This window comes from Malania oleifera, chromosome 8, assembly GCF_029873635.1.
Source record: "Malania oleifera isolate guangnan ecotype guangnan chromosome 8, ASM2987363v1, whole genome shotgun sequence".
In the NCBI taxonomy this organism is placed as follows: Eukaryota; Viridiplantae; Streptophyta; class Magnoliopsida; order Santalales; family Ximeniaceae; genus Malania; species Malania oleifera.
In genome coordinates this window covers 12328128-12400216 of record NC_080424.1, presented here as the reverse complement: position 1 = coordinate 12400216, position 72089 = coordinate 12328128, and the positions used below count along the sequence as shown (strand labels likewise).

At 35.9% G+C, this 72089-nt stretch overlaps 1 protein-coding gene and 1 long non-coding RNA gene across 2 annotated transcripts; both read right to left on the bottom strand.

Moving 5' to 3' along the window:
- Positions 1–35366: 35366 nt before the first annotated feature.
- Positions 35367–59031, bottom strand: LOC131161734 (uncharacterized). The gene is made up of 2 exons (XR_009138611.1): positions 58872–59031; positions 35367–35575 (listed from the first exon to the last, which is right to left on the bottom strand). It is a non-coding gene; the product is annotated as an uncharacterized LOC131161734 (long non-coding RNA).
- A 430-nt stretch (positions 59032–59461) lies between these two features.
- On the bottom strand, positions 59462–61207 carry LOC131161733 (SKP1-interacting partner 15). The gene has a single exon (XM_058117697.1). The coding sequence runs from the start codon at positions 60816–60818 to the stop codon at positions 59706–59708; it is 1113 nt and encodes a 370-aa protein (XP_057973680.1). The 5' UTR covers positions 60819–61207; the 3' UTR covers positions 59462–59705.
- Positions 61208–72089: the final 10882 nt, after the last annotated feature.

The following is a 72089-nucleotide window of genomic DNA, read 5'->3' as shown; positions in this document are numbered from 1 at the left end:
TATTTTAAATTTTGTTATAAAAATATAAATAGTCAACTCTCATTATTGCATTTGCATTCCTTCATCTTCCACACATCCACCTTTCATGTCTAAATCCCCTCTCATACCGAGAAAATTTTCATTGCTTGGAGGCATAGATTTCTCACTCTGTTTTAAAATGTGTTGTATAAAAAAAGTAAATTAATTAATAAGTTAGCTACTATTATTTCTTTTGCACTCCTTTGTTTTTTCCTTTCATGACTAATCCATAAACGTCATCGATTCCAAGCACTAAGAAGGTGGCCAACACCAAACCTTTTTTTTTTTGGTTTTTGGTTTTTAGCACAGAGATGCCTTAATGATGCCATTGCATCATTTTTCTTCCTAGCCTCTTCTTATTATTATCGTTGTTGTTGTTGGTTTTTTTTTTCTAGATCTAAAATCACTTGTTTTCCCTAAATCTCAGCTCTTTGTTTGACAAAACCTTTATCGATTGCCAATTGATGATAAATGGCAAAGATGTGAGGAAAAGTGCGTGTGATGAGGATGGCAGGGAGTCAGCGGTAGTGAAGCTAAAGGCTACATCTGTCAGAAATAGAAATGCAAGGAGAATTGTAGAAGAAGACTTCAGGAAAAAAGAAGAAAAGAACGCTTTCTATATATTGAACGCTTCCAGCAAGATTACAAACATGTGTTTATATATAATTACCAAAAAACATGGTAACTACCTAAGGAAATACATTATTATCCTTTATATACAACTAGGCAAAGAAAAGGAACAACTAACTAATGGATTCATAAGGGAATATGAAAACATAATTGGAAGACTTCATTCTTCAGTTGTGCCATGTGTTGTGTGCTGCATTTAATCAATCTCTAATACCCCCTGCAAGATGGAGCGTAAAGATTTATGACTCCCATCTTGGATAAGAGAGAGTAAAGAACTTTTGAAAGACAAAGCCTTTATTCTGGTGTCAGCAATTTGAGTAGAGCTCGGAACATAACGAGTGTAGATGCTTCCATCTTTGATTTTGTCACGAATTAAGTGGTAATCAAGCTCGATATGTTTGGTTCTTTCATGGAAAACAAGGTTTGCAGCGATGTGGAGGGCAACTTGGTTATCATAGTGAAGTAAAGATGCTTAAGGATAAGGAACTTGAGAGGTGGATAAGATGAATCGTAACCATGTTAACTCAGAATAGGTAGTAGCCATTGATTTATACTCTGCTTTTGCCAATGAATGTGAAACAACCAAATGTTTGTTATACTTCCAAGAGACCAAGGAAAAGCCAAGAAAGATGCAATAGCCTCCTACGGATCTTCTGGTGTCAGGACAAGAGGCCCAGTCCGAGTTACAAGAGGTCCAGTCCGAGTCACAATAGGCCTCAAGTTGAAATGAAGAAGAACTGGGGAGAAGAAGACCTTGACCAGGGGCACCCTTGAGGTATCTAAGAACTTTTTAAGCTGCTAGGAGGTGTGTATTAGTAGGGTTGCCCATGAGGTATCTTTATATCATTCAAACGGGAAACTAAATAGACATAGACCCAAAACTTTACAACACCACTGCTGTACTCTATATCTTTTAATATCTACAATGTTAATCAAACTATCTAAACCCTCATTACTTTTAAAGACTACATCATTCTTAAGTTTCCATACAAAATATACAATGGTTTCCCATATTGTGTTGGCCTTTTGTCTTAAACAAAGACACATCCCTTCAATCCAATTTAAAATATCCTCTCAATTGTGGCTTCTAGTAGTCAAGGTGATGCCTTCCAAAGAATTCTCTCAAATAGTCCTCCTGACTATACATTGCAAGAATAGATGATCTTTAGTCTCTATGTGGTTCTTACATAGAACACGATTTACATAAGTTATGTTGCCCTAGGAAAAGATTTTGTCTTTAGTAAAAAACCTGTCCAATGTTGCCAATTAGCAAATAAAAGGGTGCCTCGAATAAGCTTGCTTAAACCAGACTGTGTTGCTCCAACTCACTATTTGTCCCCTCTGTCTTATGGCTCCCCAAGCTAAAATTGAAATCATCATTTAATCCCCCTTCCCAACTTAATTTATCTGTAGTACTACTGAGGAGGTGAAAGCTTACCTTTTGAATCAACTATGCGGAGCAGCTCCCGGATCTTCTTGGTCAATTCCATGAGAACCCAAAGATGAAATGATGTAATGTAGGGGGGGGGGGTGATAGCTTACTTGCATGCACACATAAATTTATTTCTTTTTATTTATTAATTTATTTCATTGCATTACCATATTATTATTATTATTATTATTATTATTATTATTATTATTATTATTATTAAATAATGTATTAATATATTGACTAATCAACAATTTTTATTTGTTAGAAAAATTAATTTTGAAGGTTTAAAAAATCTAATAAGTAGGTTTAAAAATCTGAAACACGTGATAACAAAATTGAAGGCTAATGAGAACAAATATTAATACTCAACTAGACCTTAAACATTTTGTAATTGGCCCTTGTAAAAAAATAAGATGAATATATAGTAATAAAATAATAAAATAGAATACTAATTGAGTTTTAATAATTTTATTAATTTTGGGAGTAAGAGATTTAATGAAAACAAAAGTATTGGGACTCGATCATGAATACAAACTCTTGAGTGGCTACCCAAAAAAAAAACAAACAAACAAAGAGAGAGAGAAGCTAATAATAATAATAAAAGATAAAATAAAAACATTCCCCCGTGTAAGAAATAGCATAGCATACCCCACCACCGTTTCTAGTCTTTTCATTTTGCTTTCTTCCTTTGCTTTATTCCTTCTTACCTTGAGTGCCTTCCTCCTTTGTTCCTCTTTGTGTTGCGAACTTCACTTGGTGAATCTCCATCTCTTCTCACATGATCAAATTTTTGTACATTCCTAAAGTATTGATGTCTCAAACTTCATAAAAAATTTTGTTCTTAATTGAATTCTTTGAAGCTTAATCATACTTAGATTATTGGAGATATTTTGATCCATTCTCATTTTGATTATGTATCAAGGCATTATGTTTAGTGTGAATGAGCTTCTTTGAAACTTGAACATCTTGGAAAAATGCTTGGACCGTCTACAAAATAGGTATGTTGATCATAATTTGCCATGCTATTTTGACTACACTCCTATATTGTTTGATACTCACAAGAATATGTGTATTTTGATAGTGTGATATCAATACCCCTTCAAATATCAAAACTTATGTTGTTGGATATGCATGATTTCATTTTGGGCCTATGTGCATGGTTACGAGGTTATTATATTTAAAGCTTAATGATGTCAGTATTTCTATCTAATATGATCTTTTAGATAGTTGGATATGCATAATCTCGTTCTATAACTTTTGTGATTGGATGGTGCTTGCTTATGATCAACATTCTTTGTTGTGGCCACATGCTGTGAGATAAAGTCCAAAGAAATCTTTGTTTTCTTTATAAATTTTTAGCTATATAGTCCAAATGGGAGATTATTAGAATTTTGTGTACTTGCATAACTGATTTATAAAAACCTAAATTAAACGAATATTAGAAATATTGGGAGTATAGAATTAAAGGGCCTTATGGCAAATGAACATCATATTTTGGTTATGGGCCCAAAGTAGCAAGCCATAGGATTTTGGTAATGTGTGGACCTTGTTCGCACAAGGATCCCGTGATGGGTAGAGTTTCCTACTGCTAGTATTTACACATCAAGGAAAGGTCCTATCCTTACCCAAATTTAAGTGTGGTTCCCTATCAAGCCACTTATTCTTGTAATTAATTGCTTCAGGGTGGGTTTGATACACACGGGTGAACACCAACTTGACCTAAAAGCTTAAGCCTATTGGGTTTTGGGCCCAACCATGTATGTAAGAACCCATCTTCTACTTAATTTTTCCAATGTGGGACAAGCTCACAAGTGGAATTCTTAACAATCTTCCCCTCACTTGTGAGTTCCAACTGCTCCACCTTGAACGGAAACCATCCCTTTTTAAGAGTAAGCCCAATTCCCTAACAATTGCCCAAGTGGGCCTTACCACTAGCGCCTTACGTGCCTCAGATTGCATTCCACGTGCCTTCGAACCAATCCTACCTCCCACGTATTGACTCTATTCGGATCCATCCCCAGCCTAGATGATCCTTATTGGCCACAGTCACACACTTGGTCTTTTAACTGTTAGCACATCAGGAGAATTAGCTTCATGTGTCGACTTTTATGATGTTACTAATCCAAAGTTACGTACCATCGGCTCTAATATCGATTGTTGGGACTGGAGGAGCCCATGAGTGCGCTTGATACATATGGGTGAACACCAACTTGACCCAAAAGTTTAAGCCTATTAGGTCTTGGGTCCAACCATGTATATAAGCACCCATCATCCACTCAATTTTTCCAATATGAGACAAGCTCACAAGTGGAATTTTCAACAAAATGCTCATGTACTTGTAATTAATTTGGGTTATCATTATTATTGTTTTGAAAATTGTTGTCATTTTTCTGAGTATATTTATCACTAGAAAGAGCTTGAGACATTTGTTTCTCCTTATATTTGTATTGAGTCAGTAGGTTACTTGAAAAAAGGTAGGTTGCCCAAAGTGCTTGATAGTACTTAGTGTGGCTTTTTAGCTAGAAAAGGAGAGAGAGTATTTTGTAAAGACAAGTTGTTTGTTTGTGCTAAGATTTGCACAATTGTAATTGATTAACTAATTATAGTGAAATCTCAAACAACTTGCTTAGGAGTGGATATAGGTCATGGTTGAACAAACCACTACAAATTTGTATTGTTCTCTTGCTTGTAGTTTGATTGGTTGAGCATTTTCATAATCTTGCTTTCTTAGCTCATGATTTGGTTGATTAAGTTGCCATCCCCATTCTTGTTTCTCTTTGATTTAAATGTATATATATATAATTGATAAAGAGAACCTTTTATTAGCTGTGCATCAAGAGGATGCCCCTTGTTGTAACACACCCATTCACCCAATTTACCAATTTAAAACAAACAAAAATTTTCATCAATCAATTTACCTCCTTTTTGGATGTCACTGTAGGACCAACAATTATTAGAGTATTGTGCTCTTGTAGTTCTTTTTTTGTTAATTAAAGTAGGATCCATGACATCCATGACAAGCCTTGGTCTTATTGAAGAACAATCTACTAACATGCCTCCATTGTTTAATAGTTTGAACTATAGTCATCGGAAAGCTTGCATGAAAAATTATAGTCAATCTATGAACATTAATGTTTGAAAAATATCATGAATGGATCGAATATTCCTTCGATACTAGTTGGTCGAGTTTAAGAAAACAAACACTTTGCATAAAAGCAGTGGTAAGGCTATATACACAATGATGACCCTCCCCCTGCTCTTGTAAAGTGGGGAGCCTTGTGGCATTAGAACCTAATATTCCTTGCAATATTATTGATGACAAGTTTATTCTCAAAACTGAAAAATGAGTGGAATGAAGAGGACGTTGAATAAGTTCAACTTAATGTCAAGGCAATAAATGTTCTTTATTTTGCTCCTCTCTCATTATTGGTTTTACAACCACACATCTTTGCTTACATTTAAGGTATTCAAAGAAAAATATACATTGTGGATAAGAAATATGATGCACTGGCTGAAGGGATTGGAAAACTTGAATTTAATTACTCACGGATAATAGAAAACTAGGAGAGATTTTTAAAGTAGAATGAAGAAATTCTTGCACATGTTTAGCCTCAACCCTTATCCAAAAGCTATGGGCCTTTTTGGATATTACCTATTATGATGAAGCAATTATTTTGTGGTGTATTTTTTTTTTGTTTACTTAAACACTTGTTTGTTACTCCTTATTTACTTTTTGTTGCTGACAAAAAGGAGGAGATATATATGGTACTTATATTATGGTTCTATGGTTGATGATATTGATATATTATGCTATGGTTGCTGTTTATGAACCTTTCATATATTGATAGATCATTATATCAATATGTTACCTCTTCTCTCTTATAAATGATATGTGATAATAATTTTTTATGAATAGTTGTGTATATATTATCTCACTCCAAATTTTATAGCATAAATTAGGGGGAGGGGGCATATTAAAATTTATGGCACGAATTAAGGGGAAGTATTTTAAAGAGTTATTATGTGAGCTTTATAGAGAATGCACAATACTTCATTGATATGGAGATGTCCTATATATAGGACTTGTATAAGGTATAGTTGTTACAAATTCAAAAGTATTTGTTGGCCTAATAGGGTTTACAATTCTTATTTTGATGATAACAAATCCAATGATATGTTAAATATGTTTCAAGCAAAAGTTTTCAGGAAAATAACAAAGCTTAAAGTGCATAAGGAAGTTTATGGATTATAAAGAATTCTTGAAGAATACAAAGTAAAGCTCATGGATTACAAAGAGCATGAAGAACAAAGTTATATTGTGAAAAGCTCAAAAGAAAGATTACAACAACAAAGATGATGGAAAAACAAGTTTGAAGACTAAAAGAATTATATTTTTTAAGGATATTCTAAATGTAAGTAGTTCAAAGTTAATCTCAAATAGAAAGTGGTTTGAAGCTCATAAAAATTCAAAAATATGTTTTTTCGTTTATACTTTCAAGAATATTTTTTTTAAATGAAAAGAAAGGGTTTAAGAAAAGAAAACTTTTTGAAATTATGAAGGGCTAGGCGACTGCCATGAAGAGGCAGGCAACTGCCACATTAAGAAAATGATTTTTCAAAAAGTCAGTAGCTAGACAGGCGACTGCCTAACTAGCCAGGCGCCTGTGTGAACAAGCCAGGCGACTGCCAACATACTATGTTGAGAAAGTGCTCTATGACAGGTGACAGCCAAGTCGTGGCAGGCGACTGCCACTCGAACGTTGGCATTAATTCTCTCGACGGGAAGATTTTTTAAATCATGTTTTTGAACATATTTATTTCAAAATATTTGGAAATAAATTTTAGGAATGTTTGGGAGTAATGGTTGGCTTCTAAAACATCTATAAATAGTCAAAAACTTCAAAGGTTTGAAAAAATGATTAAAGAGACAATATTGAAAGGTTTTTGAAATTATGCAATTCTCAAAAGCTTTCAGATCCAACAATCTTCAAAGTTCTCAGATCCAGCAATCTTCAAAGTTTTTAGATCAAGCAACTTTTCAAAGGTTTTTAGATCAAGTGATCTTCAAGTATTCAAATTTCTCAAAGGATCTAAAATTCTCTTGTGCTTAAAAATTCTGATCTGATATTGATTTATATTTTGAAGTAAAGCTTTCAAAAATTAGAATCTTTCATCTTCTTTGAAAAATTATTTGGTAATTCATACTAAGTTCTGAGCTTCAAATTTCTTATATTTGAATTACCTTGAAGTATAAGTGAGCTGGTCATTGTACTAATTTACTCTATTGTGAGAGTTCTCTTTTATACACTAATTTCTATCATCATTCTTAAACGATTCAGAGTTGTTGAATTGTTGGACCAAACAAGGGGTTATTGTTTGGAGAGGCGGACTTTAGCTTAACAGAAGGAGTGGTTGTAAATAGGTATTGTTCCACCAGGTAAAGGAACTGATATAGTGGAATCCTTTGGTGTTTTTCCAAAGGCGAGGACGTAGGCTGTGTTGAAGCCGAACCTCGTAAAAATTCTTGTCTTTTTCTCTTTGCTTTACTTTATATTCTTTACTTGCTATAGTTTTATGATTTAAAAGTGCAGGTTACAGGTTCTTAAGTGAGAAAGAAACAAAGGTACTTGATATTTAGAAAATACGTTTTGATTAATCATTTACGAAAACCCAAAGAGGGAGTACGTTGGTTAATCTGCGGAAATCTTAATCAAGTAAAGTGCATACTAAGAGTTTACAGGGAAATCAACAAAAGTTTTAATATTTTTTATTGAGTCATTTAATTATCTTGGTTTCATTGATTGACTTGTGAATTTAAATTTCAGTATTTCTTAAGTGTGGTTATTGTTCATATATATCTTGTTTTCTGGGTAATTAAAATTAAAAGCTTAAAAATTATTAAAATATAAAAAGAATCCAATTCATCCCCCCTTTTGGGAAGCTATTCCTCATTTCAATTGGTATCAGAGCCAAGTTATAGAAATTCCTAAGAAGAAACTATAAAAAGATCAAATGGCAAACATTGGGGTAGCACCGTTCGGGGAAGGACAATCCTCAACCCGTCCACCAATCTTTTGTGGACACAATTATACTTTTTGAAAAAAGAGAATGGAAATATATCTCCAACACATGGATTGGAAAGCTTGGGAAGTTGTCATGGATGGAAATCTTATTCCCTCGAAGTTAGTTGATGGAAAAAATATTCCAAAAGAAAATGAAATTAGGAATAGCTTCCCAAGAGGGGGGGGGGGGATGAATTGGATTCTAAAAATTTCTTTTGATTCCTTTAAAAATACCTTAAACTTCTTTTATTTATTTTAACCAATTCTTGACTTGTTTTTAAATTCCTTAATCAATCAAGAACTTATTTCTTTTATCCAATCAATTAAACACAATCTTCAAACCAAACAATCAATTTATTTGCCCAGTATAAGTTAAACAACAAACAACCAAACCAAGATATAAAGTATTCAGCAATTTGGTAATATAAGATCTTGAGATAGTTTATTTGTTTATATAAGCCCTGTGATTATGAATTATAATTTATGCTTACTGAAGTAAAGCCATGTATAAATAAATCCAATCACTCTTTCCAAATATTTAGAATTCAAATAAACTCTTGGTAAATTTATCTTTGGGGTGTTAACCAAGTAACGTATTCCCGTATGGTTTTCGCAAGATATGGTGTAACTAACGTACTCCCTTTCGGTTTCCACAACCCAAATCAAAATTGGATTTTAAGTTTACTTGATTTTCAAATATGCGTAGTATGCATAATTTAGATATTTAAATCATCCACGCAGTTGTATGTGAACTAAAAATAAAGAATAGGGAAAGAGAGAGTGAGACAGAGATTTTTACGAGGTTCGGCTTATACCCAGCCTACGTCCTCACCTTTGGAAAACCACCAAAGGATTCACTAAACCTGTTCTGTTGATGGGTGGAACAAAACTGATTACAACATTCCTTGGTAAAGGCTAGAGCCTACCTTCTCCAAACGATATTCCCTCGTTCGGTCACTCCTTACATAGGCTAGAGTCCGTTTCTCTAAGCAATATCCCCTTGCTTAGCCAACGATCCAAATACCTTGGAACGTCAATGAACTACAAGAAATATAAGATAAAATCTGCGTACAAGTATACTCTCTCAAAGAGCAAGCTAGTACAATTTCAGTACTATATACTTAAATGTAAAACATCAATAGAAAATAGAATGAAGCTCAAGTGTAGAATTCACCAATATCCTTCTTAGAAGAGGATTAGCAGTAGGAATTCAAAGGAAGAAGGATCAGCACTTCAGAGTTCTCAGCAAAATAATTTTTCAATGAGTGAGCAAGAGAACGTAGGAAGAACAAGAGTACTTTCAGCTTCTCAAAATAGGTTTTTCAATTCTTTGGTTTATTTTGTTTTGCAAAATCATGTATTTATAGGCTTTCAGACTTGCAAAAGTTTCCTTAAAGAATTTCCCTATTTATTAGAATATTTAAGGTTCAAACGGCTATAATTTAAAACATTAGAATATTAAAAATTTGCCCGTTGAACAGTGTTTAAATGTCTAACAGCAGTGACCCCATTTCAGTGTTTTGGCCATAACTTCTTCTATATAACTCCAAATTAGGTGTTCTTGGTGTCAAAAGAAAGTTAAGAGAAAATACTACAACTTCCATATTTAAAATTACTCTTTAAAATAATGAGTGTTTGATAGAGAAAAATTCACCTCAATGTGGCTGTATAAAAACTGACAGCATTTGGGAAAAACTCTTTTTTGTGCTTTTTTTTTTCCAAAAATGATTCTAACCTTTTTAAAATAATTTTTGACCTTATAAAACTAATTTTTCGGTATTTTAAAAAGTATCTAGGTCTAATAAATTAACCTAAGAGCTACAAAATATTTCAAACGATATTTTAAACATTAAAGTACTTAGATGAGACTTCTAAAATATTAACATTCTAAGTTCTTGAGTCTTCATGCTTTGTCCTTGGATTGAATCCATCTTTTCTTCAAGCTTCCATATTCTTTGAGCTTTCTTACTTTGCCTTTCTTTGGCTCTTTTGAATTTAATATGCCTTGGCTTTCAACAACTAATTCATGTCCTCATATTCTTCAACAAGTAATTCATGCCTTGGCTCATTTAAGCTTTATTTGATCCTTGTGAGCACTTTGACCTTGCTTCCATCATATTTGATCCTTGTGGGCACTTTGATCTTACTTTCACATATATGAACCCTGAAATATCATTACTCACACAAATACATTAAATTTCACTTGTTTGTTAGCATCAAAATAAGATAACAAGATTTTAAACCTTGTAAGGCCAACAGAAAAGAAAGACATGACCGACTCAGATTATAAAATGCTTCAAATAAATGCAAGTGCTATAAATGCGTTATATTGTGCATTAGATGCAAATGAGTTTAATCGAGTCATGGCCCGCAAAACAACTAAGGAGATTTATGATAAACTAGAAGTAACTTATGAAGGAACCGTTGATGTTAGAGACAATAGGATAAGCATGCTGACAAGTGAATACGAAGCTTTCAAAATGAATTCTAATGAAACAATATCAAGCATGTATACCAGATTTACCCACATAATAAACTCTTTAAGTGCCTTAGGAAAATCCTATACTACATATGAAATGATTTGGAAAATTTTAAGAGGTCTACCCTCTATTTGGGAACCAAAGGCCACAGCTATCACGGAAGGTAGAAACCTTAAGACTACTTCTTTGGATGAACTTATAGGTTCACTTCTTACATATGAAATGATATTGAAAGAAAGGAATCCTGAACCAAAGCATAAAAGATCCATAGCTCTAAAAGCATCTAGCCATAGCTCTGGTGAAGAAGAAAGCGAAACAAGTGACTTAGATCAAGATGAATTGGCATTCATTACTAAGAGACTAGGAAAATTCTATAGAAGAAATAAAAGGTTTCCTAGAAAATTCTATAAAAAGAAAACTAAAAAAGGAGATACAAGTAGGAAAGAAAATAAAGGTAAGAATGAACTACCAATCTGTTATCATTGCAAAAAGCCAGGACATATTAAATCGGAGTGTCCATTGTTCAAGAAGGACAAGAAGAAAAAGAAGGAAGCAATGAAAGCCACTTGGGACGATTCAAGCTCCAGCGAAACTGAAACTGAATCAAGTGAACAAGAAATGACAAATATATGCTTCATGGCAAACGATGAAGAGGTAAATTCTTATTACTCTTCAACAGAATCTCAAAATGTGTCTTGTGATGAGTCATGTGATAGGTTGCCTTCTTATAAGGAATTACAAACTGAATTATTTTCATTACATAAAAGATTCATAAAAGTGTCAAAAAGAAATATAACTTTGAAGGATCAGAATCAAGAACTATTAAAGCAACTAGAATCATTCAAAGTTATTGAAGAAGAAAGAAATACTTATATTAAGAAGCTGGAAGAAGAAATAAAACAAGAATTAGATAAAACTCATAAAAATGGTTTGAATAAGAAAGACTTAGAAATAAATGAACTCAAAAAGATAGTTGAGGATAAAGAAAAGATTATCTATAACTTTACTAAAGGTAAAGAAAACTTTGAAAAGATGATTGGACAACATAGGCTTCATGGAAACAAAGGAATAGGCTACAATGGTAAAACAAATAAAAAGAATAAAAAGCTGTACATGAGATATTTTGTTAAGGAAGCTAAGTTTTATGCTAGCACTTCATCAAATAACAAACATGAACTCACCACTTGCTATATGTGCAAGACTAAATGTCATATAATGTTCAATTGCCCATTAAAGAAAAAATATGTTAAAGTTCAAGGAGAATGGAAAACAAATAGTGGAACCAACAATAAAACAATGAGAGTCAAAAGAATTTGGATTCCAAAAACTAACACATAGTGTCCCTCATTATAGGTTTGCCTTAGGACAACAACAACAATGGACAAATGGTACTTGGACAGCGGATGCACAAGACATATGACCGGTGACAAGACCAAGTTCACTACCTTAGAACAAAAGGATGAGGGATACGTCACCTTCGGCGACAATGCCAAAGGTAAAATTGTTGGTATAGGTAAAATTGGTAAAGAATCTTCACTCACTATAGATAATGTGCTATTAGTGGAAGGATTAAAACATAATCTTTTAAGTATTAGTCAATTAAGTGATAAAGGGTTTGAAGTAATGTTCATTAAAGAAAAATGCGTTATCCAAAATCTCAAAAATAAAGAAACCTTGTTTATGGCTCATAGAATAAATAATGTTTATTGCATAAATCTTGAGAAAATAGCAAATCAAAACATAACTTGTTTAACAACTATGAATGAAGTGAGTTGGTTATGGCATAGGAAATTAGGACATGCTAGTATGGACCTACTATCTAAACTATCTAAGAAAAATCTTGTCAAAGGATTACCAAACATTAAGTATGTAAAAGACAAGATGTTTGATGCTTGTCAAAAGGGAAAACAAGTAAAAACAAGTTTCAAAAAGAAAAAATTCATATCCACCAAAAGACCCCTAGAACTCCTACACTTAAACTTATTTAGTCCAACTAGAACCTTAAGCTTAGGTGGAAAACAATATGCTTTTGTAATAGTAGATGATTTTTCAAGATTTACTTGGGTAATCTTTTTAGCAAACAAAGATGAAGCTTGCAATCAATTAATAACCTTATGCAAGAAATTATAAAATGAGAAAGGTTATAATGTAACAAGCTTTAGAAGTGACCAAGGAAGAGAGTTTAAAAATAAGGAAGTTGATAAATTCTATAATGAACATGGAATAACTCACAATTTTTTAGCACCAAGAACTCCACAACAAAATGAAGTTGTTGAAAGGAAAAATAGAACTTTGCAAGAAATGGCAAGAATAATGCTCAATGAAAATAGTTTACCTAAATATTTTTGGGCAGAAGCTGTAAATACAACATGTTATATTGTAAATAGGATATTAATAAAATCAAAAATAGATAAAACACCATATGAACTTTGGAAAGATAGAAAACCAAACATATCCTACTTTCATGTATTTGGTTGCAAATGCTTTATATTAAATACTAAAGATGACCTAGGAAAATTTGATGTAAAGTCGGATGAAGGTATTTTCTTAGGTTATTCTACAAATAGTAAGGCTTATAGGATTTATAATAAAAGAACTTCTACAATTATGTAATCAATTCATATAACTTTTGATGAATCAAATCATTACAACATTAAAGATATGAATGATGAAAAAAGAAGTCACTTCGCAAAAGGAAGAAGTTCTTGAAATAAAAGAAGAAAAGAACAATGATACATTAAATGAAAACCTTTTAGAAAAATTGAAACTTCCTAAAGAGTGGAAATATGACAAAAATCACCCAAAAGAACAAATTCTTGGTGAAATATCAAAAGGAATAACCACAAGAGCCTCACTAAAAAATATTTGCAATCATTATGCTTTCTTATCCCAACATGAACCAAAAAATATTGAAGATGCCTTAAATGATGATTCTTGGATTATAGCTATGCAAGAGAAATTAAATCAATTTGAAAGAAGTCAAGTATGGGAACTAATACCAAAACCTAAAGATAAATCAATTATAGGAACTAAATGGGTGTTTAGAAATAAGAAGGATGAAAATGGAGTTGTTGTAAGAAATAAAGCTAGGTTAGCGGCACAAGGATATAATCAAGAAGAAGGAATTGATTATGATGAAACTTTTGCACCTGTGGCAAGGATGGAAGCCATTAGGATGCTTTTAGCCTATGCAGCCTATAAGGATTTTAAGTTATATCAAATGGATGTCAAGAGTGCATTTTTGAATGGATATATAAATGAAGAAGTATATGTCAAACAACCTCCAGGGTTTGAAAATTCTAAAAATTCAAACCATGTATTCAAATTGACAAAATCTCTTTATGGTTTGAAACAAGCTCCAAGAGCTTGGTATGAAAGGTTAAGTAAATTCTTACGTAAAAATGAATTTACAAGAGGACAAGTTGATAGTACCTTATTCATTAAAACTAAAAACAAAGATATGTTATTAGTTCAAATATATGTGGATGATATTATATTTGGAGCTACAAATAAAGATCTATGTAAAGAATTTGCCACATGTAAGCAAAAAAAGTTTGAGACGAGTATGATGAGAGAACTAAATTACTTTCTTGGATTACAAATCAAACAAGCAAAAAATGGACTCTTCATAAATCAAACTAAATACATTAAAAACATGATCAATTAGCAGATATTTTCACAAAACCTTTGTCGGAAGAAAGATTCATATTTATAAGAAGAGAATTGGGCATGCTTCATAGTCGTGAAATAATTTAGGAATTGTTCTGGTTGGCAGGCAACTGCCACTAAGGTGCCAGGTGACTGCCTGGCTACTGTCTTTTTGAATTCCACATAGACAGACGTCTGCCACATTCAAGCAGGCGACTGCCTCGCGGCGGGTAGGGTTTAAAACCCTATTTTAAGTCATTTTAAAACCCACCAGGCGCCTAACCATTCATTTTTCTCTCTGAAATCCTTCGTCTCCATCACTCTCCATACACAAATCCTGCTCAAAGCATCTAGCAACCTAGTATCAAATCCTTCCTCCACACAAAAACCTAAGCTTAACTTAGAGTTTCCTTGATTTTCTTCTTTATACAAACATGCCTAAATTAAAATCCGTTGGTGTTAAGAGATCTTCATCTTCCACAAGAATCAACAACGATGAAGTGGAGAAATGGTTGGTCACACCACACGCCAAGCACCTTTTCCGAAATCAAATTGCTTCAGTTGAACTGATTTTAGGTAAGGTTCTCGACATAACGTTCTTCAATTCCAATTTTCCCGAAATCATGGAACTTTTCAAGAACATTGGATGGGATAAGTTTATCACCTACCAAGCTAAAGGCTATTATCTCAATATTGTACGTATTTTTTATGCAAACATGGAGCGATGCGAAAATGGAATCAAAACAAATTTTTTTGGGAAAGACATCCATCTAAATCCCATATCCTTAGGAAAGATTCTTCGAATTAAGCCAGGGGATTTTGAGATCCATATTATTGAGAAGCAATGGATTATGGCTCAAGGTTTTACTCCACAAGAGTTTTTGCCTCTAGTAATGACTGACACTCCTGTTAACTTTGGCCATCCTCCACTTTATAAGTAGCTTAGTTTGAAAGCCCTAATTCTGCACAAGCTCATTACAAACAACATTTTACCACAATCTGGTTCTCAAGATCACATTTCGTTTCTAGACTGTTTTGTAATGTGGTGCATTCTCAAAGGGAAGAAGATGGATCTTCCAAGTTTGATCATTCAGTGGATTATCATGAAAGTTGATGCTCCCCGTGTTGTCCTACCACATGCGGGAATGTTGAATATGATTTTCGCTCATTTTAATGTTTTAACTCCATCATTCAACTTCACTAGCAAGACATTCTATGATATTTTTTCAGATACCATTCTAAAACGGATGGGCTATAAAAATTCTCCTCAAGGGTGGTTCCATAAAGGACATAGGAATGTCTTATCTGCACCACCACCTTCTTCATCTTCCATTCAGACACATTCAGTTCAGCCTGATCCAGATACTCCTTCATGGTTTGTTCCATTTTTTAACCATTATATGACGTTCAATGATGGTATGAAATCTAGCCTTGGTACTTTACAAGAGAAGGTTACATCCATAGAAACTCATTGTTCACAAATTGATAAGCGAGTTGAAAAGATTGAGCAACAGTTGATCAGTTCCTCTAAAGGAAAATCTCCTATGAGTATCAGTTCTGCTACATCCAGTGAGGATGAATCTGGAGAACAAGAAGAAGGAGAAGATGAAAGTGAACAAGAGGAAGGAGATAATGAATCTGGAGACCAAGAAGAAGGAGATGATGAAGAAGAAGGAGATGATGAAAGTGAAAATATGGAAGCCTTTGACTGATGTGCTCTTATCCATCATTTTTTATATGTTTTTTCATGTATTCTAGTTTTATCGGATAAGCAATCTTTGGTGTTCTAAAACTAGTACTTTTACTTGCAGCATTTCTCTGTTTTTGTATCTCTTTCTCCTTTCTGATTGATGTCCAAAGGGTGAGAATGTTTAAGAGGAAGTTGTGAGTGCAAAAATACAATACACTTATGGTTTGTAACACGTATGGTTTATAAACCTTTATTATGATTATGGTTTGTGAATTTTAATGAATGGATGAATTTTCTTTGTACTTATATGCATGGTTTATTCAAGGATTAGTTATACCTTTAAATTTATCATGCTTATTGATAGGGGGAGCCATGAATATTAAAATCTTACTCATTATTTTTGCTTTTAATTTGTCATCATCAAAAAGAGAGAGATTGTTGGCCTAATAAGGCTTACAATTCTTATTTTGATGATAACAAATCCAATGATATGTTTAATATGTTTCAAGCAAAAGTTTTCAGGAAAATCACAAAGCTCAAAGTGCATAAGGAAGTTTATGGATTACAAATAATTCTTGAAGAACACAAAGTAAAGCTCATGGATTATAAAGAGCATAAAGAATAGAGTTATATTGTGAAAAGCTCAAAGGAAAGATTGCAACTACAAAGATGATGAAAGAACAAGTTTGAAGACTAAAAGAATTATATTTTTTAAGGATATTCTAAATGTAAGTAGTTCAAAGTTAATCTCAAATATAAAGTGGTTTGAAGCTCATAAAAATTCAAAAATATATTTTTTCATTTATACTCTTAAGAATATTTTTTTTTTAAATGAAAAGAAAGGGTTTAAGAAAAGAAAACTTTTTGAAATTATGAAGGGCCAGGCAACTGCCATGAAGAGGCAGGCGACTGCCACATTAAGAAAATGATTTTTCAAAAAGTCAGTAGCTAGACAGGCGACTGCCTAACCAGCTAGGCGCCTGTGTGAACAAGCTAGGTGACTACCTTGGTTCTGGAAGATGACTGCCAGCATATAGTGTTGAGAGAGTGCTCTGTGATAGGCAACTGCCACTCGAACGTTGACATTAATTCTCTCAACGGGAAGATTTTTTAAATCACGTTTTTGAACATATTTATTTCAAAATATTTGGAAATAAATTTTAGGAAACTTTGGGAGTAATGGTTGGCTTCTAAAACATCTATAAATAGTCAAAAACTTCAAAGGTTTGAAACAATGATTAAAGAGGCAATATTGAAAGGTTTTTGAAATTAAGCAATTCTAAAAAGCTTTCAGATCCAACAATCTTCAAAGTTCTCAGATCCAGCAATCTTCAAAGTTTTTAGATCAAGTGATCTTCAAGTATTCAAATTTCTCAAAGGATCTAAAACTCTCTTGTGCTTAAAAATTCTGATCTGATATTGATTTATATTTTGAAGCAAAGCTTTCAAAAATCAGAATCTTTCATCTTTCTTTGAAAAATTATTTGGTAATTCATACTAAGTTCTGAGCTTCAAATTTCTTATATTTGAATTACCTTGAAGTATAAGTGAGCTGATCATTGTACTAATTTACTCTATTGTGAGAGTTCTCCTTTGAACACAAATTTCTTTATCATCATTCTTAAACGATTCAGAGTTATTGAATCGTTGGACCAAACAAGGGGTTATTGTTTGGAGAGGCGGGCTCTAGCCTAATAGAAGGAGTGGTTGTAAATAGGTATTGTTCCACCAGGTAAAGGAACTGATATAGTGGAATCCTTTGGTGTTTTTCGAAAGATGAGGACGTAGGCTGTGTTGAAGCTGAATCTCGTAAAAATTCTTGTCTCTTTCTCTATGCTTTACTTTATATTCTTTACTTGCTATAGTTGTATGATTTAAAAGTGCAAGTTGCAGGTTCTTAAGTGAGAAAGAAACAAAAATACTTGATATTTAGAAAGTATGTTTTGATTAATCGTTTGCGGAAACCCAAAGAGGGAGTACATTGGTTAATCTGCGAAAATTTTAATCAAGTAGAGTGCATACTAAGAGTTTACAGGGAAATCAACAAAAGCTTTAATATTTTTTATTGATTGATTTAATTATCTTGGTTTCATTGATTGACTTGTGAATTTAAATTTAAGTATTTCTTAAGTGTGGCTATCGTTCATATATATCTTGTTTTCTGGGTAATTAAAATTAAAAGCTTAAAAATTATTGAAATATAAAAAGAATCCAATTCACCCCGCTCTTGGGAAGCTAATCCTCATTTTAGTATTAAATACCAAATCAAGAAGATCCTAAACTATCAAATACAAACAAATATTTAAGTAATGCAACTAAAGAATCCCATGTTATCACAGACTATCAGATATTAACCAATCTTTATCTGCAAGGATTCTTAGCAATTTAGCAACTGGTAGAATCGTCGATGGTTTTCTCTTAGAAAGCTTTCTGTCTAAAACCGTTGAAGCAACTGTCAAAGGGTTTATAGAAATTATTGACGGTTCGATGAAAACTACACAATTTTGTTTATATGCCCCCCTTAAGATAGGTGTGCCATCAGTTAAGCTGATTTTGAAGCACAAAGAGTGAAATTTTTGATGTGATAGAGCCTTAATCAAGAGGTCTGCAAGTTGATCGTGGGTGCTATACTTGTAGCAAACCTTTGGTGACTAGATCACGAACAAAATGAAGATCAATAGCAATATGCTTCATCTGTGAATGCATAACAGGATTAAGACTCAACTGAGTAGCACCAATATTATCACAAAATAAATGCGAGGGCTTAGTAATCAGAATATTGAGTTCATGAAACAATGAGCGAATACAAACAAGCTCAGAGGTGGCTGAAGTAAGAGCTCGATATTTTGACTTAGTGGAGGAACGAGCCATAGCACGATTCTTGCACATGCTCCAAGAAATGGGATAATCACCTAGAAAAATAAGATAGATAGAGGTGGATGATATGGTATCCCTATTACCGACCTAATTTGCATAAGAGAACCCTTGAAGAGCGATATTCCCAATGCACTTGAGGAAGATGCCATGATGAAAAGTGCTCTTCAAGTATTGTAGAATGCATTTGGCAGCGATCTAATAAAGTTAAGATGGTTTATGCATGACTTGAGCCAACTTATTGACCGAGAAGGCAATGTCGAGCCGAGTAAGAGAAAAATATTGGAGAGCTCCTATAACTCGACAGTTTCAATCAGATCATAGGAGAAGAGCCATTTTGAAGTTGAAAAAGATCTTTTGTGGCAAGTGGAGTCATCACTGCCTTAGCACTATCCATCTTGGTGCGAGAAAGAAGATCCCGAATATACTTTTTTTGGTAGAGGAATAGCTCATGTGTAACGACCTGCCTATTTTACCATTTTTTTTTTCATATAATAACACTTATAATAATCCGAATAACTTGCTAAACTTCTAAGGTCATTATTGACCCTATGGGTCATATCCCGGTTTGGATAATGACAAATACTCAAGTATTTGATGATTTTCTAGTTCATGTGTAGGTTTATATTATTAGATACACTAATGACACATGAAGTAAAGCTTGAAGACTCTTAAGATCATTTTTATTGTATTTCATTATTATTTAATTCGGGTATGTAATATTTAAGTAGGAAAAGTCTATAATATTTAATGCATATTATGCATGTAGGAACTACAAGCTCAAAGACCTTAGAATGACTTTAGGTCCCTACACAAAATCATGACCTTAGAAAGACCTTAGGGAGCATCCTTCGGTCGACCGATGCCATATTTTTTCGGTGTCCTAAAAAAGACCTAAAATGACACTAGGACACACACACACACACACACACACACACACATATATATATATATATATATATAATATGGAAATGGTGATCACATAAGTAAATAGAATCGAAATGCACGTAAAATGCATGTTTAGTCGACCGTACTTCACAAGTACATTTTTGTCGGTTGACCGAACCGGTCACTGAGTCAACTATTTAACCACTGCCTGGTTGACCGAACATGGTTCAGTTCATTTTACCTGGTCGACCGAACTCCCACCGAAGTCAACCTTTGACTCTTCGGTCGACCGACCAAATTTAAATGGGCAACGCCCTAGTCGATTGAACCCACATGTGGGAGAATTCAACGCTCTGGTCAATTGAACTACTTAGTTCAAATTCACCTAGTCGACTGAATCAAGCGGAAAGGAAAAATCACCTTGGAACTCTGTTAACCAGTCGACTGAACTTCTAGTTCAAATCTCATCTGGTCGACCGAACTTGAAACACTCGGTCAACCAAATCTCGCCTTCGGTCGACCGGTGTTCTTGGGTTGCTATAATATTTTTATCGCGGTTAAAATATTTAAATAGGGTTAATTTGGTTAAAATATTTTAAAACAATTATAATAATTCCCTATGTGTGCTAGACGACTTTAATCAAAGGGTAGTCTATATATACCCCCTCATTTGCAAGGATTAGCAAGAGATTAGCAAAAGTGATTAGGAAAATTTCTCTCAAATATTTTATACCCCTTTTGCTATATACTCAACATTCCAAGCAAATTTTTACACACTCTCTTTGATTCTTCTTTGCAAAACCATCTTTGATAAAGAGAGCATTTATTATATCCTCTTCATTTGCATTATTGTTGCAACTTGAAGAGTGAATATATTTGTGTGTTTTCATACATTATTTTAAAGCTAGTACACTCTCTCATTTATTACTGTTGAAATTATTTTTAGAGAGTTAGCTTGAGTTGATCCCAGATTATTTAATTGATAAATATTATTTTGGGATAACTCGTTTGAGCTTGTGAATCTTGCATTATTGTTGCAAGTATTCAAAGGCTGGTTGTTGTGCTTTGGAAAATATTTTTCAAACAAGCTTAATTTCGAATATCTCTTGTGTTAGAATCTTGAGAAAATCATCTTGGAGATATTTTGATTACATTCTTTGAAAATTTTTGAAACCCTATTTGTGGTTGATATATATACACACTCTCACACTTGGATTGACTAGTGACATTATTTTGAGAGTTGCAGTATTATCCGCATTGAGCTTATAGTTCTTATATTATTGATGTGCATTGATTGATTGATTATACTGTGCTTAGTGGTACATAATTTGCTTAGTGTAAGAAGCATTTCCATGTACGCAAAAATTTATACACATTTGGTGTATTCCAGGCACGAGCCTAAAGAGGGAGACTAGCCCTGGTGAATAGTCCCGAACTGGCTTACACCCGATTAGGAAAGCTAGGTGCGCCATCTTGGTAAGGCGTGTTGGTTGAGGTCAACTCCTTGAATTAACTTGGTTGTAATCGGTGCCGCTCCACCCGTTAAGTGAGCATTAGTGGAATCCTCGGGGTTGTGAGCTAGAGGCGGGGATGTAAGCACAGTTGGCCAAATCCTGATAATATTTCTTATGTGTGCTTTTAATTTTCGCATTTTAAATTCTAGCACATGAATATTTATATTTTACTATTGTGAATGATTGAGTTTATAATTGTATAAATAGACCCTAGGTTGAATGTGCACCTACTATTTATGTAACGACCTGCTTATCTTATCATATAATAAAATATATTTAATAATATAGTCAACCCGAACCCGTGGGTAACGGGGACACATCTGACATTCACAGCGGAAACTTAAGCAGCAGTAAATATAAATCGACATTCATACAACCATAAAATGTATAATACCAGAGACAACTACATTCCCAAGTACCATGTTTATATACAATCTCCAAAAATACAAAAAATATCTATACATATCTAGGAACCCATTACATAAGTTTCCTATTCCTAGATCAAAAACTTACCCTCCTAGCGGGGTAAACAGCGGCCTCAAACCGCCAGTCTTTCTGGATTTCTTGAAAATTATTTAATGTTAGGGGTGAGACACCTCTCAGTAAGAGAAAATAAACTAAATAAAATTGTGTGACAACATGAATATTTAGTGCTATAATACATATATAGTACATTTCATATGCTACAAAACATTCATCATAACATACTGAATAATCATATACTTTCATAATTTCTAATAAGCCATACTAATCATGAAATGTCTGATATAACTGATAATACTAAAAATTTACCTAGGATGTATAACTAATTGATGTCATGTATTACCCCCTATGACGGGTTGTGCAGCCCGAAGGTGGGACTCGACAATGGCTGGCTGACCATTGCCGAATCAAAAGTGTATATAACTATAATGGGCCCGCCACACTCTGGTCTGAATTGTCAGGTGGATGTCTACAACTCTACACTAAAAGCCACATCGACTATCCATCTCCCACCCCTCTACTAGCAGGGGCGGTTAGCACAAGTCTGAACATAATAATCTGATTTGTATAGTTACGGTACCGTGCTTCTGAAACTGAACTGTACTATCATCCAGGTTTTGATAACATATAATACATGATAATATACTTGTCTAACATAAATAGCTTAATAGCATTTTCTGAAATAACATACATACATATGACCTTGCGCCAATTTCTTTCATATCTACGGCCTTGCGTTGAACAATCATAAATATGGCCTTGCGCCGAAATCATGCGTAAAACACGGCCTTGCGTCGGCTATCAATCACGACCTTGCGCCGAACATTTCATACATATCATTTTGAATAAATAGTTTATTTATCATGTATTTTAAAACCATAATGTACTACATTATTGCATAATTTTTGAAAACATACTTCATTCATAAAATTTTCCATAACATAATACTTTTCTTGTAAAATAATATTCATGCCACACGATGTTGAATAAAACCATACATTTCATTCTAATATCATATTTCCTGTATAGCAGCAGTATTTTCCCAAATATACATTTTCTCAATAATATTCAAATATAATACATGCTTTCCTAAATATAATTCTATTAATCAATTAATAATAATTTTCATGGAAAAATAACTACTTTAGTTTATTCCCTTACCTGATTACTTGAAGAGAAACCCCCCAAATTATACTCGTCCTGCACCCGCAGGGTTTCTCGTTCAATACCCTTAAACGACAACTCTCAAAACTAAACTTCAGTATTTCTCTGCGAATAACATTTCTTATAACTATGAAAAGACCAAATTTTGAATAAAAGGCCTTATCTTAAACCAGGGATGAATTCCAAATTAAACCCACCGACGATCCATTCTAGCAGATATGCAGAGAACTTCCCCAGGAGTGTCGTGGTGGCTTCAGATCATTGAACCGGTGCAAATTCGACCTAAAAACTTAGAGAGAAGGGAGGGAAAACGAAGGGAGGAAAGAGAGGGACTCATTGCGTCAATTTTTAGCCAAAAAAAAAAATGAAGTTTGACCTATTTATACACTGGCCTTCATCGACAAGCCACGTCACCTCGTCGACGAGGTCAAGAAGGTTACTCGTCGATGAACTCTCCCCTTCGTCGACGAAATTTAGAGTCGCCCAAATATCCTCTTGGTATCTTTTCGTCGACGAAGTGTACCCTCGTCGACGAGCCCTCAATGCCACGTCGTCGACGAACGCTCTGCTGCCACCTTCTTTTCTATTTCCGTTTTTGTGATACCCTATGGATGAAAGACATAAAAGATTAGATGTTACTACCCATATCAACAAGGTGCACCTTTCTTTTCGGGAGCCTTCCCATAAGAACTTCATAGTTAAGCGTGCTTAGCTAGGAGCAATCTTGGGATGATGACCACTTGAGAAGTTTTCTTAGGAAGTGTGTGAGTGAGGACAAAACACATTGAAAAGAACACGTGTTGGTTTGTGGGACCAGTCATTAGTCCGATAAGGCCTGCCCCCTGTTGTCTGGTCCAGGTGGAGGAGAAGAGACGCTGTGCTCCCTAGCAGACTCAAGTTGGGCCATTACAATTTTCCTCTCTCTTTATTATTTAAATACCATTATTCTTCGGGTCATTACAATTTAGGTCGAACGTAGGAAAAAGTTTTAAATACCTAATTCACCCCCCTCTTAGGAATACAGTAAAGTCAAAAGTCTACTAAATTTGTTATATATATATATATACAGTCATCCACAAAAAGACAAAAAAAATAAAATAAAATTCCTAGGGTCTCAATCCAAAAATCCATCTGACCCTAGCTCACCCACTTACCCCTACAGAGAAGGTAGCTCAGTCTACTTCTACTACTACGGGGCTCTATCCGCCCTCCTACCCGAATTTCCTGAAATATTTGTAATGCTCGGGTGAGACACCTCTCAGTAACAGAGACAAATTAATAACTGCGTGTGGCAATATGAGTATTTTTCGTGATATACATATAAACATTACATAATTCATATAAGGGATAAATAGTTGTAAGATAATTGAATAAAACATGATTTAACATAACATAGTTTGACATACTAAATTCCTATATTAGAAAATCATCTTATATAAACATATCATACTTAAATTATTACCCAAGATAGATAGATAGTTAGCTATCGTCATATCCTACCCCCCACATGACAAGGTTGTGCGGCCCGAAGGCTAGACCTAGCAATGGCTGGCCGACCATGCTAAGTTAATATCGGTTATAGTGTAAGTACGATGGGCCTGTTCCACTTGTGCCGGACTACTAGCGGAACTACGACACTCCCATAAAGCCACATCGACTGCCATCTCCAACACTCTACATAAGATGTGTGGTAGCACTAACATAAACATAAATGTAAACATGCAGCTACAGTACCGTGCTATGTGAAACTAAATTAAGTTATCCGGGTTGTGATAACATATAATACATTTCATGATATTGAACATAGTAGTTTCATATTTCAGGGTAAACATAGTATAAACATATTTCATAATTTCTTAGATATCATATATAATCACGGCGTCAACACTGGCATAATTCAAAACGTAAAAGTCACGATATTTACGCTGGTATAATTCATAACGTAAAAATCACGGCATTTACACCGGTATAATTCATAACGTAAAAATCACGGCGTTTACGCCGGTATAATTCATAACGTAATAATCATAATTTTTAAAACCATAGTTCCGGTACTATTTAAGGGTTTTCCGGAAACTGTCATAACGTACTTATCTTGGAAAAACCATAATATTATAACATAATTTTCATGAAAATGTTATACTCATGCCACACAAATGTACATAGCCTTATAAACTCATATTTTACTCTGAAATTATGTTTCCATATAAAATATGTTAAAATAATTTTCCTGTTCAACAATAGTATTCCCAAACATAGTTCTAAATCATACATATTTTCCTGAAAATAAATGCTGTATAATAATAAATAATTTCATGAAAGAGGCCGACTTAATTTATCCCCTTACCTGGCTTACTGAGAAGCCCACAAAATATTCCAAACCTACACCCGTGTGTTCCCCAGCTCAACATCCTGAAATTGCATTTTCCCCAATTAATCTTCAGTATTATTCTATCTAAAGCATTTTCCTCAGTCTAGAAACACCACATACCTTATAAAATTTAGAATACCCAACTTATCTAGATTTTGGGATGGTGCCCAAGTTGGCCTAACCAATGAACTACTCTAACAGATTTGAAGAGGATCTTTCAGGAGTAGCATGGCGACTTCTAATCGTCGAATCGGCGAAGGACAAAGCCAGAAATGAAGAGAGAAGGAGGGGGAGATGAAACCGAGAGAGAGAGAGAGAGAGAGAGAGAGAGAGAGAGAGAGAGAGAGAGACTTGCGTGCAAAATTTTTCGCTAAAACCCCGAGCGTAGGATATTTATAAAGTGCGGATTCGTTGATGAGACACATCACTTTGTCGATGAGTCTATAAAGGGAGTTCGTCGATGAACACGTACTCCTCGTCGACGAATTTCAGGCCCTGAAAACAACCCTCTCAGTAAGTTCTCGTCGATGACACACGTGTCCACGTCGACGAGCCCAAGAAGCCTATTTGCCGACGAGCATTGTGCACTTGTCGACGAGACCCTACTGAAACCCTTTTTAAAATTCCTTTTCTCTTCTTTCTTTTATTATTTAATTACTATAATTCTTCAGGTCTCTACACCACAGGTAATTGAAATTACCTCGACATCAGGAAAATAATGTAAGGGGCCAAGATCCCTTAGAGAAAATCAATGACCGAGCTGAGAAACAACCTTAGAGATAGCAGTAGAATTACTTCCAATGAGTAAGAGATCATCCATATAGACCAAAAAACAGAGAGTAACATCATCACAATTGTAGATAAATAGAGAGGAATCGTATTTAGACTGTTGAAAACCAAGTTGAAGAAGACAAGCACTCATTTCTTGATACCAAGCACGAGGTGCTTGTTTCAAGCCATACAAAGACCTTTTTAACATGCAAACATGAGAAGGCAGATTAGGATTAACAAAACCTAGAGGTTGGACAATAAATACATCCTCCTAAAGGCGGCTATGTAGAAACGCATTATTAACATCTAGCTGTCGAAGTGACCAATTTTTTTGAACATCAATGGAGAGGACATGTCAAGTCCCGAAAACTTATAATTATTAAAAAATTAGGAAAGATAATAAATGGAATATATAAATATATAATAAAGAAAAGGGAAGATTTAAAAGAGAAAGAACAGCAGACCTCGTTGACGAATCTCATGTCTTCATCAACGAGTGTTTTTCTAGAGATTGTCGACGAAGTTCAGTACCTCATCAACGAAGGGATCCCGAATGAGTGAATTTCAGATTTTAGGTTTTTTTGACGAATGCATCCTCTCATCGACGAATTCCCTTCGGTGGTTCGTCAACAAATCCTGTCTTCTCGTCGATGAAGCCACGTGGCAGCAGCGTGTATAAAAAGGGATGAGGAAGCTTCTCTACGAAGAAAACAGTTTTTCTTTGCTTTTCTCTCTCTAAAAACATTCTCTCTACCTTCTTTCTTCAAATCCGGCTCAGATTCAACTCAAATCTCTGAATGGAAACTGCTACAGTGTTCTAAGGGAGATTCTCTAAACATATAGCAGAGCAGATTCCTAAACTGGGCTTTTCAAGCATAGCTCCAAAGTTAAGGTAAGGGTTAGGATTCTTAATTTTTGGGGGTTTAAATGTTTATTTGAGGATTATAGGTTGAGAAAATGCTGAAATAGTAGGTTATTTGGGGTTCATCTGGCTAAACTAGGGTTTTGATTCAGGGTTCGGGTGAGCGTTGCGGGCATCATTTTGGGATCTTTGTTGGCGTAGTTCAGGAAAACAGGTAAGGGTAATATATTAAATTAGGATTTTTATGAAATTAATCGGTAAAAATGAAAAATTTATGTGTATATGTATATGATTTTCATGTAAGTTCTGAAAAGCCAACCGTTTGAATTGTAAATTTCTGAGCCTAGGGCTATGTTACTAGTTATTATTTGCGAAAAAGGAAAGTTAAAAATAACATATTTTCTAGATAATTGCGTAAGAAATTAAATGTATATTTTCATTATATTAATGATGATTATGGGTTGGTTTATTTTTTAGTAAACGTATGAATATATATTGCTAAATTGTGTGGCATGAGTAAAAGGAAATTTCTGTGTTGATTTATGATATATGAATGAGATGCAAGAAATACTGGAAATGTATTGAGAATTAAAATGTGATATGATTTATACTACACGTGTTTGAGATTGTTAAATGACAATGTATGGCTTGGGAACTCTGGTAAACTGGAAAATGGGCACAATACTGTTGCAGATATATATGGTGGAGCTAGTGCACCCACACATCTTAGATAGAGTGTGGAGAAGGGATGGTCGATTGTGTTGTGAAGGGTAGTGTCCCCCTAGAGTCTAGACCAGTGTGAGAGCAACCAATCGAACCTACAAACAACAGAATGTGGTTAATTTAGCTCTGGTGGGCCGACTAGAGTTAAGTCTAGCCTTCGGGCGTACAACTCGTAATGGAGTGGAAGCATGACTATCATCTTACAAGGAATAGAGAGTTCTAAACGCATAATTGTTATTTTAACCTTAGTTAATATGGAAAATGACAGATATGGAAACAACAGATATGTAAATAACAGATGGAAATGATATGGACAAGAATGATATGGAAACAAAATATGGAAAACATGGAATATGAATGTGAATGTAATGAATGATATGAAATTAACAGATTCAAAGTAAAGAAAGAAATGTATTATATATGGTATCATTATATGAATTTGGAGCGAGGTATACACTCTGTTTGAGGGTTTACTGAGAAAGGCGAGTGCCCTGATAGGTATCAGATGTAGCTATATTGGGCTGCATAACGTGTTAAGGCAGAGGGAAGCTACTTATATGGGTTGACAATCTTTCTTATTCTCGAGAACTTCTGCTAGTAAAATTTTGTGCGAATGTGTGAGTATGAGATAAATTAACCACCCGAGGGCTTACTGAGTAAGCTAAGTGCCCTGATATGCTTCAGATGTGACTATAGGTTGCTTAAAGTATCAGAGTAGAGGGGTGTTACTTGTATGGGTGGGTAATCACCCCAATCCTTGGGAACTCTTGTTGGTAAAATACTTTGCATGTGTTTGAGTAGAAACAGAATGATTTCTTAATTATGGTTTCTTTTGAAAATAAAGAATTTAAATGTATGTTATACATTATTCTCATGTTTGCCACACACTGTTTTAATGTATTCCATCCTTACTGAAATGTGTCTCACCCGATAGTTGAATTTCATCTTTTCAAGACCTCCACGGGATCGAGCTTAGAGAGCTCGGGGTTGCGTAGCATTTTTGTAGAGAGAGATGGTATAAACTTTGATTATATTTTTGGGTTGTAATATATTTATGTTTTCAGAGTTGTACAGTTGTGGATACTGGTTACTGGATGATGGTTTATATTCTTGAGATTATATAGATGTAGGCACTCTGGTATCTTATGAGGAGTTGTTATTATTTTCGTTGCGTAATTGATATAGAGCTAGGTAATATGATATCAGATATAGGTGAGATATATCGGGGATATATTTCAAATAACACTCCGGACCCTAGTTTCGGGTTCGGGGTGTTATAGGACAGCTCGAATAGTCATCGATTCATAATAGGGCTGAACATCTCATTATAATAAAAACCAGACCGTTGATGAAAACCTTTGGCCACTACCCGTGCTTTATAGCGAGAAATACTACCATCATGATTTCATTTGATATGGAAAATATGTTTGCAGTCAACGAGCTTGATGGTGGAGTGCAGTGGAACAAGCTCCCATGTGCCATGTTTAACCATCGTAGTGAACTCTTCACACATAGCATGCCGCCAGTTGGGATCCTTCAAGGCCTGAGAAACACATGTGGGCTTTACATGTTAAGGACGAGCGTGTCTAGTGGCAAGGTAAAGATGTTTGGGTCTATGAATATTATTCATAGACCAGGTAGTCATAGCATGAGTACGGGTGGACCGGGCTAGAGATACAGATCTGGTGGATGAAGACTGGGAAAGTGAAGTTGGAGCTACAAGAGTGCTATTCGTCATAGTGGTAGGAGACGAGGGTATCCGTCCAATGGAAGGCACTGCTGGTATGACAAGATCCTTTATGTTAGCACCTGAAACTGATAGAGAAGGCACAACAACATGGGAAGAGGAAGAAAAGGAAAAAACACACTCATTAAAGACCACATGCCTAGACATGTAGATGTGAGATGTAACAAGGTCCATACACTTATAAGCACTCTGAGAACTCGAGTAACCGAGACAGAGATAAGGCATGGATTTTGGTTAAAGTTTACTTGTGGTATAAGGTTTGAGCCATAGGTAACACTGACAACCAAAAATGCGATTCTTCTTGTAATTAGGGCGACGACCAAATAAACATTCAAATGGACTTTTATTTTTCAAAATAGGAGTGGGCATATGATTTATCAAATAAACTGCTACCTGAAACACATAGGACCAATAAAATGGAGGAAGGCTTGCCTAACTCAATAGAGTGAGACCAGTTTCCACAATGTGCCGATGCCGACATTCATTTGTACCATTTTGTTGAGGTGTAAGAGGAGCAGTGGTAAGCCAGCTAATGGAATTAGAGGAGAGAAAATGACGAAAAGCATAATATTCGCCCCTATTATCGGAGTACAAGTGTTTGATTTGAAAACCAAATTATTTTTCAAGTAGCCCTTTCAACTAATAGAAAATGGTGCAAACATCACTTTTTAAATGGATGGAAAACAACCAATAAGACTTGGTAAAGTGATCAACAAATAAGATATAAAACCGAAACCCATAAAGCGAAGTGGAAGTTGTAGGCCCCCAAACATCATTGTAAATATATTTAAGAGGATGAGTGTTAACAAGAGACGTGGAAGAAAAAGGCAATTTATGACTTTTATTGCATTGATAAGCATTACAAATAGAGATGAAGAGACACGAGTGGCTAACATTGGAAGGGAAAAAGTAGGAATAACAAAATTGATAATTTTATTTTATGGATGCCCAAGTTGTCTATGCTAAGTGTTAGATGTTGTTCGTTCACCAACAAATGCTAAAATAGAAGACTAGGTAGCGGAAGAGGCCATCGCCATTGGATAGACACCATCATAAAATTTACCGCAAAGAAAAGTCGCCCCCGTGCTTCGATCCTTCACAAGAAAATTGTGACGGCCTGAACTTGCAAAGTAGGGCCTGGGTGCCACGTGTTCCATTCACCTGTATCGGATACCATAACCTCAATCACACGGTGAAAATAATAACAACTCCTCAATAATGTACCAGAGTTTCTATATATATATAATCTTAAAAGGTATTCTCCAACATCCAGTATTCACAAACATACATATATACATCTCAAAAAACTTAAACTTAATACAACCCCAAAAAAATATATACATCCAAAAGTCTATACGCTCTCTTTCTCTCTCTCTCTCTAAAAAATGCTACACTAGCCCCGAGCTCACTGAGCTCGATCGCGCAGAGGTCCTGAAAAAATGAAATTCATATCGGGTGAGACACATCTCAGTAGGTCGGAATAGATTATCACCAGTGTGTGGCCATCATAAGGTTTGTGTACAAATATATAATCATCATTTACAAATTTATCATAGTTATGAAACCATTCTCTGTCCCTACTCACACATATGCAAAATATTTTACCAATGAGAGTTCCCAAGGATTGCGGTGATTACCCGCCCATACAAGTAGCACCTTTCTGCTCTGATACCTTATGTAACTTATGACTACAACTAAAGCATATCAGGGTACTTACCTTACTCAGTAAGCCCTTAGGTAGATAATTTATCTCGTATACACACACATTCACAAAAATAATTACTAGCAGAAGTTCCCGAGAATAGGGAAGATTACCCGCCCATACAAGTAGTTTCCATCTGCCCTAATATGTTATTTAGCCCAGTATGACTATATTAGATACTAATCATGCCACTCGCCTTTCTCAGCAAGCCCTCGGGTGGAGAGTATACTTCGCCTCAAATAAACATGATACTACAATATATAATACATTTACTTACTTTACTCTGTATTTGTCATTTTTGTATTGCTCATCTTTTCATGTTCTCGGTATTTCACATCACATAATCCACTTTCACGTTTCGCATTACTCTGATTTCATGCACGTGAATCTCACTTCCATATTTCACATCATCCACATTTCACATTCACATTTCGCATTACTCTGATTTCATGCTACTCTGCATTCACATATTATGTTCTCATATTATTCAATGGTTAAATTAAACAATTATGCATTTAGAACTCATTACTGGATGGATAATCACTTTCATGCTTCCCCCCATGATGGGTTATGCGGCCTAAAGGCTGTACTTAACCCTGCTCGGTCCACTAGAGTTAAATCACAAAATAACCTCTTTAGTCTGTAAGTCAGATTGGCTTTCCCACACTGGTCTAGACTCCAGGGGGAATCTCTACCCTATATAGCACAATCGACCATCCCGTCTCCACACTCTCTCTAAGACGTGTGGGTGCACTAATCTCTACCAAAATCACATGCAACAGTAATGTGTCTCACTATGGTCCACCAGAGTTCTCAAATCTTACATTGCAATTTAACATTCATATCCTGTTATGATTAACAATACACATGCAACATAATCCCAATACAATTTAGTATTTCCAACATGTCATACATATATATATCACAACTCAACTCAGTATTTGCATTTTACTCATGCCACACATTTCAAATAATACTAATAATTTATATCATTTGAAATAACAAAAGCCAATCCATGTTCATCGTTCAGATTACTAAAAATACACATTTAATATCCTTCACAATTATCTAGAAAATTCATTACTTTTCACATTTCATTTTCACAAATAATAACTATAACCCTAAGCTCAGAAACCACAGTTTAAACGGTTGGCTTTTCTTTGAAAACTCACATGCTAATTATATACATTTATATACTCATAAAATTTCCATTTTAACCGGTGAAATTTACAAATCTACTAGCTTAATCTATTCCCCTTACTTGGTTTTTAGAAACTACGCCAACAAGGACCCCAAAATGATGCCTGTGGCGTTCACTCGAACCTTGATTCAATAACTCTAATTTAATCAAATTAATCCTAAATAAAATACTATTTAAACATTTTCTAGACCCATAAATTCCAAATAAACAATTAAACTCTCAAAAATAACCAATTTTCTTAATTCCCTAAATCTCACCATCGCTTTGGATTGTTGCCTAGGACACCCAAATTGAAAATTTGCTCCAGTCAAAATGACAACAATCGAGACTAGGACCTCTTGGTGGTGCCCGATCGTTGATTTAGATGAAGATTTAAAGAGAAATTGAGGAAAGAGAGGGAGTAAACCTTACCTCAGGAGTGGTGTCTACGTCGCTCCTATGACAAATCCACTTCGATAGGAATGTCGGTGGCGGAGATAGGAACCCAACGGTATCTTCCGTTTTTCGATCGGCCGAATATTTGTCAAGAAAAAGATGAGAGAGAGGAGGAGGACGAGAGGCGAAGGAGAGAGCGGAGAGAGAGATGCTGCCTGAGAGAGATTTCCAATTGAAATCTAAAATCTCCTGAAGCATTAAGCTTCAGGAGTAAGTAATGTATATAATGTGTATATATATATATATTATAATATGATATTATATTATATTAATATATTATTATATTAGATTATATTATTAAATTAATAATAATAATTTATTTATTTATTAATTTAATTTAATTTAATTTTTTTAGGATCGCTACAATCTCCCCTCCTAAAAAAAATTTCGTCCTTGAAATTTTGCTAATCGTTCATTTTTCATATTTCTAAAATTTATTAACTCACTATATCTTATAAATTTCAATATATATCACCATTTGAATTTCTACATTAACTACAATTAAATAAAACCATCATTATCTTAAACATAAACTCGTACCTGCCCCATTGGCAATATCTGCCTCGGTTGGGATCATCATGTGCACACGTGCTAGACCACCTCCACCTCGAGGTACATGCTGGTTTCCCCGAATCTGATTAGGTACAGGTGCATTAGGCAGCAATACATGACAGTTCCTCGCAATATGCCTCGACTTACTGCTTCTAGAGCAGTTAGGACCCCCAGCTCGACATTCACCCCTATGTCTCTTGTTACATCTATGACATACAGGGTAAGATGAATCATTCTGATAACCAGAAAAACCTCGATCTCTCGTCTCCAGCCTTAGGCTCACCACCCTTTCTCTCTTCCACGATCCCTGACTAGCCTCAGCTTGAAAATTGGAAGGTGCAGACCTCTTTCTTTGCTCTAACGGCTCTGTACTGCACTGCAAACTTTTCTCCAGTACTGAAACCTTATCCCCCAAGTCTAAGAAATTTTGGACATGGAACCCCACCACAAGCTCAAAGATCTTTCATCTTAGACCTTTTTTGAATATTCTGGGCTTTCTCGCCTCATTAGGGTTCATAAATGGTGCGAAGCGATATAGCTCCACAAATTTCACTGCATACTCCCCCAACAGTCATATTTCCCTGGGTTAGGTTGGTAAACTTCTCAACCTTTTCTTCTTTAGTGGATGAGGGAAAATACTTGTTAAAGAACAACTCCTTGAATCATTCCCAGGTCAGTGCCACTTTCACTACCCTCTATCCCTCTAGTAGCTTCGTAGAAAGCTACCAACGTTTCGCATCTCCAGTCATCTTAAATGCGGCATAACGGACCTTCTACTCGTCTGTGCAGCCAAGTACTTCCATCATCTCCTAAATTTCTTGAACCTAATTCTCTACAGTCACTAGATCAGGTCCTCCCTCAAAAGTTGGAGGGTTTAATTTCATGAACTCCTTGATGTTATAGCCCTGGTCTGCATATGGGCAGTTCTGCTCTTTAGGATCCTTCCTCATTTCTAGCCTGACCTGACGGGCTATACCCTTCAGTATCGTGGAAGTATCAATATCCTCCTCACTTGAAGTCTCTGAGTCATCCCTTCCTTCAACCTTTACATCCTCACCCCTAGGACCCATCCTGAAAATAGGACAGAAAAGAGTTAAGAATTCCATTATCATAACCTTCTCAACACATTTATTAAACTAAAATCCAATATACACCCAAATCTCTAAGTTAAGGACTAGTCCCATAGCTTAGAAACAAAATCATCTAAGGTTTGCTGCGGTTTGTCTGAAACCGTCGACTACTTTAGAAAAATCACAGAAAGCCGTCGATGTACTTCTGCCTCCAAGCTACAAGACAAAATCCTATAACTCTCAACACCTGACCTACCCATTTCCTATCCTTATTGTCATATGTTCCTATACTTTGGTATTAATCATCCTTAAGTTTGCAGAACCTAAAACCTAATACTCTAATACCACCTTGTGACGCCCTGAACCCACTAGGTGGGACCCGAGTGCCACGTGTTCCATTCACCTGTATCTGATACCATAACCTCAACCACATAGCGGAAATAATAACAACTTCTCAATAATATACTAGAGTTTCTACATATATATAATCTCAAAAGGTATTCTCCAATATCTAGTATTCACAAACATACATATATACATCTTAGAAAACTTAAACATACTACAACCCCAAAAATATATATACATCCAAAAGTCTATACCCTTTCTCTCTTTCTCTTTCTCTCTCTCTCTCTCTCTCTCTCTCTCTAAAAAATGCTACACTAGCCTTGAGCTCACTGAGCTCGATCACGCAGAGGTCCTTAAAAAGATGAAATTCATATCGGGTGAGACACATCTCAGTAAGTTAGAATAGATTAACAACAGTGTGTGGCTATCATGAGGTTTGTGTACAAATATATAATCATCATTTACAAATTTATCACAGTTATGAAACCATTCTCTGTCCCTACTCACACACATGCAGAATATTTTACCAATGAGAGTTCCCAAGGATTGGAGTGATTATCCGCCCATACAAGTAGCATCCCTCTTGTAACGACCTTCTATTTCTGGGGTTTTTTATTTTATTTTATTTTTTATACTATAACATTTAACATGCTCTGATACCATACTGGATTAAACCCAATCATTAACCTAAGCAGAAAGAAGCAGAAATCAAATAAACATATCCATATATAATTATATACAATACCAGAGTGCTAGAATGTATCCTCAAAATACACATATATATCAGTTTTCCCAAAACACCCTCAACTGGCTAGGGTTATACAAAAATATTCCTACAATACTCACTTCATTGTTAGGGCAATACTAAAGCCCCTCTATCTGCGAGCCTGGTCTGCTCGCCTACTTGGATCACCTGAAAAATGATTCAACACTAAGATGAGCCAACGCTCAATAAGACGAAATATGCTATTACTAGTGTGTGACAAATGAGCTACAATATTATGAAAATTTGTTTCTATATAATCATGTATAACTGGATATGTAAATACAATACAAGTAATAAAATCCACCACCGTTTCTATGTTGCTTAACATAATAGTATTGTAGGTTACTATTCAAAATACTTCTAATGTACATAAGTATATTCCCTGTTTCTATAAATTTGTATACACGTAATAGTAACTGAAAACTTTCCCTGTGGATAACTGTGTGTCATGATTTAACTCCTCATGACAAGGTTGTGCAGCCCGTAGGCGGGATCTACACTGGCTGGCAGACCAGTGTAAATCACTATACTCCCTCGGTCTGATATGCTCTTCTCAACCTATATCTGATGGGGAGCTTGTCCACGTCTAGGGAACTATATGATTGACCTACTGCCACGTATTATCTAAATAGGTGGTTGCACTCATAACTGAGATATATGTAACTACGGTACCATGCTCTGTAACTGTATAGTCCAACAGGGTCTGATACTATATAATATATTTCTATATACAACTATCTGATTTACCATGATTCTAAAATAACTGTATAAACCATGACACTAAATAAACTGTAACTGTATCAACTGTATTTCTGAACTGAACTGTAATTCGTACGTCATGGTACTGATAACTGTATAATCATAACACTGAAAACTATAAAATCATGGTATTGAAATTCGTATAATCATGAACTGAAATTCGTATAATCATGGTACTAAAAACTGTAAAACATACTCCCTTACTATTTTCATATTCTCAAGCCACACAATAATTTAATACATAATATTCATGATTAATAAACTGTATAATGTCCTTCTGTGAATAATAGACTGGTAAAAATAAATATTTCATACTAAAAATCATTTTAGTACTACCTAACATAGCATATTTCCCTTACCTGACTACTGGAAAGCCCCTATGGTTTACTGGCCTAACACCCGCAGGGCCTCCAACATAACATCCTGAAAACAACATTTTTCAGAATAGAATATCAATATTTCTTTGCCTACATCATTTCCTATAACTGTCAGAAGACTAAAAATTGACTAAAAGACCTTATCCTGAATTTGGGATGAATTCAAACTTCATTTCATCAACGATCCGCTCCGGCAAACTTGAAGAGAACTCCACCAGGAACGTTGTGGTGGCTTCAGATCGTCGATCCGGTGACTAACGGGGCCGAAATCGAAGAGAGAAGAGAGAGGGGCCGTAGGAGAGAGAGAGAAGCACTAAATTTGAATAAAAATTTGAGTTTTCACTATTTATAGGGTCAGATTTGTCGACGGGACACGTCACCTCGTCGATGAGTCCTTCAGTAAATTTGTCAACAAACCTTACCCTTCGTCGACGAAATTCAGAGTAGCCCAAATCCTTCTCTCGGTATTTTCTTGTCGAACGAGGTCCTGAAGACCTTCATCAACGAATCCTTGTATTCGTCGACGAAACCTACTGCCTCCTTCTGTTCCTGTTTCCATTTCTCTCCATCATTATTATTTAAATACTATTATTCTTCGGGTCACTACACCTCTGCTCTGATACCTTATGCAACCTATGGCTACAACTGAAGCATATAAGGGCACTTACCTTACTCAGTAAGCCCTTAGGTGGATAATTTATCATAGTATACACACACATTTACACAACTATTTATTGGCAGAAGTTCCCGAGAATAGGGAAGATTACCCGCCCATACAAGTAGTTTCCCTCTGCCTTAGTACGTTACACAACTCAGTATGGCTACATCGGATACTAATCGGGGCACTCGCCTTTCTTAGCAAGCCCTTGGGTGGAGAGTATACTTCACCCCAAATAAATATGATACACCAATATATAATACATTTACTTACTTTACTCTATATCCGTCATCTCTGTATTGCTCATCTTTTCATGTTCTCGGTATTTCACATCATATAATTCACTTTCACATTTCACATTTCTCTGATTTCATGCACGTGAATTTCACTTCCGCATTTCACATCATCCACATTTCACATTCACATTTCGCATTACTTTGATTTCATGCTACTCTGCATTCACATATTATGTTCTCATATTATTTATTGGTTAAATTAAATAATTATGCATTTAGAACTCACTACTGGATGGATAATCACTCTCATGTTTCCCCCCATGAAGGGTTGTGTGGCCCAAAAGCTGAACTTAACCCTGGTTGGCCCACCAGAGTTAAATAAAAAAATAACCTCTTCGGTCTGTAAGTCAGATTGGCATTCCTACACTAGTTTAAAATCCAGGGGGAATCTCTACCCTACACAACACAATCGACCATCCCGTCTCCACACTCTTTCTAAGACAGGTGGGTGCACTAATCTCTACCAAAACCACATGCAACAGTACTGTGCCTCACTATGGTCTACTAGAGTCCTCAAATCATACATTGCAATTTAACATTCATATCCTACTTTGATTAACAATACACATGCAACATAATCCCAATACATTTCAGTATTTCCAACATGTCATACATATATATATATATCACAACTCAACTCAGTATTTTCATTTTACTCATGCCACACATTTCAAATAATACTAATAATTTATATCATTTGAAATAACAAAAGCCAACCCATGTTCATCGTTCAGATTACTGAAACTACACATTTAATATCCTTCACAATTATCCATAAAATTCATTTCTTTCCACATTTCATTTTCACAAATAATAACTATAGCCCTAAGCTCAGAAACCACAATTCAAATGGTTGGCTTTTATTTGAAAACTCATATGCTAATCATATACATTTACATACTCATAAAATTTCCATTTTAATTGGTGAAATTTACAAATCTATTGGCTTAATTTATTCCCCTTATCCAGTTTCCAAAAACTACGCCAGCAGGGACCCCAAAATGATGCCTACGGCGCTCACCCGAACCTTGATTCAATAACTCTAATTTAATCAAACAACCCTAAATAAAATACTATTTTAACATTTTATAGGCCAATAAATTCCAAATAAACAATTAAACTCCCAAAAATAACCAATTTTCTTAATTCCCTAAATCTCACCCTCTCTTTGGATTGGTGCCTAGGCCCCCCAAATTGAAAATTTGCTCTAACCAAAATGACGACGATCGAGACTAGGACCCCGTGGTGGTACCCGATCGTCGATTTAGCTGAAGATTTAAGGAGAAATTGAGGAAAGAGAGGGAGTAGACCTTACCCCAGGAGTGGTGCCTACGTCGCTCCTACGACAAATTCGCTCCAGTAGGAATGTCGGTGGCGGAGATAGGAACCCAATGATATCTTCCATTTTCCGATCAACTGAATATTTGCCGAGAAAAAGAGGAAAGAGAGGAGGAGAGGCAGAGGAGAAAGCGGAGAGAGAGACGCTGCCTGAGAGAGATTTCCAATTGAAATCTAAAATCTCTTAAAACATTAAACTTCAGGAGTAAGTAATGTGTATAATATATATATTATTATATTATAATATTATATTATGTCATATTAATATATTATTATATTATAATATAAAATTAATAATAATAATAATATATTTATTTAATAATTTATTAATTTAATTTAATTTTTTTTTTAGGATCACTACAAAAATAAAATGGGTGAAACTTAGGATAGACATTATTAGAACAAGTGAAATTATAAATAGAGATTAAATTCTGTGAATATTAGGAACATAAAGAGTATTAATTAATGTAAAAGGCTTCGAGGAAGAGGGAAGAGTCATAGAGCCAACATATGTGACTCACAAACTTGATCCATCGCCAATGACGACCTCATCTGTGCCATCATACTCTGAGTGAACAGAGAGATTGGTAAGATAGGAGGTGATATTGTGAGAAACAGTAGAATCCACGAGCCACTTTTTGTCGGTGGACCCATTGGTAGTGGCATAATGTACATACTTCACTCTTGTAGCCAAGCAACAAGTCTTGGCTGAGTGTTCCACTTTGTCACATAACTGACAAATGATCTAGGGTTCACTAGGCCCCTCCCTGCGATTATAGCGACTAGAGTTGGGCCGACGCTGACCATAGGAACCAGTGCTAGAACGTTGGTTGCGGTTGAATGTGGATGTAGTAGTGCAGCGCCGAGTGCTATTAGCAGTGGCAACAAGGGTGGAATTAGAAGTGTCAACATGTCTCATGTAACTTTCATGGCCAACCAGCATATCATGAAGCTCCTCAAATGTAAGAAAAGTCTTACGTGCCCAAATAGGCATTGCAACCTCATGGAATTCAAGACCAAAACTGTTGAGGACATATAGAGTAATGTCATTTGCTGATATGGGAGAGTTAATCACAACAAGTTCATCAACTAAAACCTTGATGGCATGGAGATACTCCGAGACCGAGTGGGACTTTAGCTGAATGAGAGTAAACTCCTCCTTAAGTTGCATAACACGAGTACGTGAACAATTGGCACACAAACGTTGCAACTTAAACCAAGCATCATGAGCAGTGATTGAAGCAGCAATAAGCAGCATAACCGGTTTGGAGACAAATGTAAGGATAGTGTGAAAGATCAGCTTATCTTGCCCGAGCCAATGCCAGAAACACGGATTGGAGGCACTTGGAGAAGATGAATTGGAAAAGGAGGTGCTGGTAGAAAGGGTTTGTGATGGACAGACAGTGGTACCATCAAGATAGACCTGGAAGTCATAGCCAATGAGCAATGACGTCAATTGGGCGCGCCAAGAAGGAAAGTTGGAAGGGGTCAGCTTCAGAGGAAGCTGGGAGCCAACATTGATAGCAGCAAGAGGAGTGTTGCCACTGCCAGGAAGCTTGAAAGTGTTAACAATAACGGACTCAGAGGAAACAACAACCATGAGAGAACAAAAAAAAAAAAAAAAAAAAAAACTTGTTAGAGAAAGAGCTCTGATACCATATAGAGAATGCTAAATACTTCATTGATATGGAGATGTCTTATATATAGGATTTGTACAACGTATAGTTGTTACAAATTCAAAAGTATTTAAATACCAAATCAAGATGATTCTAAACTATCAAATACAAACAAATATTCAAGTGATACAACTAAAGAATCCTAGGTTATCACAGACTATCAGATATCAATCAATCTTCAACTGTAATGATTCTCGGCAATTCAGCAACCAACAGAATCGTCGACGGTTTTCTCTTGAAATTTTTTTTTGTTTGAAACCGTCAAAGCAACCATCGAAGGGTATATAGAAATCGTCAACGGTTCTTTGGAAAACTATACAATTTCCTTTATAAGCTTAAGTTGAGAAGGAGTAATTTTTTAAATGGTTAAAATTTTCAAATGCTTTGCTATCATAAAAAAGGCGCAGAATACTGAAACTATATATTATGATGATTTTCAAAACATTGAAGAAATACTTAAGAATGTACCTTGAACTAACATATGCATTTACAAATGCTTTGACAAACACATTTTAAATGCATCAATAAATGGGTTTCTAGATGCTTTGGCTAATGTTTATTTTAAATGAGTTTCTAGAAGAATTTCAATGATATATTTAGCTTGATCTAGCAAATCAACTCATTATTTGAATTCTTGATCTATTATTTCCTTAATTTTGGATTATTTTGCTAATTTAAACAAAAGCATGGGTAAGTTGATAATGTAATCTAGCTCAAATTTTTCTCTAACTTAAAATGATCATTGGAGCTAATTTGAGTTCTTAGAAACAAATTTCTTGAAGCAAATGAGCCTAATGAATCAAATTTGAGCATTGTAATTGATTCTATTTGTTGAACATTTAATTCTTGTCATTGTTAAAACGAAAGCTTTCTACATTTTCTAGATATACAATTAGTTTGTGCGTAAAGTGCATTAAAGAAAAAATGAGAGAGAGAATATATTGTCGCAATAACTCAAACGTGAAAATGCTCGACATTTCTAATATTCACTAAGAGATCATTATTCAGATCTTTTGTTCTCTAATAAATAAGTTTACTACGTTATTTTATATCGTACTCAATCTCTTATAGGCCGAGAGTGCCTATAAATCTCTCTAAATTCACTACATTTCACAAGAAATTCCTTCAAATTTGTACTGAGTGGGTAGGTCACTTGAAAGAAAAACAGGTTCCTTAAAGTGCTTGATAGCACATGGCTTTTTAGTTAAAAAGAAAAGTATTTTGTAAGGACAAGTTGTTCATTTCTACTATGATTTGCACTGTTGTGACTGATCAATTGATTATAGTAAAATCTTAAGCTAGTTTGGAAAGTGGATGTACGTCACGATTAATCATACCACTATAAAATTTGGGTGTGCTTTTCTTGTTTGAGGTTTGATTAATTATTTTCATAATTTTGCTTCTTTTACTTGTGATTTGGTTGATTGAGTATTTGCATATTTTTGCCATCATCCATTCTTGTTTCAGTTTAGTTTAAGAATATTAAAACAAACAAAATTTTTTATTACCTAATTCATCTCTCTCGTTATGCTAGTGTAGAACCAGCAATTAACTTTCAACATAAAATTAATATACATGAAAATTATATTTGTTAATAAGCATATTTTTTATTAACAATTTAATTATATTAAAAATAACATATTTGATTTATATTAATGTTACTTGACATTTTAATGCTTTTCAATTAACAAATTAGTTAACAATGCAAATGTTGTCTAATTAACACATCAATACACATTTTTAACTAAAATTTCTCATATTAATTTTTAACATTAACTTTGATTACATGTAGAAAACTTAATTCTATAACATTTCAAAGTAACTAGAGTAAATAAAATATTTTTAATTAAAAATGTAACATAGTAATTAAACATAAAATGTTAATATTTGTTAAGTTTGTTAATTAACATCAATTATATGTTTATATTTTCAATAAAAAAAATTATGTAATAATTGAATAACTAATTTCCAATTTTTGTTTTTATAAACAATATATAATTAATTGCCAAATTTGGTTTCTATAAACTTAAAATAAAAAGAGTCAAAAGTATAAATTGGGGTAGAGGAGGAGAAGGAAGAGGAGGCAATATCATCAGAGGATGAGGATGAGGGCAAATGTAATTTCTATGGGGAAAAAAAAAAAAAAAAAAAAAAACACAAACAAATCTTGTGACTAGGGGATTAATGGTGGTGGAGAAGGAGAAGGAGAAGGAAGAGGAGGATGTTGCGATGATGGAGGAGGCGTTAGTGGCAATGGAGGAGGATGTTACAATAAGTATTTTTTTAAAGATGTTCCAAACAATTGTAATTTACTATCTATATTTATATTTTATAAGTGTAACATAATTTGAAGAAGAAACATCAAACTAGCAAAAAGAATCCATTTTCATATCATCAATTTAGAAACATGAGAATTTGAGGAAGTGAAACAACAAATACGATAATGTTTTGAGTGTGAAAGTAGTGAACATACCAATTTCTAACTAATATAACAATAAATACAAAACCCGCATAGTTGGTGAATCAATCGATCAAGGCAATTCCACAAGGCAAGCTTCGCACACAAATCCTCAACAAATACCATTGCCATTTCTAGGCATCCCATCAACCCCCTCCACTCCCCATTCCTCTCCTCTATTGAGTAGTGTCACAATCCCAATTTCCCCACCCTTTTGCCAAAAATAACACCTACTCTAAAAACCTTGAACTTGGTTGATTTGTGAAAGCATGAACCAAAACATTTTTGGTGGCATTGTCCTTGCCTTGTTCCCCACAAAGATCTCCAAATCAAACTTTAAAGCAAAAAGCATTCAACAAGAATGATGATTTCAACATATTAACTATTAGAATTTGATTCCTAATTCCATCGACTAAGAAACATCATTTCAAAGTGTCAAACATGTGAATTATGGAGTCACTCGAGTGTACAACAAAAAAGATTAAACGAGCTTCTCCATTGTGACCCAATATTGCAAAGCCCATAGAAAAATCCAAACTTAGATAAAGCTTTTATAAGCTAGTCACCAAAAAACAAGCTCATTCCAATTTTTTTTTTATTGCAGTTTACTTTTTTAAGAAATTTTAAACATGCTAAGATGAAGGTGAAATCATTTAGTTTTTAAACCGGGCGTTCCTTTATTTCTTATACATTTACCTAGGTCTACAACATGCCTCATATTTGAAAGATCACATGGGTCACAACTGCAATCGTGGTACTTGAAAAGGTTTGTTTATTGCTATACAATATATTAACAACTCCTCAAATCAAAGTTTGAATGAGGATAAGAAAATAGAATTGAAAAATCATAGAGCTTGCAAGGTTGAAAAACCCAAGTGTGGTCTTGGCAAAAATTAGAATATAATGTATCAATGGAGGCTTTAACCTTGCAGCTAATAAATAAATATGAAGATTCCAAAGATAGCAATCTTGTTAGTGATCCTTGATTTTAAAAGAATCCTTAGCATATGTTCATCTAAGTCTACCATATTCCATTCATTTGCAACTGTAAGCTTAACCTACATTACATGTTTTAAAAATATATTATGATCGATGATTAATTGTTCATAATGTAAAGTACAAATCTCAATTTTTTTTTTTTTTACAGAAAGTCCAAACCTCAAGTTGTATGCTTGCACCTTACAAGAACACATCATTCCTCGTCATAGTAATTGATATTTCCTAGTTGACCAATTTGCAAGTTTTGTGCTATTTCTTGGGTCCCCGATTGTGTTGAACATGCCCAAGGTTTTTCAAATGGACCCCTCTCCCACGTGCGTTGAGCTATATCTTGAACTTCTCTTAGACTAACACTTGATCTCATCATCATTTGTACTGTCAATATTTTTTTAAATTATCTCTCCACCTCTTTACATCCAAATGTCATCTTGGATCAATTATCCTTCTACTAGCCATGGGGCTGAAGGATAAAAATTACATTTGTCTCTCAAAAGTCATGATTGAATGATTACTCTTAAATATGCACCTTTGCATGTTATAAATTAGGGAGTTGATTTAAAAAAAAAAAATTTTTTTTTCAAATAATTTTTCTATCTATGGAGTTTGCATAAGCTCTTATAACATTGTCAATTTTTTTTTTATTTGATATGGTAAACCACTTCCAAACTTGGGAGATTATTGTTTCGTTGATTCATCATTCACAATGAAAAAGTCAGTATTGTCTCGCATTCATTGATCTGATTCAAATTCTCACATCATTCAGATTCAAGTTGGCTTATTTAGTGCCACTCTTCGTCATTTGCTATTCTATATTGTCATTGGTTGGTTTAGCATTATATCATTTAACAAATGAATCTATTTTCATATTATATTATGTCACCATTGTTGATACGACATTCAATATTTAATAATTGATTTTCTTACCATACAACATCATGACATCATCTTTTTTTTATGACATGGGAACTCCTGCCACCAACGAGCCCTTTAGACTCCCTGGTGCGACACCAAACCCCCAGGGCAACTACCTTCCCCCCGGATGCGCCGCCCATGTAAATTCAAATGTGGTCACAATTTACTCATAGCTAGGTTGGACTTCACTCAACAATCATATTTTCCAAATTATCATCACCCAATAATTTGTTTCCTATATAACATTGTATTTCGATTCACTAATTTGACACTATCTCACTCAACAATTATAATTTACTATATATATTGTCACCTATTACCATTATGCCATTCAACAATGTAATTTTCTAAATACATCCATTATGTCATCATTCATTGATTTGACTTTAGGTTAAGCAAAAATTTAATTTTTACACCAAACAACATTATGTGGTCATCTATTGATTTGGTATTATGTTAGTAAACAACTACGTTTTTTACGACATTATGTCATTATTCATTGAGTTGAAAATATCTCATTCAATAATTGCATTTCTCAAATGGCATTATATTTTATCTATTGGTTTTTTCAAATAATTACATTTTCACATTATATGATACTATGTTATTATAAGGTCACTAGAAATTGCATGTCATTTTCAAAGGAGTGAGAGTCCTTGACCTTGATTAGAGGGCATGTTGAGCTATGATCTCTGGACCCGAGACTAGACGCCTCTCTCGGAGATCTGGATTTGATTCTCACTCTGGAGGGCTATGGTCCTTTTCAGCACCTAGCACTTGATCTAGATGCTCTTATATGAAGGGATTGCCCTAAGACTTAGTCATTTCCCTAATAGCAAAGTTCATAGTTCTTCTTCCTAAGGTGAAGGTGGAAGCTAGTATCAGTCCATTTCGGCCGACTAGTATATCTTATGTGGCATATAAAGTGAGAAGAAAGTTCCTTGTGAATGATCAAAAGATAGCTCGAAAATTCAATCAAAGAATATGCATGTGATTCAAGGGGGAAAGCAAAGTACATGAGATTGCTAGATCCTTTTGCTAGACAACGGTTTTTATTTTATTTTATTTTATAGATGTTGCGGGATAAACGTTCTTTGAAAAGGTTGTGACAGTGCCTAGGGTTGGTTTAAGCGGGAAAATGATATGTAGTTGTCCAACTATTTTTCTCTTTAGTTTGCACAATCTTCTTTTTTATTTATTTATTTGATTGTCTTGACTTAACCCAAAAACAAAATTCTACACGTCTAACATGTAGCAGTCTAATCAAAGAAATGAACAAACTAGGGTTGTTGTGAGCACATAATTTTTGTATGAACTAACTTTGAACTTCAAAATTTTTACTTTTAAGTAACAAGAACCACTTTTAATTTTCTTAAAAGGGAAAATTTGATTCGATTTGAGAAAATATAGGTAATTCTAGTTCAAGTATACAAATTCATCACAATAATTGCAAATATTCAAGGTTGGCCTAGAGTTGAGGCACAGAAGGCCAAGTGGGATCCTGATGCTCGCCAAGATTTATTTTGCATGATACCTAATTTGGTCATATGGTTATGGAAGTCATGGTTTTTAAGCCTAGACTAATAGCCAACCTGGTGAAGCCACTGGGTCAGTCGAATTGATTGGATCGATGGGTCAAACCGGTGATGTCAGCATATTATATATACATAGAAAATAATAATGATATTGATAATAATAATATTATTATTATCAACATCACCAACATCATCCTCATCATCAAAGATAAAATTATAAATATGTGGTTAGACTCATAAATATTTATTAGTTAAATTTAATTAGTTATAGAAGAATTAATTACTAGAAATAATTTAGACAAAATTTTATATTTTATATTTTATGAAACATTCTTAAATTTTATGAAATAGTAGACACATGTTAAGAATAAATTGTTTATATATAACACTTGTTGAGAAATTATGCACATCCCAATTGTTGGCTCAGTGGTATAACAACTCTTCCAAAACCACGAGGTTGTGGGTTCAACACCCACCTTATGCAAAATCGCTACATTTTTTCCCCAATTAAATGACAGTTTGGTCAACTTGCCTAGTTCAATGGGTCCAACCAGTTTGCCTCGAGTCGCCTAGGCCTGCTCGAATTAGCCTTGGTTCGTCACAAAACCGAGTTAGTAGAGTCACCCAGATTGGTGAAGTGATTAGGTCAGACTGGTCGATCAAATCTAGGTTTTACAACTATGATGGATGTAAATCACATTGAGCTAGTTTTTAAGTGATTTGGTAGAGAGAATATTGTTCAATTGTAATTTAGAATAGAAGATCTCATGCATTAGGGCAAGACTATTCTAACCCTAGCTCTATATAATGAGGCTTTGGGGGAAGAGGTAGGAAAGGCAAAAAATGTAGAAAAAAAAATCCTTGAGACACATAAGGAGAATATGAAGAGATTGCACATTTAAGAGAGTAGAGAAAAACCTAGAATTTTCTTAATTGGACATAAAAAAAAAAAAAGTAATCTAAATCTAGTGATTCTCCTTCCCATCCTTTATGAGTTAAATCTTCACATTAATTATCCCTCTCATCCTCAACATTTACTATCAGCTTACTCTCCATGCATGCACCCCAACACGTATTGGAGCCCATCCATGCATGAATATAAAGAGAGAGAGAGAGAGAGAGAGAGAGAGAGAGAGAGAACATGAGTACTTATAGTAACTCTAACATTGAGCTAGTAGATATCACCAATTAGAAAGAGAACATGAGTTATAGTAACTCCAACATTGAGCTAGTAGATATCACCATGGTTAGATAAGAACTCCAAACCATTGGTTGTTATAGAAGCATTAACTTTTTTTTTTTTTGGGGGGGGGGGGGTGTTAGATGGAAAGATACCATAGTTGTAGATGCAAGCCTCCTGTGTTGCATGCAAAGAAGAGAAAAAGAAAATAAGCTAGGAAGAAAGAGAGGAATGAGAAAGATCCTTGAGCCATATACACAATTGGCGGCTATGGAAAAGGAAGTAAACATTCGACTAATCAAGGAAGAGTCATTTAATATAAAAAATAAATAATGATAGAATTGAATTGGACTAAATAAGAGCCCCTCAATACGAATGATGATAGATATGAAACCAAATAGAAGGAGACAACTTTGATATCGTATTTGGTGTTTATAATAAATTCAAAAGTTCTTGATAACTTGGTGTATCCACTACATGACCATTTGAGTAAAATATGTCTTCAGTTAACTAATTGCCAGACTCTTGGAATAGTTGAAACCATACCTAATCAAAAAAGGATATTATGCAAACACATTTCAAGTAGTTCTTTGGCGGATTGGTGGTGGATGCTAGCATTCTAAGGTAGCAAGGTAGCAAGGGTGCGCGTAAATGCATCTATGTGGAGGAGCTCCCTTGGAGAAATCCTAGTAGAGAGGGGTCTCAAGTTACCTCCTTACCTAGGTTTCTTTGAGATATTTTAATTTATCTTTTATTTTTTTAATTGGATTATGTGCTAGTTAAATAAGAAAGGTTTGGATGAAACCAAATGAATTCATTTTTTTGTTTAAATATATTAGCTAAAGAATTCCATTTTTGTTTAAATATTGGCTACAGTTGTTGGTGTTGTTGTGGTGGCCGTTGTTATTATTCCTCTATTTGCCATATAAAAATCCAAAAAATTGCAAAAATGCCAATTAATAATAATTAAAAAAAAAAAAAAAAGGTTAATCTTCCTACTTGTTTATTTGGCTTGCCTGATTTTGAAATTTAAAAAACCACATAAAAACTGATAAAAATAAAAAATTTCTTTTTATATGAAATATTGAAATTATAAATTAGTCCTATAATTAAATATAACATATTTTAGTCCGTATACTTTAATTTAGTACAATTAATGGCTTATACTTTAATTTTATTCAATTAAAGTTGTTATATAAAATAATTTGATAGTGTTTATGTAGAGATCTGGAAAAATAATAATAATAATAATAGTAAAGGAAAGGGGAAAAATCGGTTTGGTGAGCTCAGGAAAAACCGTCGACGGTTTTGACTTATCGAGAGCAATAAAGGTAAGATAGTAAAAGTGGTTTGGTTAAAAACCAAACCGTTGATGGTTTTAGGGAAATCGTTGATAGTTTTGTCCGAGAATCTCTCTCTCTCTCTCTCTTCAAATTTCCTCCCAGAACTCAGCCAAATCGAAGGATGAATGCCATTTCAAGGTCCTAACATCGATCCTTAGCAATTTAACGAGAACAAATTCGTCGTTTGGGGATCTTAGGCTCCACTCCAGGGATAAGATAAGAGGAATAGATTATGTCAGTTAGTTTTGGAAATTTAACCGATAAAATTGTAGTACATGATTATAGGAATAATATATATAAGTTTTTCTGAATATTCAGGCATATGGAAATGGAAATTGTGAATTATTATTATATGTATGTTTTTGGAAAATCAGGTATTTTGGGGTTTGAGTAAATCTTAGAGATGACTATACGTTTATTTCTCAGGAAAATATATTTTCCTAAGAAGGTTATTATATTATAAATTATCACTCAAATTGTGTGGCATGAGTAATGAATATGTTATTGCATAAATAAACATGTTAGAACATTTTATGATGATACATAACAAGTATGATTTTATAATGATTTTTATAAATGTTATAAATATTATGGAATCATGATATGACAATATTTAGCCAGATTTATGATATGACAGTATTCAACCAGATTTATGATAAGACAAGAATTATACATATTATGAATATGACAGGTTTTATGAAAATGAGATCAAGTTACAGTTTTATTATATATGAATAGTATTATATGGTATAAGAACCCTGATGGATTAATTATGTTTAGAACACGGTACCGTACCTAATATGATATAGTCAGTGCCACTACACTATTCAGGAAGTGTTGGTGTATGGATAGTCGATTTAGCCAGAGAAGAGTAAAGTACCCCCTGGCAGTCTGGACCAGACTGAGTAGGCCAATCGTACTTATAGACGCGTTATGTTTGCCTTAATGTGATAGGCCAGCCATTACTAAATCCCACCTTCAGGTTGCACAACCCGATCATGTGGGGTTATTACATGATGTTATATGATTGCCCATTTAGGGGAAAATTCTTTTATTTATAAATATAACAGATGATTTACGTATACAGAGAAACTTATTACGATAAAGTATGCTTATATTGAAAAGTATATATTTTCCAAACATATATATATGAGTACAGATTTACATGATTTATCAGTTAAAGTTAATTATTAACAGGATATGTTTATGATACACTAAAACTTATGTTGCCACACACTGATGATAACCTATTCCATCTTACTAAGAGGTGTCTCACTCCAATAACTTTAATATTTCAAGAAATCCAAGAAACTAAGCCTAGAGAGCTCCAAGGCAAGGCTTAGATATTGTAATTCAGAGTAAGTATTAGTGAGACATGAATATGATTTGTGTATCATGGGACGTATTGTAGTTCTGAGGAGATATGTATGTAATTATGATATATTAGAACTCTGGTATTGTGTTTGAGGTTTATATATTTATGCTTCCACTGTGTTGCTTAATATGAGTTATGGATAGGTGTCTCGGTACCCCATTTTGGGTATGGGTCTGTATAGTTATGGTATCAAAGATATACGTAGGTAGAATAACACTCTGGGTCCTACTGGGTATGGGGCGCTAGAGTTGTGGTATCAAAGCCTAAGTTGTTAAGTTCTGTAGACTTTAACAGATAACAATACCAGAGTATAGGAATGGATCTTGATGAGGGTAGGAAAAGGGTAGATCGAGAATTTATAAGTCATTATTGGAGGTTAAGATTGGAATTTGGGGTTGTCTCGCAGCCTAGAAGCAGGAATTCCGTGACGGTTTCTGTGATTTTCCTGAAACGACACTTTCAGGAAAGTTATGGCAAACTATCGTTGGTTTTTGTTTCTGAGCGGTAAGATTGAACCTTAAATTAGGAACATGGACGTTAAGTTGGTTGGTTGTATGAGGATAGAAAGCATTTTATGGTTTCTTAGTTAGATGAATGTACCAGTCGTATTATGATAAAGAATTCTAAGATTATTCTTTATCATATTTTCAGGATGGACCCTGGGGGTAACAACGTAAATACTTGAGGTAGTAGCAATGTGGGGACTTCTAGCATGGGTGGCCGTGATTCTGATCAAGTACTGCGTAGTGTAGCCTAGCAGGTCATGGTAGAGATTGCACAGAACTCCAAGGGACAGAGTTTCCCACCAACTGATCAAGGTTGCATGATAGAACAATTTACCCGTATGAATCCCCCAGCTTTCTCAGGAGGAGCTGACCCATTTGTTGCAAAAAACTAGGTCCAAGAGATTGAGGAAATACTAGTAGTCCTTCCTTACACCGATGAACAGAAAGTTTTGTTTGCCACTTTTAAGATGATTAGGGAGGCTAAGCACTGATGGAGATCAGTGAGGCTATTAGAAGAATAGAGGCTAGAACCCATAGCTCTGACCTGGAATCATTTTAAAGAAATTTTCTTCGATCGGTACTTCCCCACTACCACTAGGGATGCTAAAGCAGAGGAATTTCTGAGCTTAACCCAAAGGCACCTGACAGTCCAGCAGTATGCAGCTAAATTTGTTGAGATGTCCCGTTTTGCCCCGTATATGGTGTCAAATGAGGTGAAGAAGGCGAGGAGGTTTGAGAAAGGCTCGAGATAGGGGATCTATGAGCAAGTAGTGACTTTCCAGGTTCAGAATTTTTCAAAATTGGTGGATAAAGCAATGGTGATAGAAATAACAGATAAATGTAGGGGGTACATAATAAGAGGAAAAGGCCTACGCCTCCAAGATTTCAAGCAAGTACAAGTCAGGGTCCATGGAAGAGGAACAGTAATAGTGGGGGCTAAAGATAGGAGATAGGGAGGCGAGTGTATCAGAGTAACCAGTCATATCCTACTTGTCCTAGATGTAACAAGAGGCATGAGGGGGAATGCCAAGCTGGAATGAATGTTTGTTATCAGTGTGGTAGACCTAGTTACATGGCACGAGATTGTTGTGCACTGCCAACTAATGTGCCTGTTCCTAGACAAATCTAAGGAAACAACCAGGAACCCCGAGGTAGCCAGCAGAGGAACACCGCTCAGGCACGGGTTTATACACTTACTCCAGAGGATGTAAAGAATGCAAGAGATGTGGCGACAGGTACTATTTTTGTATTTTCAAATAAAGTTGTTGTGTTGTTTGATTATGGAACAACACATTCTTTTATATCTCTGGGGTACATCAAATTATGTGGGATAGAAATTCAGCTATTAGGCGCCTAATTATCTATGGTCACACAGACAGGAATAGTAGTGGTATGTAGAAAGGTGCTTAAGGGCTATCCAGTGAATATTCAGGGAAGAATACTACCAGCAAATCTAGTAGTATTTGACATGCACGAGTTTGATGTGATTTTGGGAATGGACTGGCTAGTTGCCAATTATGCTAGTATTGATAATTATAGAAAGAAGCAGTGTTCAGACCTCTTAGGGAGTAGGAATATAGGTTTATTGGGTCGTGTGTGCGTTCCTCACCACAGATATTGTCAGCAATGCAGGCAAAAAGGCTACTACTGGAGGGATGCCAGGGGTACCTAACTTGTGTGAAAGATGCACTCGAAGGAGAATTAAAGTTTAAAAATATCCCAGTAGTGAGGGAATTCTCTGATGTATTCCTAGAGGATTTTCCTGGGCTGTCTCCTGATCGTGAGGTAGAGTTTGCCACTGACTTACTCCTAAGGACGACACCAATTTCTAAGGCTCCTTACAGAATGACTACAGCAGAATTGAAAGAATTAAAGGAGTAGTTACAGAAATTACCAGACAAGGGATTTATCATATCTAGTGTGTCACCTTGGGGAGTACCGGTTATGTTTGTTAAAAAGATGGGTCGATGATGATGTGTATCGATTATCGGGAGATAAATAAAGTGACAGTTAAAAACAAGTATCCACTTCCTCGTATAAATAATTTGTTTGACTAACTTCAGGGAACACAAGTTTATTCTAAGATTGATCTTCGATCATGGTATCATCAGGTGAAAATCAAAGCAGAGGATGTTCCAAAGATGGCTTTCCGAACTAGGTATGACCACTATAAGTTCTTGGTTATACCTTTCGGACTGACTAATGCTCCTGCAACATTTATGAACCTGATGAACAAGATTTTCCATGAGTATTTAGATTAGTTTGTGGTGATATTTATTGATGATATTCTGATCTATTCAAAGAATCTTGAGGAGCACAAAAATCATTTGAGGTTGGTACTCAGGTGCTACGGGAAAAGAAACTTCATGCTAAATTCAAGAAATGTGAATTTTGGCTAAAGAAAATTACATTCGTTGGACATGTGACATCCGGGGATGGAATTTCCGTAGACTCGAGTAAGATAGAAGTGGTAGTGGATTGGGTGAGACCAAAGAATGTTAAGCAGGTCAGGAGTTTCTTGGGTTTGGCAGGGTACTACCAACAATTCGTGGAGGGAAATCATCAAGCACTCATTGCTAGTTTGGTAATTCAACTAACTTTACTGGAGATGATTAAGACTGCTTAGATGAAAGATACAGAGTTAGTAAAGATTATGGATGAAGTGCGGAGTGGACTGGAGACATATTTTAATATTTCACATAATGGAGTTTTGAGGCTCCGTACCAGACTATGTGTACCTGATGATGTTGAAATTAAAAGAACTATTTTAGAAGAGGTTTATCGTTCCCTTTATACAGTGCATCAAAGGAAGCACTAAGATGTATAGGGATCTGTGAGAATATTTATGGTGGAATAATATGAAGAGAAAAATTGCTCGATACGTAGAGCAATGATTGACATGCCAGCAAGTGAAAACTGAACATCAGAGATCGACAGGACTATTGCAACCACTTCACATTCCCGAATGAAAGTGGGAGCATATCTCCATGAATTTCGTCACAAGATTGCCACCAGCACTCCAAGGGAAAAACGTCATTTGGCTAGTAGTTGATTGTTTGACGAAGACTGCCCATTTTTTTTCCGATCAGAGTTAACTACTCCATGAATAGGTTGACAGAGTTGTATATTCAGGAGATAGTTAGACTTCAGGGCGTGACAGTGTCCATCGTATCAAATCAAGACCCACATTTCATGTCCCAGTTCTAGAAGAGTTTACAGAGAGCTTTGGGATCTTAGCTAACATTTAGCACAACATTTCATCCCTAAACTGATGGACAGTCAGAGAGAACAATTCAGATACTGGAAGATATGCTGCGAGCTTGTGTACTGGATTTTGGAGGGAATTGGATTTAGTATCTGCCACTGGTGGAGTTTGCTTACAATAATAACTAGTAGACCAGTATAAATTATCACTCAAATTGTGTGGCATGAGTAATGAATATGTTAGCGCATAAATAAACCTGTTAGAATATTTTATGATGATACAAAACAAGTGTGATTTTATAATGATTTCTAAAAATGTTATAATATTATGGAATCATGATATGACAGTATTAAGGCAGATTTATAATATGAAAGTACTCAGACAGATTTATGATATGACAGTATTAAGCTAGTTTTATGATATGATAGTATTCAGATAGATTTATGATAAGAAAAGAATTATACAGATTATGAATATGATAGGTTTTATGAAAATGAGATCAAGTTACAGTTTTATTATATATGAACAGTATTATATGGTATAAGAACCCTAATAGACCAATTATATGATTGCTCATTTAGGGGAAAATTCTTTTATGTATAGATATAACAGATGATTTACATATACAGAGAAACTTATTACGATAAAGTATGCTTATGTTGAAAAGTATGTATTTTCCAAACATATATATATATATGAATACAAATTTACATGATTTATCAGTTAAAATTAATTATTTATAAGATATGTTTATGATAAACTAAAACTTATGTTACCAAACACTAATGATAATTTATTCCGTCTTACTAAGAAGTGTCTCACTCCAATAACTTTAACATTCTAGGAAATCCAAGAAACCAATTCTAGAGAGTTTCAAGATAGGGCTTAAATACTGTAGTTCAGAGTAAGTATTAGTGAGACATGAATATATTTTGTGTATTATCGGATGTATTGTAGTTATGAGGAGACATGTATGTAATTATGATATATTAGAACTCTGGTATTGTGTTTGGGGTTTATATATTTATGCTTCCGCTATGTTATTTAATATGAGTTATGGATAGGTGTCCTGGTATCCTGTTTTGGGTACGAGTCGGTATAGTTATGGTATTAGAGATATACGCAAGTAGAATATCACTCCGGGCCCCACCGGGTAAGGGGCGCTATAGTTCATAAACTGTAAAGTGGGAATTAAGAAGGTCCCTTTACCTATAGATTAGTTGGGTCTTTGAATATTGTTACAAAAAAGATGATATGCATGTGCATGCGCACACATGTATGTATATAATTGCTTGAATTATTAAGGAGAAGCCTTTACCGCTATAATGAGAAGCCTTTACAACTACTCTCTCTCATTTAGGGACTAAAATAGATTCTATTTAATAGTATAGGAACCAACGTATGTCTCTCTCTCTCTCTCTCTCTCACACACACACACACACACATTTAGGGATTAAAATAGATTCTATTTAATAGTATAGGCACTAACTTATGATTTTGCTCTATAATATTGGTTTCTTTGGAAACATTTGAGTTGTTAATTTCCTTTAATTCAATTTATTAGTTATGTGCATTTTGTTTAGCAATTTATGATCTAGGGTCATTGCTTATAGATTCACTTAGATGTTTCTTTCTATTTTTATCCTATGATTGCCCTACTTGTCTTTAATTCATCTTGTTCATTAATTTTCTTCCCCCCACCCAAAAAAAAAAGATCATTGGAGTGTGTTGTGGCAGAGACTAAATTTGGTTAAACCTTTTTTAAAAGGGGATTTTACACACTTCTAGGGATTCATTCAGAGTAATGGAGAAATCTTAGAAGATGTTTTCAAAAGTAATGTTTCCATTTTGAACTTGATGTCTTGTATGTTGCCCTTTTGAATGAGATTTTCATTCTTGTTAACCATCTTTTTGGCAACACATAATTTTTTGAATTAATTCAAGGACGACAATTTAAAGAGGGCAAACTAGCACTTTTTTTTAGTATTTCATAATGTGAGAGAACCTTTATGTATCTAATTATATTATTGTGAGAGATACAAATGCATTAAAGGAAGGTATTCAATGTTCCAAATAAAGGTTGATTATAAAGCAGCTGAGTAATTGAAGATCATCATTGGTTAACTTTAAAATAAGTTAATTAAATATAGTTAATGGAAATAGTGTCGAGGAGCCTCTAATACCCTTTCCTTCTTATAGTAGACCAACCCTACATATTTTATGCCTCAAGTCAAGGATTTCATAAATTAGTCATTAATTAGGTGACCAAACCATATCCATATCGAGGTTAAATAAAAAGTTAAGGCAACTCCATTGAATTTAGAGGTATATGAAAGCCTATTTCCACAATTTTTTGCCATTTGTTTAGAGTTAGATCTCCAAACCATATGTTATGACATAACTTTTTGCATAGTCATAGAAATTCATACTTTGCCTTGTGATCTTAAATCTACATTCATTTCCTTGCTTTCTTATTGCTATCAAAGCAAGTCTTGATAACTCAGATAAGTGATCAAAACTATTAATCAAGCTTAGTGACAAGTTCAAACACTAGAACAATGTGATTATGGTGTATGTGCTCACATGCAAAATCATGTAGATTCTAAACTTTTCACATTGTTGGTTATGTCCTTCACCCCATCATACTTCTTGATTTGACATTATCTAGAGTTCTTTGGCAATGACACTTTTACGATGTATCAAGTCTTAGTATGTTGTGAGTAGAGGTGAACAATAATTACCAAATTCAAAAAACCAAAACAAAATCTGAATATTTTAGATTTCAAATAGATGTTTATATTTGAATTTGTTTTTTTTTTTTTTTTAAATAAAAATGCAAGAAGAATATTTGATCTTAACAGGAGGATACAAAGAGTTCAAAGGCCCAAAGACTATAAGAAAAACAACAAATCACAAGAACAAACTTAACAAGAAGTACAACTTGCACTAACTACCAATATTAGTTCCATAGCATCTTCACTAAACTTTAAAACACACTTTCTAAATAGTAACCTTAAGTTGTAACCATTTCATTCATGAATAAGCAACTACTTCCAATTTTCCATATATGCTAGACAAGGGTAGCCAAATTAGTTTTGCTTTACCAACATTCCTTCTTTTCCCCAGGTTAGTAAGCCACAACAACTCCCATTCCATCTAGAGAAGATTTTATGAAGCAAAAAGAAATAGTCAAGAATATATTGTTCTTGAAAATGAATATTCAAAAAATAGATGATCTCTACTCCCATCTCCACAAATGCAAAGCAAAAAATTCTTCTTTTGTTCTCTCCCAGCCAAAAACTATATCCAAAGTAGAAATTTTGTTCAAAGGCCAAAGCCTATAAGCGAAACAACAAACCACGAGAACAAACCTAACAACAAGAACAACTTCTGCCAACCACCAATATTAGTTCCATAACATCTTCACCAAACTTTCAAACACATTTTCTAAAGGGTAACCTTAAGTTTTAATCATTTCATTCTTGAATAAGCAACTCTATATGGTTTTCCATATATGATAGACAAGGGTAGCCAAATTAGTTTTGCTTTGCCAGCATTCCTTCCTTTCCTGAGGTTAGTAAGCCACAAGAACTCTCATCCCATCTAGAGAAGATTTTAGTGAAGAAAAAGAATAGTCTTAGAATATTAAAAAAATGGATGATCTCTGCACCCATCTCCATGAATGCAAAGCGGAAAATTCTTCTTGTTGTTCACCCCAGTCCCCTAGCCAAAAACTATATCCAAAGTAGCAAGTTTGTTCTTTGTGGCTAGCCAAAAAATGACTCCATGCCTTGGAATATTTGTTTTAAACCAAATTCTGGACCACCAAGGAACCTTAGGATAGGATGCCTTGATTTGATTCTAAGCCAAGGAGAAAGAATAAACTTTTGAAGAAGTTGCAATCTGTTGAACTTTATCTTCAACATTAATATCAGGAAGTCCTCTAGTCTGCTCAATAACACTAACTACTCTAGGATTCCTCAATGACTAATTCCAACTCTGATCTTTGTTAACGTCTTAAGTCGTAGCTTTCAGAGAAAGGACAAATCAGTACATTACTTGTACCAAACTTGCTAACAAATGGACTCTGGGGATGCAACTATCATAAAAGAAATAGGCCTTCCTCCCATTTCCAATTTGGGCTTGAGGCATTTATAAACATCATCCCTTTATCTTTAAAATCTTCCTTAAAAGTCCATGAGGCATTTGGTGGAGGTTTTATTGCCCAAAAGCTTCTATCTTTAGTTCAATTGTCAATTTTGGATGAAACTAAACATAATGGAACCAATCATACCCCTAGCTTTACAAGTATTAACTCACATTTCAAAACATCTAGCTCATTGCACAACCCAATTGAGGTTGGGCATCTTCATGTTAATTGATTTCTTAGCCATGTAAGCATGTCACGCTATGAATTGGGTTCACTTGGAGATCTATTAGTTCCAGGGACTTTCATTGTTAGGTTTCTCACATAGGATGTCAATTGATGATGCAATACTCGAGTCTAGCAGCTTGGGTAGGTCAATAAACTTGGTAGTATAAGGTCCTTGCTAGAATCTTTCAAAATGGGGAGGAGAACATGCTTTGCAACAGTTCTCTAATGGCTTGACAAAAAGGCTTGGGAAGACAAGCAAGAGTATATACCATTCTCTCACATGTGTGCTTTAATTCCAATATGTATCACCTTATTTATAGTTGTTAGGATGTGCATCTACTTTAGGAAATAAGCATTGGTGCGGAGCAAATTTGATGTGCTGCTTTTATATTTGGCCCATGTATCTTGGCACAAAAAGTTGCTTAATTAGAAATTAGTTAGCCAAACTGACCTCCATTTCTCCATTTTGTTTAGATACAGTCGCCCGCTTAGCTGCCATAATATTATCTTCATCAAGACTTGAGAATCCTTGTTCATTTAGCTCAACTCATCTAACCTCTGCAGACATGAACGCCCTCACTTTTAGTTTGGTTGACCTTTGACCAAACTTGCTGCGGGAGTTTGAATTGCGTGAGGTTAGACTTGTCTTCATCACAATCCACTTTTAATCAAAAACTCGTGTTAAAGAGTAAAATATTTTTAGAGACTCAATAACAATTCAATAGTGCATTTGAAACAATGAATCAACAATAGAGGTCCATAATGTGCTCTTGATATTTATTTTTCCAAATCATTGACTAAATATATTTGGCTAAATTCTACATCCAAGTTGTATTGGCGGTATGGATTTCAAGTCTTAAACTTGTATTCGAATAGATCTAGACAAACTCAAGAATACAATTTCGCATTGCATATTGCCCAAACACGTACAAATTTAAACTTATGATCCAATATGAAACTCTCAAGCAAAATAAGTATGCTGCATTTTAGAGTTAAATATATATATATATATATGTATGTGCATAAAAAGAGAAAAGAAAATAGCTCTAGTAATAGAAGTATATCATAATTTGAAGCAAAAGAAACACACAATTCCACAGCTGGTGACAGATATACGTGTTCAGATCATCAATACAACCAGAAACATGAGAAGCTGTGAAAATGGAAGCAGCAGCAAATACAGCTATGCTGCTAAGAGGGGATGCAGTGAACATACCAATTTCTAAGTGATATAACAATAAATATAGAACCCGCATGGCGCATAGCTAGCTGGTGAATCAACCTATCAAGGCAATGCTGCAAGCCGCGCTTCGAACACAAATCCTCTGCAAAGGCCGTCGCCGTTTCCCGGCACCCCGTCGATCCACCTCCACTCCCCCTTCCCCTCCTCCGCCGAGTAGTCCCACAATGCCAATTTCCCCACCCTCTTTGCTGAGAAGAACACCCGATTCCCAGCTCCGAAGACCTTGAATTTGCTTGATTCCTGAAAGCACCTGAACATTTCCGGCGGCATCCGCCCTGCCTCGTCCCACTCCAGGCAATCCAAATCCAACTTCAGAATCAGAATCGTCGAACACGAAGCGTTCAATGAGAATGACGATTTCAATCCACCGACCATCAGAATTCGATTCCCAATTCCCCGAACCAAACGGGGCCGTTTCAAAATGTCGAACACGTCGCCCCACTCGTGCTTTTCCAGACAATTCCACCCCTGCGATTTCTGTAGTCCCTGGAGCGTGCAGGAGAACAGCTTCCACTGGCTTCTCCACGGCGACCCAACATCGCAAAGCGCGTAAAGCGAGTCCGAAACCAGCACAGGGCTTCGTGGCTTGGATGGTAAATTTGACGAAAACTTAAGCCAATTGTCCGAACCGGAGAAGTAGAGAGCAGCGAGTTCGGTGAGGACTAGAATTCGGTTGGCTGAGTCCACCAGGACCGAGCCGTGTCGCGACCAGGCCGAGCCGAGTTGGGGTAAAACCCGGTAGAGACCGGTCAAGGGGTTGCAGGCAATGAGGGACTTGGTGGAATCGGGCGAGTCGGCCCACAGGTAGATGAGTCCGACGGAGGACACGACCGGGTGGGGTGAGTTGAAGGGCAGGAAGGTGAGGGAGAATCTGAGCCACTGGTTGTGGTCGGGATCGAAGGCGTGGAAGGACGGATAAGGGGAAGCATGGCCATGGCGGTGGTGGTGGTGGTGGTGGTGGTGAGACGGCCGTAGGGCGAGGAGGCGGAGAGGTGGCTGGGTGGCGGAGATGAGGTCTATGAAGCACGGTGAGGTCAAGATCTGGTGGAAGAATTTGCAGACGGATCGGCAGACCATGATCTGCCGGAGAGGAAGGTGGGAGAAGATCTGGTGGAGAGTGTCTTGCGGGAGGCCGTAGATCGGAGACGCGTCCATTACCCGGTGGACCGGCTATGCAGCAAATCGAATCGAATCGAATCGGAGACCGAAGTATTCTGATTTTTGAACGGACAAAGAGCCGGGACTCGGTCGCCACCGGTCGGAAATTATGGAGGCCGCGGAGAGCCCGGAGACAGATGGTCGCAGGCCTAGTCGCGTTTGGTGAGACTTGGTTGGAACAATGGATTGCATTGGAACCACTTCCGTCTCCCGAACTTAACCCCATGGTATTTCTAATATTCCCATTTTACCCCTGCTCTGAACTTGGGCTTGTCAGCTTTTTACCGTCTTTTCCTGCCTTAAAATTTGAAGTTGCGACTCCAGAAGAGAAGGACAAAAGGGCCAGCGCACCGCTCAGCGCGCTTACGGAACGGTGGATGATCTACAGCAATGGCTAGGCTGCTGCCTCAGTAGAACACTAAAGTACGTCTTTTCAAACTGCTGGTATAAATTGTGGGCCTCACTTGGGACTTAACCCTCGCACGTGATTGGACCGCAAGAAAAGGCCTGGCAAGGAGTCAAAAGTGGGGCCACACTGAAGATAGGCCCATCCCATTGTTAAAAGGTTTTCTTCTGCAGAAATTTCGGACATGCTATTGGGTTCTCCACTTCTCCGAGACATTGAAAATAACCCGCTCTCTTGCTGTGGGCCTGTACCCGGGAGGGCCCAAATTTTAAACTTCTCTCTGTTTTATTAGTCCCACACGTGCCTTATTTATAAAAATATTTAATATAAATTTAACGTTTATCACATCAAATGGATAAATTTTAAAAAAATTAAAATAATCAAATTCCTTTTTAGCCAATAAATCATATTTTTCAAGATAAAAACCCTAAAATTCTATGCACGCCGTTTACAAAAAGAAGAGAAAAATATCAATGCCAAAATTACACGGCAAAAATGCTTGAACAATTTTAAATATCAATGCCAACAATCACACAACAAAAATGCTTGAATAGATTTACACTGTCAAATAAAATTAAATCAATTGAAAATATATAAAAACGATTTAAAAAACATCAATAAATTTATTCATAGTCATATGCACTAAAAATAAATCTAATACAATATTTCTTTTTAGGTGTCTTTCAATAACACATTCCTAATGCCAACTAAATATTAAAAAAAATTAATACATTGGAAAATTTTTATAGTATTTGGACAATTTGTCCCAGATCTATTGACACACAGTACTTTCTGTACATACTACTAATTAAAATTTCAACATGCTACTTACAATGGTTAACTACATCAAAACTATGCTTGTTTGTATGTGCATACACACATGTTAGCTTTGGTGTATTCTCAAGAGGAGGGTGAATTGAAATTTTAAAATTTATCTTCTAGGTTAAGCGAGATAGTCGTATAACACACCCTAGGGTCTTTAAAATCATTTACCAATTGCATAGATAATGATATGCGGAAACTAAGTCATGCGCAGCATTCACAATATAACATACACATGCGGTAAATATAAAGTGCGGAAATATAAATAGACACATGATATGTTATCAGGGTTCGACCAATACTGCTTATGTTCTCGCCTTGGCTACACAAGCACAAGGATTCCACTAATGCTCACTTAACAGGTGGAGCGGAACCAGTTACAACCAGATCAATTCACGGGGCTGACCTCAACCAACACGCCTTGCCAGGATATCGCACCTAACTTTCCTAACTAGGTCTAAGCCAGTCCGAGACTATTTAACAGGGTTAATCTCTCTCTTCAGGCTCATGCCTTGAATACAATCAATATGAAATTTTCGTACAAATAAATGCTTCTCATACAAGCAGATATGTACCATTACGCACAATATAATTAATGCACCTCAATGATGTAAGAACTATAAGCTCGGGGCTCTACGTGTGCAATCAACACTCAGAATAATGATTTTATCTAATCAAGCACAAAAGTGTATATCAAAGTAAGATTTGAAACATAATATTTGAATATCATAGTATCAGATCAAGATTTCAAATATGCTAGTTAGATGATTCAAACAATCTTAAAAAAATGTTCTTAATGTATTAAGCACAATGGATGTTTGAATGCAAGCTTTGAAAATGACTTTTGCACAAAAAAAAAAATATATATAGTCTAAGTAACTTGCAATGACAATGCAAGAACTACAAGCCACAAAGTCTTTGCACACAAGATTTATCAAATAAAATTGATGGGAGAACTTAAAACTTTACTCTCAATAATAAAAACAATAAGTACAACAAATGAGAGTATGAGCTAAGGAGGATTGAACACAAGCACTCTAAATATACTCACAATGTCACACCCCGAACTCGGTAATGGGACCTAGGGGTGAATTAGTAACCTAACATGTCCCTGTATCATAAAAAACACCAATGATACAATAATGAATGAGGGTCCGACCCCATGGGGTTCCCGTACACCCTATACACATTCACATACATGACATATACACAACGAAAATTATTCTTTCTATATATACATGGTACCATACCAGAGTCTATACAAAAGGTGTCTAAGCTCCATAATACAAAACATAAACCCGGGTGTCAGCCAAAACCCAAAACGAAAACCCAATATACTTCTAGTACTTACACAAGTACTTCACGCAGTACACCGACCACTACGCTCCCAACACAAGGACACTAGTTCCGGTTACTCGAAGGACCTGAAAACATGTACGTATAATAGGGGTGAGACACCTCTCAGTAAAGAAGATACAAGTTATATCGGTGTGTGGCATATGAGTGTTATCATGACATAAAATATACACAGTTCAATACAGTTCCAGTAGTTTCACAAAACAGTTCCAGTATAGTGCTCATCACACACACACACACACACACATGATCAATTAACCGATGTCCTCACACCCTTCGGCCCGAAGCAGGCCCACATTACATAGTGTCCCCGGCACATAGCGTAGCCCCAGGCTCCCATGGCATCGTACCGGTACATCTGGTGGATCCACACCCTTCGCTGATCAGCCGGAAAGGCGGTATTGCAAGCCCTCGGATGTAGAGCCGAACACTCTTGCCAACCACTGGCGGGTGATATTTCACACCCTCGGATATAGAGCCGGACACTCTTGCACAACCTGGAACAATTCGAAACCCCGTTCCTATCTCATTCTAGCAAATCACAACTCATGCATGTTCATATAACAATTTAATCCACACTCATTTGGTAATCCCAACAATCATGATTTTCAAAATACAGTTTAAAACAAGTCAAGGCACGACCATCTCCATAACACAATATATATCACAATATATTCACGGTTTTCTAACGAAACCAAAGATGCAACCCAATGCCCCATTTTTCCCACAACTGTAACATGAAAACCCCATAATTTTACCCGTTAGATTTCCTCAAATAAGTAATCAAAACACACACAGGACCGTGAACCATAGTTCTACAGAATCCGATTTTGAAAATAATCGATATAAACAAAATCCCCTTATCTTTCCCCAAAAAATCCAAACTCGAACTCTACGGCTCCTAAACAACGAATCAAGTTCCCAAAACCTATAAATCACAGTATAAAACATACTTACAATTCCATTCCCTATAAAACTACCAAAACGGAAATGAAAATCGAGCCTTACCTCGATTTTGGGTTAAATCCCAAAAAAGGCTAAAAACGAAGATCCATTTCAAAAATCTCGAAAAGAATCCTTCCCCAATCCTCGTAGTAACATCGGATCGTCGATTTTAATAATGTACGGTGAAGAAATCTAAAGAGAGAGAGAGAAAATTTTGAGTTCTTAGAGAGAGAGAGAGAGAGAGAGAGAGAGAGGGAGAGAAAACTTGATTACTTAGCTAAGAAGCAACCCAATGGATATTTATAGCACCTTTGACTCAGCCAACCTCGTCAACGAGGCGGCGTCTTCTTCGACGAGTCAATGTAGACAGTTTGTCGACGAAGCAGTGGCCTTGTCAACGAGCCTAAGATTTTTGGATTTCCCGAAATCTCTTGGCTTCTTATCATCGACGAGCCTCTGCATTTCATCGCTAAACAAAAAAAGGACCCTTGTCGATGAATTTTGGCTTCGTTGATGAAGCCTGCTCAATTTAACGTTTTACCCTTCTCTTATTTATTTATTCCATATACCACGGTTAGGGTTCTTGCAACCTCCCCTCTTTACCAAAACTTCATCCTCGAAATTTGTAATCTCTCATTCACGAACTCATTCACACCACCAACCACACACTCAACCCTAGAAAGGACCAACGACCATTTACATCAAAGCCCTGTCACAATACATACACACTCTCACTTATGGCGGAGGAAACCGTCTCAGGAGTTCACAATAATACACACTCCTAACGACTAACCACCTATCCCAATACAATAGTAGGGTAACACATACATACTCACTAATGCTACTATCAAAACCACAACTCAGAACAACTGCGGATACTTCTGGTGTATCTCCACTTCCAATTCCCAAGAAGCTTCCTCAACCTTGTGATTCCGCCATAATACCTTCACTAACGGTATATCCTTGGTACGTAGTTTCGGAACTTTACGGTCCAGAGTCTAAACGGGTACCTCCTCGTACACTAAAGTATCCCCAATTTTCAAGTTCTCGTAACTAATAACATACGATGGATCTGACATGTACCTCTTCAACATGGATACGTGAAACACACTGTAGATCCTTGAGAGCGCTGGGAGTAGTGCAATCCTGACGCACTCACTCAAGAACCTTGAATGGTCTGATATACCTCGAACTCAGCTTGCTCTTCTTTCTAAATCTCATCACCCCTTTCATCAGAGCAATCCTCATAAATACCTTACCCCCCACTTCGAATTCCAACTCACGGTGGTGAATATCCACGTAACTCTTCTACCGACTTTGAGCCGATCTAATCCTATCCCGGATCAATTCCACCTTCTCAGACGCCTACTGCACGAGTTCAGGTCCTAACACGTGATGTTCACCAACCTCATCCCAATACAGAAGAGATCGACACCTTTAACCATATAGAGCCTCGAATGGTGCCATCTTGTTACTAGCTTGGAAGCTATTGTTATAGATAAACTCTACTAGTGGCATAAACTACATCCAACCACCACCAAAGTCTAACATGCAACCCCATAACATATCCTCCAAGATCTGTATTGTTCTCTCAGACTGTCCATCAGTCTGAGGGTGGAATGCTGTACTAAAAGCAAGCTTTGTCCCCAATGCTTCCTCTTCTATAAAATGAGAGGTAAACCTCGAGTCTTGATCTGACACAATGGATACCGGTACCCCGTGCATTTAAACTATCACATGCACGTATAAATCTGCTAGCCTACTTAAAGAGTAGCTAATCTTCATCGGTATGAAGTGAGTAGATTTTGTTAACCTATTCATGATCACCCAAATGACATTCTACCCATAAAGCACTGGCAGCAATCCAGTCACAAAGTCCATGGAAATATGCTCCCATTTCCATTTCGGAATACCTAAGGGCTATAACGGCCCTGCTAGTCTCTGATGTTCAGCTTTCACCTGCTGACACATCAAACACTGCTCCACGAACTGAGCAATTTGCCTTTTTATACCACTCCACCAGAAGGTCTCGCGCAAATCCCGATACATCTTCATACTACCAGGATGTACCGTATACAACAAACGATGCGCTTCCTCTAGAATCGTCCTTCTGATCTTCTCGTCGTTTGGAACACACAGCCTAGTCCCAAACCTCAACACACTTCCTTCAAAGATGTTAAAATCCGTAGCCAACCTCTACTGCACTTTCTCCACAATCTCAATTAACTCCGCATCACTAGCCTGTGCGGCTTTAATACGCTCAAACAAAGTCAGCTTGATCGCCAAACTAGCAATGAAAGCTTGATGATCACTAGACACCAACTCTATACCAAGGCTTTCCAGATCCCGTCTGATATGATGCTGAGCTACAACTATAGATACTGCCACATGCTCTAACTTCCAACTCAATGCGTCAACCACCACATTGGCTTTCCCTGGGTGATAGCCGATGGTGCAATCGTAGTCCTTGATCAGCTCAAGCCACCTCTGCTACCTCATGTTCAACTCCTTCTACATGAAAAAGTACCTAAGGCTTTTGTGGTTAGTGAAAATCTCACATTAAACACCATACATGTCGTGTCGCCAAATCTTTAGTGCATAAACTACAACAACCAATTCCAGATCATGCGTACAGTAATTCTTCTTGTATTCCTTAAGTTGCCGAGAAGCATAAGCTATTACCTTACCCTATTGCATAAGCATAAATCCCAAACCCTTCAGAGATGCGTCGCTATAGATCACAAAATCGCCATCCCCCGAAGGAATGGTCAAAACCGAAGTAGTAACCAATTGCTGTTTCAGCTCCTGGAAACACTGCTCGCAATCCTCGATCCAGTCAAATTCCACCCCCTTCCTGATCAATCATGTTAGAGGTCCGGACAATTTAAAGAATCCTTCCACGAATCAATGATAATAACCTACTAGTCCTAGAAAACTCCGAACCTCCTACACACTCTTCGATCTCACCCAGTCGACCACAGCTTCGATCTTGCTAGGATCAACTGGGATACCGCCTTTAGACACCACATGGCCTAAAAATGTGACCTGATTCAACCAGAACTCACACTTCTTCAACTTGGCATACAACTTCCTCTCCCGTAGAATTTGTAGCACCAATCTCAGATGGTTTTCATAATCTTCCGAACTCTTTGAGTATACTAGAATGTCATCGATAAATTCCACTACAAACTGATCCAGGTACTCATGGAAAACCCTATTCATCAAATCCATAAACACTACTGGAGCATTTGTCAGCCCAAAAGGCATGACTAAAAATTCATAGTGGTTGTATCTGGTTCGAAAAGCATTCTTCTCAACATCCTCAGATCGAACCCTCACCTGATGATACCATGACCATAGGTCGATCTTTAAAAAGACCTACTTCCCCTGCAGCTAGTCAAAGAGATCATTAATACGAGGCAATGGGTAACGATTCTTCACAGTCACCTTGTTGATCTCATGGTAATCAATGCACATATGCATTGACCCGTCATTCTTCTTCAAAAAAACACTAGAGCTCCCTAGGGCTAAACACTACGTTGGATAAAGTCCTTGTCCAGTAACTCCTGCAACTGCTTCTTCAACTCCTGAAATTATGCTGGAACCATCCAGTATAGAGCTTTAGAGATTGGTGCCTTGCCAGGTAGTAACTCTATCGCAAACTCCACCTTACGATCTAGAGGTAAACCGGGTAAATCTTTGGGAAACACATTTGGGAACTTGTTAACCACTCGAATATCCTCAAGCTTCAACTCATCCCACGGCAGTTCCCTCACGCAAGCTAGGCACCCCTGACATCCGTCCAAGAGTAACCTCCTCGCCTGTAATGTCGTTAGGACCTGAGGCGTCAAATGCACACATGATCCTACAAACTCGTACTCTTGCTCCCTAGGAGGTCTAAATATTACCACCTCTCCATGACAGTTGATCACAACATAACTGGAGGATAACCAATCCATCCCCAATATGACATCAAACTCGGACATGTCGTATACCACAAGATTCACCGGTAGCAGTCTTCCTTGAATTACCATTGGGGCAGTTTTCTAACACCCTCCTACAATATGATACACTCCCAGATGGTGTAGCTACAGATAATTCTTCATTCATGACTTGGGTCTCAACCCCACAAAGTTTTACAAAGTTAGCAGATATAAAGGAATAGGTCGCACCTGAATCAAATAAAACCATAGCTCTATTTAAAAACAACATCATAGTAACCTGTCACCACATTCCCCGCATGCTTAGCATCCGCTCGAGTAAGCGAGTATATCCTTGCTAGAGCTGTGTTCGCCTGATAAGTTCCTCGGGATACCTGATTACTTCCCCGATTCTGACTTGAAGCAGGCGTATCCCTCTTTGGTGCGTGACAATCCCGAGCCACGTGACTTGACTGGCCACAGTTGTAGTAGTTACCCCCAAACGGCTGGCATTCATCGCCATGCCATCTATGGCACCTCACACAATGATCACTCAACCGATTCACCTGAAAACTCTGATGCTCGATATTTAGATAGTAACCTGAGCTCTTGTTTTTTTTCTTCCATGATCCCTAGTGAGATCCAAACTGAGAACCAGAAGGTACTGGCCTCTTCTTTGGTTCCTTATCCAACTTATCCTCTCGAATGCCAGTCTCGATCACAGTGGCCTTATCCACCAAAATCGAAAACTCACGGATCTGAAGCATACCCACTACCGAGTCTTCTCATACTCGTTTGAGATTAAACACAACACAAAATGGAATAGCTCTATATACTGAGCAGCATACCCCTGCACCGTCATATCTCCCTGTGTCAGAGCAGAGAAATCATCCTCCTTTGCATCATGTGTGGAGGCCGGGAAGTATCTCTCAAAGAACACTTTCTTGAATCGGTTCCATGTCATCTCTGTAGGACCGGCTCTCTACTTCTCCTGTAGAATTACCACAGTCCACAATCGCCCTGCCTCTTCAGATAGCTAGAAGGTAGCGTAGAGGACTCTTTGCTTATCTGTGCAGTGCAAGACCTCCAGAATCCTCTCGATCTTCTCGACCCAGTCCTTCGCTATCATCGGATCGGGTCCTCCTGCAAATGTCGAAGGGTGCATACGTGTGAACCTCTCGATGGTACACCCCACAGAAGTAGGAGAGCGTTCGCATCTCCTAAGACTCCGCTCGATCTCCCACATAACTTGCCTCGTCAACCCTCGAAGCACAGAAGGAGACTCATCGCTCACAATCTCCTCGGAGCCACTTTCCAAATTATTATCCTTGGGCTCCATTCTGAAAATACAATAGGAATCTATTAGCACTCCTATGTCATGTATAGTTAACGCAATCATTTACAATTAATCATGTTAACTACCATCTCATGGGTCCAGGTCTGCCGTATCACACAGAGATGAAAATCATCAATGGTTTGCTATGATTTTACTGAAATCGTCATTCCAGGAAAAACACAGAACAATCCTTGACCTACTCTACTTGTAACGCCCCGAACCCTTAATCCCGGGTCCGGTGCGTTATACCTGATAAAATCTTGATAATCCATAAATCAAAACATACGTAGCAGAAAACATAAACATAATCTCCATAAATATAATACCAGAGTTTACTATTTCTATCTATAATCCATATTAACCATTCATCCACCTGTATTTGTAAAACATTATCATAAACACTGAAACCATTCTCTGAACCTAATCAATCACATGCAAAGATTTAACTTACGAGATTACCCAAGGATATGGGTGATTACCCGCCCATACAAGTAGCACCCTTTTGTTCTAATACTTAGGCAATCCTAGGGTCGCTGCTGAAGCATACTAGGGCACTCACCTTACTCAGTAAGCCCTCAAGTATTAAATAGATCTCGTACTCACATAGTTCAAACAAAGGTTTCCCAGCGATGGCCCCAAGGATAGGGAAATTTACTTGCCCATACAAGTTGTTTCCCTCTACCTTAGTGCGTTATGCAGCTACTACCACATCTGAAGTTACTAGCACACTCACCTTCTCAGCAAGCCCTCAGATGAAGAGTACGCCTCGCCCAATCGTAACATGTTCTACGTACATAGATACTTCTAATATCATAATACATTATTGTTTCTATCATTATTCAATCATTCACATATGTTCGTGTTCATAACTTAAACATTGCATTACATTTCACTTTAAGTTACTCTTTCCCATTTATATCGTTCACATTTCACATTTCATTCCATTGTCATTTCATTCCATTTTCATTTCATTCATTCGTACTACAGCTACTCTTTCATCGTCATCAGTTAGTCCACATAGAAATGTGCTAAAATCTGCTAACACGGCTTTCAGCTATCATACATTTACATGGTTGCATTTAACATACACAAGCAGCATGGCTTATATCATATTTCATTCTTAAGGCTTTACTTACTTAACCTGCATCTCATATATTTAATATATATTCACACATAACCTACATTTACTCGTGCCACACAATTTAGTAATAAAATTCATGCATATTCTTTGTAAAATAAGCCAACCCACATTTAACATTTAAATACTGAAAATATAATTTCCATTTCTTACATAATTTCCCAGAAAATACCTTTTACTTTCATTAGTTCATTTTGACATATACATAATATAAATGGTCCTAGGTTCAGAAAACATGGTTTACATGTTTGGCATTTTAATAATCCACATCAAAACATAAACATAAATATAACATAATTTATTACCTTTAATTTCATAAATTCTGTTTTAATATACAATTTCCCCATACCTAACTTCGGAACTATGCCGGCAGGATCCTCGAACTGATACCCACGGTGTTCACTTGGACCCCAAATCAAAAACCCTAGTTTAATTTAAATAAATCCCAATTGACTTAGATCTTAAGTAAAATACTTATTTAATATTTCCTAGGCTCTAAATAACAATATTCATTAAGAGAATTCCCAAAATAACTCACTAACCCTGATTTTGGGATGTTTCCTAAACATCTCAAACCAACAATCAACTCCTACAACCTTACAGAGAACAATTATACGAACCTCGTGGTTGTTCCGGATCGTCAAACCGGGTCAAATCTAGCCCGAAATCGAAGAGAGAGGGCTGGGAAAATCATTTTTTTAGAGAGAGAAAGAGTGAATCCCTGAGTTTTCTCACTGAAAATGAAGGAATTTCTATTTATAGGTAGGGATTTGTCGACGAGACAGGTGGTTTTGTCGATGAACCACTGAAGAGACTTCATTGATGAGAAAATACATTCGTTAACGAAATTCAGAGTTTCAAATTTACTCTCTCAGGATTCCTTCATCGACGAGAAATAGACTTCGTCGACGATCTCTAGAAGGACACTCGTCGACAAAGACAGAGCATTCGTCGACGAGGCCTGTTATTCCTTCCTCTAATTTCTTTCCTTTTCCTTTATTATCCATTAATCCATTTCATTTATGATATTTCCTAATTATTAATTATTTTAAATTTTAGGGTCATTAGATTCTTCCCTTCTTAAGAAATTTCTTCCTCGAAATTTTACTAACTAATCATCCTTTCGCATTACTTGAATTCATTTGTTAACTATAACTATAAGAACTCAACATATATATCATCATATAAATCATTTAATCATTCTTCATTAAATTAAATCATCATTATCTTAAATATAATCTCATACCTACATCCCTAATGGCATCCTCCTCAGCTTGAAGTGTGTACAGTCGGGGTGGAGCACCTCTCCCAAGTGGTACCTGCTGTTTTCCTCGGTCGTGGTTCT

Coding starts and splice junctions, on each gene's coding strand:
- LOC131161733 (XM_058117697.1), bottom strand. CDS start 60,818: ATGGACGCGTCTCCGATCTACGGCCTCCCGCAAGACACTCTCCACCAG.